Genomic DNA, 72,089 nt, shown 5'->3' on the forward strand with positions numbered 1-72,089 from the left:
ACATTACCCAATAAACGGGGCTCTTTCAAAACACAGCATGTTAGGAAACTGAATTTCCCTAAAGGGAAAAGATGTTAGCACAGCAGGCCCTTTTTCCTACCGCTTTCTGGGAAGGTGAGTAGAAACATGGGACATAACTTCCCAGGGTCCTGGGCCCGCACTGACCGATGGCCTTTCAGAGGTGACCTGGTGTAACACCTCGCCCCCCCCCCCCGGCCCCGCCCCCGGCCTTGCTCATCAGACCATTAAGAGCCCCAGAAAGGAGAGCGGGCTGGTTCGGAGGCCAGGAGGGCTTGTCGTGTCCGGCCCCCGCCCCCGCCCCCGCCGCGCGGCTAGGTAACCGCTCTGGCTCCCGCCCGCCCCGCGCGGCCACCAAGTGTTTCAAAGGTGAGGATCTGGCGAAATGTGGCGGGGACAGAGGGCGGCGCGGCGTGCACTGGCCCCGCGCTGCCCCCGCCTCCCGGGGCCTCCATTTGGTGAGTTCACCGCGGGCTCCAGAGCCAGGAGAGAGACACCTGCCGGTGGCACGCGGCAGTGCGGGTCCCCGAGAAGCCCTGGGCCCTGGGAGGCCAGCGGGGAGGGGGCCGCGCCGAACCCGGAACCCGGCTCCTCTGAAGCCACTTCTTGATTCCGTTTCCAAGGACCCAACACGATCTCTTCTCTGGACCTTCTTCTAAAAGATTTTTGAAAAACAGACATATGTTCACGTATAGGGAGCCCAAATGTCTCGCTGCCTTGGCCCTTCTGGACATGGTCAGCCAGCCAGCCTCCCCACACCTGTTCCCAGGGCCGCGGGGCCAAGTCAATACAAGAACCGGCCTCCGCAATCAGCGGGTCCTTGAAAGAGAGGGCAAAGTCCCGCTAGGCTGCTGCTTTTTTTTTTTTTTTTAAGTTATTTATTTAATAGTAATCTCTACACCCACCTTGGGGCTCGAACTCACGAGCCCGAGATCAAGAGTCACATGCTAGTCCAGCAGAGCCAGCCGGTCGCTCCTGTCTAGGTTTCTTTTAAGTTCAACTACATAGGTTAGCCAGATTGCTCTCTGGGAAACATTTGCCTGGGCTCTGTGAGCTTCAGGCCAAACCCCAAACCACTGCCTGCTCCTGTGTGTGTGTGCATGTGTGTGTGTGCGCGCACACGCTCACGTGTGTTGCATTTCTGCACGCATGTGGGGGGGCGTGCAAGGTAAAAACTGGATGTGTTAGAAGTCACAAAGAAGGGAGCAAAGTGCAGTGAGAACAAACACGAACAACTCCCTTTGCACAGGCTAGTGGGAAAGGAAGGACTAATCTGGGAAATTCTAATCGTCAACTTTCCTTGACCATCAAGCACCAGAAAAAAGAACTCCATGAAGGCTGAAGAACTAAAAAGTCTTCTGGGGGCTGCTGGTCTGGAGCGAATCCCTGCAGAATGAGGGAGATTTGAGTCCCTGTAAGGCAAGGGGTGAACAGGGCTTTCCATTTCGGGGGGTGGGGGTGGTGGTGGTGGACAGTGGCTTAGGGTGAGATGCTGCTGGCTAAGTAGGGTATTCCAGGAAGTGCGTGGTACCCCTGGAATTGATAGGGGAGAGCAGCCCTGGAGCAGTTTCAGCCTAACCTGGGAACCTGTTAGCAATGCAAATTTGAGGGCTCCTCCCTAGACCTACTGAATCAGAGTCTCTGGGGTGGGCCCTAGTGATCAGTCTTTAACAAGCCCTGTGGGTGATTCTGATGTTCTCTAAAGTTTGGGAACCCCTGGATTGGGAAATAGAGAAGAAAGGAGCCGACTGGGTGGCATCCCAGGTGCAGGGCAGTGAGCTCCCCACGTATAAATAAGGGGGGGGGGGATAAAGGTGCACCGTTGGCAGGTACAGGATATGGGGAAGGGGATTCAGTTGGTGAGGGGGAGCAGTAAGTAAAGGTCGTGCTGGTCCTGTTGAGTTCACTGTGAAAGCAGGGCACGCGCATCCAAATTCCCCCGGCAGCTGGAAGTCAGGGATGGGGTTCCCCTGTGTGCAGTGGAAATGAAAGAGGAGGGCAGCTCACTGTGATCAGACAGACGGGGGAGGACAGAGAGTCCAAAAGCCTACAGGGAAGGGCTGGTCAGAGAGGAAGGAAAAAAAACCCGATCAGTGCGGTGCCACTGAGGCAGAGAAAGGAAAGACTCAAGAAGGAACAGGTCGGAGGGAGAAGACCTCCAATGTCAGCTGGCCTCAGGCAGTGTTTTCTCACCCATTAGAGGACTGTGAAGCAATATGGCTATAAACCCAGCATTTAAAATAATAACAGAAAATGTCAGAGTCTATTTCACATAGCAAGGATACGGTTTCATGAAACTTCTGTGTAAGATATATTTTGGTGTCAACTATACTTCAATTTAAAAAAGATATATTTTGGGGGGGGGCCTACATCATTTCTGTGGCATTCTTGCTAAAAATGTCTAACTTCAGTGCAATCTTGAAAAAATATCAAACTGCGATGGAGGGATATTTGACAAAACAACTGATACTCTTCCGAAGTGTCAAGGTCATAGAAGTCAAGAAAAGACTGATGAACTCTCATGGATTCCGGAGAATAAGGAGAAATAACGAAATGCCATGGGAGATGCCGAATGGGGTCCTGGGACAGAAAAGGGACATTAGTGGAAAACTGGGATCTTTAGTTTGGTTATTAGTACAGCACCCATGTTAGTTTCCTGATTTTGACTATTGCACTAGGGAAAGTGGGAGGGGGATGGCTTTGTCTATTTCAGCGGCTATAACAAACTGCTACAGACTGGGTGGCCTGTAAACAGAATATATTTCCCACATTTCTATTGGTTGGAAGTCCAAGATCACGGTGCTGGCAGATTCTGTGTCTGGTGAGAGCCCGCTTCCATCATAGCTGGTGCCTTCTTGCTGGGTCCTCACAGGGTGGAAGGGCCTAGGGAGCTCTCTGGAGCCTCCTCCATAAGGGCACAAATCCCATTCTTGAGGGCTCCCCCCTCATGACCGGCTCACCTCCCAAGGCTCCACCCCCTAATACCATCACTTTGTGCATGAGGATTCCAACATGGGAATTCTGGGGGGACCCAAGCCTCCGGAACATAGCAAAGGATACATGGAAATCTTCTGCAGGATTTCTGCAGCTTTTCCGAAAGGCCAAAATTAGTTCAGAACACAGCTTAAAAACAAGCTGTATTTGTGTATATGTGAACTCGGCGGGGGATGGGACGTGATGTAAAATTTGGGGAGGCTTGGTGAAAAAAGTTTGAGAGCCACACTGTCTGGGGTGTGGAGGGCACGTGCACGGGGCAGTGAGGGTGAGCTCAGGCAGCTGAGGTCCTGGGAGGCCTCGCGTGCGTTGTCAGGGAGGGTGAGAAGCTGCAGGTCGTGGTCAGAGAGGGGACTGGGGTTATCACAGTGCGTACAGGTGGATAGATGCGGGTCTCACTTCTGTTTGATGGATGCTGTGGATTCCAGAAGGAGAGGAATTCTAACCCCAGGAAGCCTGAGAGGTGTAGGCAATGTGGGCGTTAAAGCTCTCGCAGTGAAATCCTGTTACAACCTACCACGGCCACGTGGGGGGAAGTTACGTGGCAGAAACACGTCCTCTGCTACCCAGGGGAGGGTAGCATTTGATAGTCTAGGGTTGTGTTATTTCTTGGATTTTTATTTTTTCAGGGTGCGGGGAGGACCTAATTTCATAATCTAAGTTTCGTAATCAAAGTTATGATCAAAGACCTATTTTATAATTGAAGCCTCTCTGAAATCCTGAAAGCCCTAGGCAGATAACTGTCCCTCCTTCAGGAGGAATCTTTCGAGCAACCTGGGGGAATGAAAGATTCTGGTAATTCAGTAGCTTCTAACTTGCTTCTCCAATGTTTTGAGTTAGAGCCATGGCTGTCCACTGAGGGCCATTTTGCCTTCCCCGCCCCCCACATTTGGCATTGTCTGGAGCCATTTTCAAGGGTCGCAACCGGGTGTGTGTGTGTGTGTGCATGCACTAATGGCACTGGGGGGAGGCCCAGGGGGGTGCTAAATGCCCTGTGCTGCACAGAACAGCCTTCCACCCACAACAGAAAATGATCCAGCCCAAATGCCAATAGTGCCAAAGTTGAGAAACCCTGAATTAGAGGAGATGAAAATCTGAGGTCTGTTTATGGTTAGGAACGTTGCCTGGCTGCTTCTCACAAAAGAAGGGTATTAAACTTCATTTCTTGGCTTCATTTCAAGGGGATAATTATAACCTGCCTACCTAAAATCTACACTTTAATTTTCAATGGGTATCTTTCTTCAGTTCGTGCTTAAACAGGCTTGGGGTGGCTGTATTCTCGACAACAGGGCAATATTCTGGGCCTGAGTGGGTTACAGGTCAGCAGTGGGCCAAACAATTGGTCTTGAAGGGATTCGAGATCTTCGGGTGATAAGCACTAAAGCAAGAAACCTAGGACGTTATCATCATCATTCATTATTAGTACTATGACAGCCCTCCTTCAGCCACTCTCGGGATTCCCACAGGATTGTCATTAGTACTCGGGTCAAAAGCAGACTGGTGACCTTCAGTCTCAGCAGACCCCGCCTGGAATGATCATATTAGGCGTTAAAAGCCAGGAGCTCTCCCTCTGCAGGGCCTTGCCGCCCGCTCGCAGCGCTTGGGAGAGGCCCTGCACTGGCAGCACGGAGCTTCAAAGCCAATCTTCAGTCTCCTGTTTGTACTCGCTGTTCCCATATTTAGCACAGAGCAGCACATACTTGTCTATGGCTTCAAGGCGAGAGCAAATTCTGAAGGCATTAAGGAGAGACTCACTTCAAGCAAACACGAGAGCCCAGAACAAGCTAAGGGCACGACTTCCCCTCTCTCTTTGCTTAGGTTTCAAAGCTTTATAATAATAATTCAGGGTAGCAAACCTTGACATCACAAGTCAGGTTGCCAACTAATTGACAAACCAAATGATTGCCTTTTTATGAGCCGCACCGATCAGTGTGTGAAACTGGATTTGGCTTTTTTTTTTTTTTAATAGTATTTTAATGTTAAACAAGCCTGAGCAGCTGCATACCAGTGGACTAAGAGCAGGTTGGGTCTTTCTTTCTTTCTTTCTTTCTTTCTTTCTTTCTTTCTTTCTTTCTTTCTTCTCTTTCTTTCTTTCTTTCTTTCTTTCTTTCTTTCTTTCTTTCTTTCTTTCTTTCTTTGTTTATTTTCCCTAGGATTTCTGTCTTTAAAAGATTGTATCAAGCTCATCCTTAGTTACCTGGAGCTTTGGCAAAGTATGACTTTGGGGATGATAAACAGTGGTACACGGTGCTTCTCTGCTTGACGGGTCTTTCTGTAAGTAGGTTTGGAATGGAGACTATCCTGGCACGATTCTTCCTTATTACTTCAGAGCACGAGTGCTGCCTTTCTAAGTGGCTAAGATGCCACTGACTTTTAATTTGATATTTGAGGAGCTGCCCACTCCACCTTCTCTGGCCTAGGTCCTCAAAAACAGGCATTTTGAAGGCGTTAGCTGAGGGGAGAAGCAGAAATATTACTCATGGGGCCGAGTCTGTCTTTGCAAAGCAGCTCACTGGTGTCTCCCGGGCAAAGCCTGAGATCCAGGCTCTTGGTGGGAACAATCAAAACTCTAATAAGAGGGGCGCCTGGGTGGCTCAGTCCTTAAGCGTCTGCCTTCGGCTCAGGGCGTGATCCTGGCGTTCTGGGATCGAGCCCCACGTCAGGCTCCTCCACTGGGAGCCTGCTTCTTCCTCTCCCACTCCCCCTGCTTGTGTTCCCTCTCGCTGGCTGTCTCTATCTCTGTCAAATAAATAAATAAATCTTTAAAAAAAAAAACAAAAAAACCCCAAAAAACTCTAATAAGAGTTCATATCCCCTGGTTACTTAGTATGTGCCAACCTGAGTCCCACGTTTTTCTGTGGAAGGACTCAGTTCAGTCCTGTCACAACGCCTTGACGGAGGTGTTATTGGTGCTTCTGTACCATAGCTGAGGATCCTGAGGCTGGGACAGGTCGGGTACTTGACCCAAGGTCACGGAGCAGAAAGACTTGCTAGAATTTGCAACAAGCCATCTGCCTCGAGGGGCCTTGCTCTTGACTTTTCCCAACAAACATGATCTTAAAAACCTGAATAAATTAGCAGGTGATAATTATACGGTTTGTTTTAAAAATGTTCCAGACTATTTTCACATTCCTTCCCTCTTTCGCTTAGGAGGCATGACGGTAACTGGAATCCTGGAAGGTGTCTTTTCATAAAGATTAGATTCGAACACGGCCAGATGCGAGCACACACTCTCCCTTTTCTAATACACCTTGAATGGAAGGTCTTCATGAGCAAATTGGGTGCCCCAAGAGATCACTTCAGTTTATTTTCCTTCTCCCAAAGATGAATTTAGGTGGTGGGGTGCTTGAGGTTGCCTTTCAGTAATGCCTTTCTTTTTCTACACTTTTCTTGAACATGATGCAATTGATACCCCTTTGAAGTTTAATTATACCTCTGCCATCGCACCGCATGAAGCATTTACTCACGGCTGTGTTTTGGGAAGCTGAGTGTATAGCAGGAATGACATATTTATCTTGGAATTGAGACTTGAGAAGCAAGTTCCTCCCTTGAACGTGGCTTAAGATAGATCACCTCCCCATCTGGGATTCCAACCTCAGGTACATAAGGGAGCCAACAGTAAACCTGAAGACTAAAGAGAGTAGGAAGACATTTTCCATTAATGTAGCTGAAAGCTGATGAAGGCACGTGTGGCCATCTAACGTTTCTGCAGGGCTTTAGCTCTAGGACTGCCACCCCGCCCCCAACCTCCCCATTCACTATCCTACACTTATCCTAAAGGTAAGAATGATTGGCAAATCACCACTTTCAACAATGCCTGTTCTGGCTTAAACATGGCCCTTGTGTCTCAAGTTGAATATGGAACAAGTTGATGACATACAGACAATTCTGTGCTTCTGAGACATGTGGCAGCCTGTTGGCATTACCGAGGAGGCCCTTCGAAATTAGTTCCCTACCTGCGTGGGCTGGCTGCGTTGGTAGAGCATTTGACTCTTGATCTCCAGGGTCGTGAGTTCAAGCACCGCATTGGGCAGAGAGCTTACTTAAAATAAACAAACAAACAAACAAACAAACATTTGTTTATTTATTTATTTTTAAAAATGGCATTAGTCCCCAAACTTCCTTTCTAGATCTAGCACCTGCCACCCCCACCCTGCAGCCCCACTAGATGGCCTGCACCTTTTTACTCCAGGTGGGGTAAAAGGCCAGTCGAGGCCCCATTTCAGAATCCCAAGGATTGGTTTTCTATTTCCTCTAGGCTGCACCTTTGAGACTTAAAAACAAGACTAGGATGGGTCGATGTGGTTCCAAGATGACCACCTTGCTCAAACCCACAGAGACAGACGGAATTCAATATCTTAATTTCATGCCTCCACACATTAATTTAATTCGTGTGGATCCCTCATCCTGGGATGCCTTCCTCCACTTTGTCTGTAGAATTATACTTTTCCTTCTGTATCCAATCATTTTCCAGTGACCAGACCCTCTGACTGAGATGCCCCTCACACCCCCAGACTTCCATAACACCCGGGCTTCCCTGCCTAGCACACACCACATGGGGGCCTCTCGCTATCGCTTCGTCTACCTTTCCCACTAAACCATTCATTCATTCTGGCTGATAGTACGGGATCAATATAGTTGTTGAATAAATGAATGAATCTTTCTTTCTGACAGAGCCTGTTTGGGAAACAATTCAAGTCGGAAGATTAATCAGTGAATATAGAAGGCCTGGTGAGCTGAGCCCGAAAGGCCCCAAATCCATGTCGGCAGCAGCTACCCTGTCCCACAGCATCACCGCTCGGCCAGGTTGCTCCAGATTCTTCAAACTCTCCATTTTTTGATGCTATGAGCACCTATGTCAGCTAAGGACCCCCAAGTACGTACGAACGTCTTTGGTTTTAAACTTGGCCACGACTGTAGTAAAGAAAAAAAACCCAAGAAAGCTCTAGTTTCCTACGTTGAAGAAGTGATGTTACTTCTCACTTTGGGATCATAAGTTGAGCTGGACAGGCTTTGTGGGATGTTCCCTCTGCCGGTTCTCCCACATCTACTTCTGGGCCCCAACAGTGCTGTCCGCCTGCTTTTCCAAGGGGTGTAGGAATGCTCTTGTGCTAATGGCTACCCACTACGAGGAAGAGAAATTTCCCCTCAGAGACAGCTCCATGTGAAGGTAAAGGAGATGGACTCCATCAGCCCACTGCCAAATCCGAAGCCTGAGGGGCTTATGGAAGTAGGAGTCTATTCATCTCTGCTAACACATTAGCACTAATTTGTTGTTCAAGGACAGGAAGGCTCCTGTGGGAACTTTTTTTTTTTTTTTAAGATTTTACTTATTTGAGAGAGAGAGAAAGCATGAGTGGGGTGAGGGGCAGAGGGAGAAGCAGACTCCCCGCTGAGCACGGAACCCCATGTGGGACTAGATCCCAGGCCCCTGGGATCATGACCTGAGCCAAAGGCAGACACTCAACCGACTGAGCCACCCAGGTGCCCCCTGTAGGAGCCTTTTGACCATTTTGACCATGTGGAAGGCTCCTGAAAGATCTATAAGTATAGGGAAAAGAGAAACTTCTGGGCAGTGTGAGAATCTGACCTTGGGCCATGGTCATTCTCTTGGTCATGTTCGAGGCCTTGACCAGGCTCTCCCTCTGTCATTTTGTCCTGCAGTTTTGCATGGGAATCACTCTGTACCTACTGGGACCTAATCAAGTGTAAACACCTTAAAATGCCATCAAAAGCCTTAGAGGCACTGGTCAGGTATTATCAGTGACCAATAGTGAATCTGAATGACAAGATTTCATTCTTTTTTTATGGCCAAGTAATATTCCATTGTGTAGCTATACCACATCTTCTTTATCCATTCAACTCTTGAAATCTTGTCATTCATGACAACACGGATAGAACTAGAGGGCATTGGGGCGCCTGAGTGGCACAGCGGTTAAGCAGCTGCCTTCGGCTCAGGGCGTGATCCCGGCGTTCCGGGATCGAGCCCCACGTCAGGCTCCTCCGCTATGAGCCTGCTTCTTCCTCTCCCACTCCCCCTGCTTGTGTTCCCTCTCTCGCTGGCTGTCTCTATATCTGCCAAATAAATAAATAAAATCTTTAAAAAAAAAAAAAAAAGAACTAGAGGGCATTATGCTAAGCGAAATAAGCCAAAAAGGGAAAGACAAATATTTTGTGATTTCACTTATATTTGGAATCTAAGAAACAAAACAAATGAATAAATACACAAGCAGCAACAAACAGAAACAGATTCATAAATGTGGAGTGTAAATTGGCAGTTGCCAGAAGGGAGGGGTGTGGGGGGGTGGAATAGGCCACATTGATGAAGGGGATGAAGAGGTACAAAATTCCAATTACAAAGTAAATAAGTCAAGGGTATGGAAGGTGCAGCATAGGGAATATAGTCAATAATATTGTAATAACTTTGTATGGAGGTAGATGGTAACAATACTTATCATGGTGAGCGTTTCATACTGTATATAATTATCGAATCATATGTTGTACATCTGAAACTAGTATATGTCAATTATACTTCAATTACAAAATTTTAAAAATAGTGAATTGGAGCTCCCCCTGAGTCCCCCATGCTCAGCACAAGGGCAGCCCTTCCCATCCCCTCACGTCCCTGAGATTCTGGGAGGACTGGGCCATCTCTTTTCTTTGTTTATCCCCCATGGCACTCAACTCAATCAATACTTTACAGTCAGGTGCTTGAAGTGTTTTCGTGAATCGAACTGAAGGCAACAACAAGGATTTGTACATGGTCGAACTACCTTTGTAGATCCCAAAAGATGTGGGAACTTGGGCAGATTTCATAGTTTTTAGCTAGAGTGGTCTGTTAATGGGGAGCCCATGAGACTGGCTACACGCAGCCTGGAATTTTCCAGATGGCCTTGGATTGAAATAATCTATCTTGGTCTCTGCCTGAGTAGACTGTACAAGTCTTGTTCCGAAAGTTCTTAATTTGGGACTTGAAAAATGTGATTGCTGTGTCTGCGGGACATCCAGAATGATAGCAATAATGCCGCCCAATAAAGTGGACATTCGTTAAGTGCCAAGCACGGAGCTAAGCAAGCACTCTTCCATGTAGCGTGACCACCAAGGTCCGTGAGAGCTTAGGCGGTATCTTTATGACCTTGTCACCCATACATTTTTCCTAAAGACTTTTCAGCCTACTTGAGGTTCTCCATCACGGGCTCAGGATGGGTCTGACCTGATGAAGGAGGATAAGGGGTCAAGTGTGCTGGAGAGCTGTGACAGAAGTCCCCCATATGGACCTGCTTTTGTGTTTATGGATTACCCGTGGCGACTGTCAGCAGTTAATACAGACAACAATTCGCGGCCATCCTAACCACCAGCTTTACTTCTTCCAAGGAGGCCTGGGGCCTTTCCCCAATGAGGATTATCCTTTTCTAGAAGTTCAATGGAGCTTGTTTCAAGCTTAGAATTATGAAAAACAAACTTTATATAAGAATAGAATATTCTTCTTTGTTTTTGTTTTTCGTTTTAAGAATAGGATATTCTTTACGGTTTCCAGGAACAGGCACTATTCTACTGTGCGTTAGGTCATAAAGCCAGGGCAGAGAGCATTTAAAACTTGGTGTCTATAATCTCTCTTCCCATGCTCTCCTCTCATTCTTCTTCCCTCATATCCCTTGAAGCCCAGCTGTTTTGCTAATATTCCATCAAGTATTTCCTATGACCTGCAAAATCTATTAACAGGTGAGAAAAAACTTAACTAGTCCGGGCAAAAAAGTTGATCCCAAATCTTGAACATTTTCCACTGGAGGCAGTGAAGACGGGTTGGGCAGTGGAGTTTAATTCTTTATCTTTCTTCTTCTGTGCCACAATTCTCTTTCTAGCAAATCAGATCAATGGGCTGAAGGGACTGGGGGAGGATGAGGATGGTCGGATGGAAGCAGAGCCTGCCCCTCTCTGAGCTGTGGGCCTCACAGAACCAAGGCTGAAGGACAAGAGAGATGGCAAGACGATCAACATCATCTCATCTCCTTGGACGTCAGAAGGGATGGGATCGGTGGGTCATTCATTCCCAGGGCTCCTGCTGATCCACAGGGGACAATACACAGGACAAAGATTTTTTGAGATTACCTGAAGCTCTAAAAATGTGCAGGCGATACTCGGACACCCTTTCTATTTTCTTATTTTGGTAAAACACACACATCAAATTTAACATTGAACATCCTACAGCGTTCACGTCGGTGGCATGAAGTACATTTTCGTGCCGTGAATCACCACCAACCATCTCCAGAATTGCTTCCTCTTCCCAAACCGAAACTCCGTCCCCCTTAAATACTAACTCACCGTTCTCCCCTCTATCCAGCCCCTGATGACCACCGTTCTATTCTCTGTCTCTAAGGATTGGACTCCTCCAGGTACCTCACGTAACTTGATGGATTTATTTCACTTAGCATCACGTCCTCGAGGCTCGCCCGTGTTGTACAAGTCAGAATTCCCCTCCTTTTTAAAGCTGAGTAATATTCCAATGTATGTGTGCAGCACATTTCGTTCGTCCATTCATACACGGACACTTGGGCTGTTTCCACCCTTTGGCCATGATGACTAATGCCGCTGGGAACAGGGGTGTACCAATGTCTGTTTGACTGCCTGCTTTCAGTTCTTGCGGATATAGACCCCGGAGTGGAGCTGCTGGATCATATGGCAATTCTGTGTTTCATTTTTTGAGGAACTGCGTATCGTTTTCTGCAGAGGCCGCACCATTCTGATAATCTTGGTGGTGCAGGCGCAGGTCCTTGTAAGAGGCGAACCTGATAAGACATGAATTTGCTCTTTGACCCAGGCGACCTGTATCTTTGATCTTCTCATGCTGGGGGTGTTAGCATGCTTCTGCCTTAGGTTCCCCACCTGCAGAAAGATGGCAGGTACTGTTCCTCTCAGGAAAACAAGGGTCTATGGGATGTAGCACTGAGATTGGCTAGGGAAAGAAATTTGGTTCAAAATACCTTGAGTTCCAGGGCCAGAGCCTGTGTCAGTGCCCTTCTTTCTCCAGCTTGAGCTGCCCCTGCTTCCGCTGCACACGCCAGGGGTGGGGGTGGTTGGAGGCTGCATCTGGGTGGTGAGGGTCCAATATCCTGCTTGTCGTACATGGCTATCAAGGACCTTCTCCAAGGCCCTGGTGTAAAGGACCATCTGCAGCCACCAGGCCATCGTGCCTGCATTTCTGACTTTTGTTTCAACTTGCCGCGTTCCCTTTGCCTTGGTGTGGTATGTGGTTCCATAGAGAAGAGTGTCCACTGAGTGATGGATTCATCAAAATCCAATCAAGATTTCATTAAGAACCTGATAGCTCCATTCTTTCCCTCTGTCTCTGCCTTCCCATCCCCCAGTGGGTTCTTACTCAGCATGTCAAAAGCTCTGCCGTTTCCACAACACACGTTCACTCTCTGATCCACACCAGGGCTCGTGGAAGTAGGGAAGGCCCCATACCTAGCTGTCATTAAGGAACAGAAAACGGATTGGTGTCCTGTCCTTGGGAAGGCTCCAAGGCTATTCCTCACCCCTCTGGCACTGTGGCCAGGCTGGCCTTTCGGCTAGCTCCTGCCAGAGTTGCGGGGTGTCCTCGGAAAGGGGGGGGATATGGAGACGCAGGGAAGCAGAAGGCACTGAGGCTCCAGCTGGAACTCTGGCAATGAGTCGGTCACAGCTCAAGGAGGGCTCGCTCCCAAGCAGCTCTGCTGGATTTCTGGCCCCGCCGCTGGCAGCCCAGAGATGTCTACACAAAGACTCTTGTCCGTGGAGGATCAGAAACGGCGCGCAAGGCCTCCTCAGGGCTGACTGGAAGGTGTCTAAGAAACAAGGTCACACCTGTATCTTCCAGCAAAGACTGACCTCTGTTTCCAAAGCATCAGCTGACAAATTAATGAATCTTTAGTGGCCCTGTCATCTGAGCAATGGCTGTAGCGCAGAAGGGAGTGCCACGTGCTGTGCCGCCCCAGCCCCGCCTCCGGGCCAGGCCAGGCCTCCGGGGCTGGGCCCCTCGGAGATGACTCTCCCCACTTGGAGTGAGGCCCCGCGGCAGCAGGGAGCCAGCCGCCTTGTTCGCCTTGTTCGCGGCTGCTTCCTCAGCACCTGGAACAGTGCCAGGCAGGGGAGGCACTCAGTATTTGTAGAATGAATGAATCCACAGCTGAAATCTGGCCGGGGCTGGAGAATGGGCCGGCCTCCCGTTCTAGAGACAGACGCTTCTGGAGAAGGGACTGCCACGGAAAAGCGCTATGCAGTTCCATTGAGAGAAGACCTTGGACTAGAGATAACCAATGTTATTGTTCCTCCCTGGTCCTTCTCCTGTCCCTGAGTCATCACTGAAGACTACCCTTAGAGACAGGAGGAAGCAAAATATCCCCGGGCTTCTATGGCCCCAGGGGTAGGGGGGCGGGGGGAGGGGAGTGGGGGAGAGTATTACAAAGTGCTAAGTAAGGCTGTCACCTTCTGGGTGTGGGAGGAGGGTGTCCCCTTTAAGGCAAATCTGCATATATATGCATATCTGTGTCCACGTACACCCTAACCTGCAAAGGGACACCCAGCTCTTCCGACCTATAAACAAACTAATCCTTCTGCTTTCTCCTTTGCTGGATGTGCTGAATCAAAATTTAACTGTCAATGTTCTAGAAATTTTAGAGGGGAAAAAACACAAAATGAACCCGCCATTTACATTTTAAATTTTAAAATGTCATTATTAGTTCACATTTTTTTTTATAAGTAGAAGAGTGTATTTTGAAGATTTTCCAGCGAGACAGGGAAATAAAGGTCAAATTAATCTTGAATCTTCAGTTGCAAAGGGGATTGGATCTCCTGTTTTTTCCTGTATTTGTGTGCGTGCAATAGGGCGCCTAACCTTGTCCTAATTAAAAGGCTCGGAGAAATCTTCATTTTTCAGGGTCATCATCCATTTTCCGAGGGGAAAATGGACTCTCACTTTGGAAAACACAAAACCATGTTTGTTTTACGTCCCTCGGAAAACAGCTCCTTGCGCCGGGCGGAGGCAGGCGGTCAGGCTGGGCGCTGGAAGCCGGAGCCCGGGGCTGCAGCGCGTTGTGTAACCGGCCTGGGAATCACGTTGCACTGACGAGATCCGCAGGCTTTTAGTGCAATAATAAGCTTGATCTTTCTATTCAAATACAAGGAACAACCGCAGCCGGCTCCAAGTCACGTGGCCCGGTCACATGGTGCCGAAAGCCGGAGACCGGCTGGCAATCATTAACTAATGCTCACTCCCGGGGAGAAAATGCAGGTTTTAAAGACTCGCGGCTCTGTTTTTGTAAAAGCAGCAGCCCTAGAAGAGAAGGTATACGTGGTGGGTGGGGTGTGGCGAGCTTGCGAAGGGCTCTCCAAGCAAAGGAAACGAGCCAGCCACCCCCCCCCCCCGCCGGGGTTGTTCTGTTCGCGCTGGACAGACTTGCTCAGGGTCACCCGCTGTCCCCCACCTGGAGGGGCGGTGGGGCTGAGCATCCCCCCGGGCGGCGCGCGGAGGGAGGGGCCGGCCGAGCGGGCGCGGGGCCCGGGCTTTTGCGAAATGCAGGGCACGGCGGTGCCACGAGCGGAGAGCCGCGTTTGCTCTCCCTTGTGACGTGCGTGCTCCGAGGGGCGGCCGAGTTCGGGGAGGGGCTGTGCGGGGTGGGCAAGGGCAGGGTGAGCCTGTGCGCGCTCCTGGCGTTTTCACTAGAACGAAAACCAGCCTCCAGAGGTGGTTCCTTTAAGTCTTTCTGTGGTTAAGCACAGACACAAGGGCTCTGCCTACCTGAATGTTTCCTTGTTCAGTCGTTTGAATTTAGAAAGAAGTTCTTTCACTTTCTCCAACTTGTATAGTGTTACTGTGTGCTTTCAAACAGTAATGAGCCCGCCGAGTTTGTTGGATTTGGGCGGAGAAGCGACAATCGGGAGCGTGAAGAAAGTTTGGAATCTCTGGCAGGGAAGGGGTAGAGAAAGTACAGATAAAAGACAAGCAGAAACTGACTTTTTTTTTTTTTTTAAAGCTAGGTGTGTTTTATTTCACACGATTAAAAAAAAAGTACTTTCCCCCAGCACTGTGCAATATGGACTCAGCCTGGCGAGCAAATCCGCCAGTATGGTGTGGAGCCTTATGCACTGAACTTAATTTAAATCTTTACAGAAAGAACACATACACAAGGAATTCCCAGTTTTCTAGGTTCCCCGTCTGCCTGAAATAGAACTATTTCAGGAAATTGAGTTTGTTAGGGAGTTCAGTCGTCTCTGTGCTCACCACCCCCTTCTTGAAAAAGATGAAAGTACCTGACTTTAAGGGATGGACCCAGGTGTTTTTGTTTTTAAAGATTTTATTTATTTGAGAGAGTGTGAGCAGGGAGAATGGCAGAGGGAGAGGGAGAAGCAGGCTCCCCACTGAGCAGGGAGCCCAACGCGGGGCTCCATCCCAGGGTCCTGGGATCATGACCTGAGCTGATGGCTGAGGCTTCACCGACTGAGCCACCCACGCGTCCCAGGCCCAGGTTTTTTTGTAGGGCCTGAAGCTTATATAATCCGAGAGGCTTTGAAGAGGATATAAAATTATATATACAAAATTAGGTATTAAGGTACCCCCAAGTTCAGAAAAATACATATTATTTGCTTACCACATCTCTAATAATATCCTTTTTGTCCTGTATTTTGGGGGGCATATTTCTTAGGTGGTCTCAAATTCATTCTGACCAGTTATCAACTTTAAATGTGCCTAGAGTTGTACAAGTTTGATGGTTGGAAAAATTTTGCCCGGGCTAGTCTCTGATTAGTCTGTTCTGGCTTGTCTGTTCCACATCTTGATTTTCCTCAGCAGGCCCACACTACCTCGGTGCCGGACACCGAAGGACACACTCCTATTGCGATATGACCTCTGATTCGAGCCTTCCTATCTCCACGACGGGTGGGTCAGCCCAGTGGGCTGTAGGAATATTGCTGGAAAACTTCCCTACTTGAGAACAGCCGGCAGTAACTAAACTGTAAATATAGTTCACAAATTTATGAATATCTCTTAACCCAAAGTAAAGGTATCTCTGACTCCAGTTCCTCTTAGCCCGATCCCCAAAATTCCCATGTCTGCTCCAAAGTCACCCAAAAGGAGGGGGAAATGTGGCCAAAAGGAAGTCAGAGTAGGAAGAGGCAATCAGAGCAATCAAGGTCAGAGTATCTTACCACCGCCAAGTTTACAAAAGCAAATGGCCATGAATGTGTTGCTGGGGCTCCTGCGTGGGTGAGAGGCTTGGAGCTTCCTTTTTCAGCAGCTTCAAGGTAAATGGGTTTCTGGTGACCCTGGGTGCATAACAAGTACATCTCAGGGAGTCATTTTCTGGGTCCCAGAATCCAAGATCCTTGTTTGAGGCAAGCTTGCTTATCTGGACATCTCGTGGGAATGAAGTAAATTCCATTAATAAAAAGCCTCTGCTGGGCTCTGACTCAGCCCCTCGCCTGTTCCCTTCACCCAACCAGGCTCTCAGGGAAAACCAATCTCCCGCTCCACACGTGCAAGGGAAGGGAGGAGGGGAGGAGCTGGCTCAGGGCATTGATTCCGTGTGTATTTGTTCTGTGTGTTTTCTGTGCCCAGCCCAACCGAGTGCTTTTGTTACACACATCACACCCTGTACTGCCCAGGACGACCCTGTGGAGCGGCTGCTAGGACGAGCCCTGCTGTGCAGGGAGAGGGTTTTCTGCCTGCAGTCACGTGGCCACAGCATTTCAAAGCGGGAACTCAGGACCGGCTGACTCCCCAGGCTGGTTCTTTCCAGACTGAACTCTGATCTTCAACTTTTCATGAAGAGAATGCAGCACATGTCTTGCTTGAGTTTCTATGGGGGAGCTGACGTTATTTGCAGCGGTATCCGGTTATAGCTCCCCTTCCTTTCCGCCTGTTCTTGCAGAGCCTGGTCTCACTGCCTGCTAAAATAATTAGGGAGTGGAGCCAACGGGATTCCTTGAGCAGCTTTCAAGTTCCTCTCTGCCCCTCTGATGCTAATGTTCTTTCCTTGCCTTACCTGGCCACGCTCCTGTAACCTTGGCGATGCCACACTTCGCACTCCCTCTTGCCGCCCCAGGGATTGCCCCTAAAATATGCCACCTGCTTGTCGTCTGCACAGCAAAAAAGAGTCACCTTGTTGAATCACTCACCTAGCTTGTCAGGACAGTATTTTGAATTTGGAGTGGCTTGCCAGCATGCTGTTTATGGGGAAAAGGAGGCTGTCAGTTCAGACAATCCGCAAATGCACCAATTAGCTGGATGGAAAGAACCCGAGTGCAGGCGGTAGCTCTCCCCTGCACATGAGATAACCCATCGGATCCAGTTTCCCCACTGCGGTAGCCGTGATGTTTTCTTCCCAGGCCAGGCTGGGGACGGGCCCTCCAAAGCATGACTGACTCCTTCAGCTCAGGGTCTCTCCCCTTCTCCACCACTGACGTCTGGGGGCTGGGTGGTGCCTTGTAGGATGTTTATGGGGACCCCTGGCTGCTATGTAATGCTTCCTCTGCCCGCCCACCCCACCCCTACTGTGGTCATCAATAATATCTTCACCCATTGCCAAATGTCCCGGGGCGGGGGGGGGGGGGGGAAGGGGGGCAACATTGCCCCCGGTTGAGAGCCACTTCCTGAGCCCTGTCAGCAGACGGCCACCAGCAGTTTCCAGCTGTGTTGATTCTTTAGGTGTGGGGTCAGGAGACAGAGTGGCTTTTGGCTCCCCTGGGGAGATGACTCACAGTGGGAATGTTCTAAGGTAGACACGGGGCTCATGGCGCCAGGCCTCCTGCATGAGAGTGTTGCAGGGGAAAAGGTAAAACCTTTGAGAGTAGACACGCGCTCATTTCTCCAGGCGCTCATTTCTCCAGTCCGTTAGCCTGAGGTTGAGGTGGGTGCCTGAAAAGGTCAGCTTGGTGATTAGAGTTCTGCGGTCAGACACCCCGGTTTGAATCCCAGCTTTGCTCTTAATTTGCAGTGGGACTTTGGATAAGTTACTTTACCTATCCGTGTCTCGGTTTCCTTATTTGCCATATGGGAATGAGAATATCCATATCGTAGAGTTGTTTAAAAAATTCCATGAGATAATGCCTGTGTTTGATGCATAGTAAGTGCTTAGCCCATGTGACCCACTTTTAAATTTCTGGACCGATCTTTGACAATGATGATGATGATTGTTTTGTTTGAATGTAGATAAGTAGATCTCTGCCCAGATTCTCCAGATAATTGTGTGAGCCTCCTGCTTGGTTGATTCTGGAAACAGTATACCCAGTAGCAACTTTAGAGTCTCCTTCTTGCTTAAAAAAAATTTTTTTTTTTAAGTAGGCTCCACACCCAATATGGGGCTCGAACTCACGATGCCGAGATCATCCTTCTTGCTCTTTATGGGAAGTATGGACTCCCTCTCCTTGTGCGCTTCCATGGTTATCAGCAAAGCTCTGGTGTCCTGAGAAAGTTCTGCTCACCACCAATGCCCCATCAGGATTCTTGGCCGTAAGCCTCTTGGTGAGCGTGAGATGTTTTGCAAACATGTTTAACCCCATCGTATCCATGCAAGGGTTTACTAATATATTCAATTTCCAAGCAAGAGATAATTAAAAAAAAATGGAAATCAGTGAAAAATCATGAATGTTGCCCTTGTGTATGGACTGAGTCATTCAACATTAGAGAAGATTCGAAAGGACAAAGGATAATTGTATAATGTATAAAAGCTGTCTTGCTTCTTTGGTCAATAATCAGCAAGAGATAGGACAGCAATAGAGAGAAACGAAAGGGTTCAGAGTGTCATGGCTCAGAGGCTCGCATCAGCGGAGAGTCTCCCAGCCTCCGTCAGGAGCATGCCAGGAGTTTGAAGACACAGAGGCTGGAGCTTGCTGCAGGCCATGGATATTTCCTCTGCACAAGGCCCCCTTTGAACGGGCCTGACTTCAAAGTGCAGGGGGTGCTGGAGACACAGTTAAGGAGAGCCTTGTCATATTTGCAGATATGCTCTCTCTCAGTGTGTTTTCAGGGCAGAAAAAAACCAGATTTGTTGGGGGAAATATGCCCGAGAGAACGTTTATCAGCGAAGAGGAGGAGCGTGGACTTGCTTTTCAAGCACGCCTGTTTGATAGACATCAGTCTGAGGGCTGCCGGTGGAAAGCCCTCAACAGGCGACTGGGATGACACACAGGACCTGGCCTGCTTCTACGCGAAGGAGCTTCTAAACACGAAGAATCTTGCAACTGCCTGGCAGCTGCTTCGTTATTGCCGCACCCACGTGACATGTAAGCTCAGATCTGTAAACGTGGGGATCGGTTTTAAAATCCGAGGGCATCAACAGATGGTACAGCTACAACCAGGACTAGGTCCTTCTGCAGTCTTTCGGGCGCCAGGCAAGAGCGGCTCCCTTGGAGGTCGGAGCTCTGTATTGTGGGAGCTGAAAGCAGCCTAGATGTTCACAGGAAGGGGCACCTGGGTGGCTCAGTGGGTTGACTTGTGATTTCGGCTCAGGTGGAGATCTCAGTGTCCTGGGAATCCAGCCCTGTGTTGGGCTCCTTGCTCAGTGGGGAGTCTGCTTGTCTCCCTCTGCCCCTGCCTCTCCCCCTGGTCCTGTGCGCTTTCTCTCTCTCGCTCTCTAAAACAAATAAATAAATCTTTTAAAATTTATTTATGTATTTATTTATTTATGTATTTATTTTTAATTATTTTAGATAATTTTTAAAAAGAGTCACACAGGGAAGCAGGTTCCATCCCAGGGGCTATTTGCTTCCCTTTCCTCTAACTTTTTCTAGTCCAGCAAAGTCCAGGGCCTTGGAATTCTAGCCAACCTATTGGCCGATGTAGAAAAATGAGCAAGGAGAATTGGCCAAGCAGCGGGCCCGGGCACCAACTCAGAATTCACCGTTAGGATTGGGCGCTGGTGGAACTTACATCTGTTGAGTCCACATCGTTACTGAGTAAACCTTAGAAGTTGCTATGATAGGTCGGCTGAGGATGAAAACGACATTTTATTTTTATTTATTTATTTTTTTAAAAGATTTTATTTATTTATTTGACAGAGAGACAGCCAGCGAGAGAGGGAACACAAGCAGGGGGAGTGGGAGAGAAAGAAGCGGAGGAGCCTGATGTGGGGCTTGATCCCAAGACCCCGGGATCACACCCTGAGCCGAAGGCAGACGCCTAAAACGACTGAGCCACCCAGGCGCCCCTAAAATGACATTTTAACATTGTATGTATTTTTTAAAGTTTTTTATTTTCAATATTAATTTATTTATTTAAGGGGGGGTGGGGCAGAGGGAGAGGGCAAGAGAGAATCCTAATCAGGCTCCACGCCCAGCACAGAGTCCGGTGCAGGGCTGTACTGGGGGCTGGGTCTCAGGACCCTGACATCATGACCTGAGCCAAAATCAAAAGTCAGGCACTTAACTACTGAGCCACCCAGGTGCCCCCAAAGGTTTTTTTTTTTTTTAATTTATTTAAGTACTTGTTACACCCCACGTGGGGCTTGAGACTCATGACCCTGAGATCAAGGGTCCCATGTTCTGACGGAGCAGCCAGGTGCCCCACAGTATGTACTTAAAGAAAAAGGTTTATTTTGCAGTAATTTTAGACTTACAGAAAAGTAAAAATACTACAGTGGATTTTTATATATCCCTCACCCCACCTCCTCTAATGTTTACATCTTATATAATTACAGTACAATGATCAAAAGCAAGAAATTAATAGTATTAACTAAACTATGGCTTTATATGGAGTTTGCCAGTTTTTTCACTAATGCCCCCTTCCCAGGATCCCACATTGCATTTAATTATTTCTCCTTAGTTTCCTCCAATCTCGGACAATTCCTCAGTCCTTCCTTGTTGTTCATGATTTTGTCACTGTCAGGGAAAAAAAACACCAGTCAGTCATTTTGTAGAATGTCTCTCCATTTGGGTTTGACTGTTGATTTCTCATGAGTTTTTAGCAAGGTCGCAGTAGACGTGGTAGGCTCTTCTCAGTGCATCAGACCAAGGGATTCACGATGTCGATAATTCCTAGAACTGGTGATGTTTACCTTGATTGCTAGACTAAAGGGCTGGGTTTCTCTGCTTTTTCTTTTTTAAGTTAATAAATATCTTGAGGGAGATACCGTTAGATTGTACAAGTATCCTGTGTCTTCTCAAATTTTCACCCACTAATTGGCACACCCGCTGGAGAATCTTGCCAGCAAAAGTGATTTCTGTGGCGTTGTAATGGTGAGTCTGTCTTTTCCTTATTCCTTTTGCAATTGTTAATTGGAATTCTTCTGTAAGGAAGAGCTGCCCCTTTCTCCCCCATTCATTCATTCATTCATTCATTCATTCATTCATTCATGTGTTTATATTAGTATGAACTCATGGCTATTTCTTTTATTCTATGGGCTCTAATCTAATTATATTATCATTTACATTGTACCTCAGATTGTTCCAGCTTTGGCCATTGGAAGCGCTTTCAGGTTGGGTCCTGTGTTCTTTGACTCCTGTGCCTTCATGCTTCTTTGGGCACTTTCTCGCCTGTTGGCACCACAAGATGTCTCATGTCTCTGCTCTCCAAGCTGGATCGACCACTTCTCAAAGAGCACTGGTGCCCTTTAAAGGATCACAGTATTTAAAGACCAACCTCTGGGCACTAGGTGGGCTCCCTGGCGTTGGGGTGTTGTGGCTTCTAGGCCTTCTCAGCAGGCAGAGCTAAGAAATGTATGTATGTGTGATAAGCCAAGTATATGCACATATTTGTTTATTTCTTCATCTATTGACCTGTGTACATATTTAAAAGAACATGAAAGTTTGTACTGATAGCCCTGATTCCAGCCCATCGCCACAGGGTTTATTCCAGCCTTTCCCCTTTCCCTAACTGCAGCTTCTTTCTCTGCTGGTGAGAAGTCTGGTTCTCATGATCAGTGCTGTTCTTGCTGTTCTGTTCAACCCTAGTCTACGCGTAAAGTAATTTGAGAATTGCTAACCCACAGTCTTCTGAGAAGCGAGTTCACTGTCATGCAGTATTTGCGTAGAGTTCTTTGTGTCTTAAGCCTTACAGTCTCCTGTTAAAATACTGTTCTCAAAGTTCCAAAGTTCTTTTCTTCACCCCTTTCTGAGTGGTTATGTTATTCTTTTGTAATACACTTAGGCTAATTTGTTATGGTGTATATTCCTTTTGGGTTCCCTCCCACACCCTGGTTCATTTGGTTTTTTGAATTTACGTACAACAAACTTCACACTTTGCGGTGTACAGGTCTGTGGGTTTTGTTTTGTTTCGTTTTGGTTTAAGATTTTGTTTGTTTGAGAGCAAGAGAGAGCACATGAGCTGGGAGTGGGGGGAGGAGAGGGAGAAGCAGACTCCCCACTCGATCCCAGGACCCTGAGATCATGACCAGGGCCGAAGCAGCCGCTTAACCAACTGAGCCACCCAGGCATGCCGCCCCCCGCTTTTTGAAGATTTTATTTATTTGAGAGAGAGAGAAAGACTGTGGGTTTTGACAAATGCACAGAGTTGTGTATCCGCCACCACAGTCATGACACAGAATAATTCTACCACAAAATTTCCCTTCTGCAGTCAACCCCTCCCTGAACCTCATCCCCTGGCAATCACTGATCTGTTTTCTGTCCCTGTAGCGTCGCCTTTTCCAGAAAGTGCAATGAATGGAATTCTATAACAGTCTTTGGATCTGGCTTATTTCACTTAGCAAAATGTATCTAAGAGTCAGACATTCTATTACATGAACCAGTAATTTGTTCCTTTTGATTGCTGAATAATATTCCACTTATTAGGCACCTCAGGCTGCTGTTGCCATTGCTGTCACGCTGGCTTGAGTCACGGCTGGGTCTTCCAGAAGAAAAAATGACACTTGTACTGCTGGTTTGCTGGTACTGTGGATTCTGTTCTCCTTTCTCAATCTGCCTGCAGCTGTTTCCTTTTCAGATTCCCCGAACAGATGCTGCCTCGTTCTGCCCAGGTTTTGTAAAGGCAATCAGTCCATGGGAGAGTCCAGGCAGAGGGTGTGTTCACCATCGTAGCCAGAGCCAGGCCCTCTGTCCTTTGTCTTTTTGCTTTTAGAAGTCTGAAGTCACTATGTTTCCTGAGCCTTGTAATTGATCTATTTCGTCTTCCTGGAAACTCGTAGGATCATTTTTTTGTTCCCAGGGGTCCCCAGTGGTTAGAAATTGCCCAATGATGTCCTTGGACAATTTTCATCCATTGTGTTGGGTACTTGGTGGACACTTTCATTCTAGAATGGCATGCCCTGTTCTGGAACAACTACTTGAATAATTTTGTCGATGATTTTCCTTCTATTTCTCTCTTCTCCCTTTCTGAGATTTCTTCCATTACTTAAATGTCAGACTTCCTGGACTCATCCTCCACTTTCCTCTTCTCCTTCATTTTCCATCTCTTTGTCTTTTTGCTATAGTTTCTGGGATACTTACCATCAACTTTATTTTCCAGTCTCTCTATTAAATTGGTCATCTGTGCAGTCATGTGTTTAGTTCCCAAGAGCTCTTTTGGCTATTGTTCTCTATGTTTCTTCTCTTTCTTATATTTTCTTCTTTTTTTTTTTTAGAGAGAGAGAGAGAGAGAGAGGGAGTGGGGTGGGGGAGGGACAGAGGGGGAGGGAGGGAGCGAATCCTCAAGCAGACTCCCCACCGAGCGCGGAGCCTGATGTGGGGCTCAGTCCCACAACCCTGAGATCATGACCTGAGCCAAAATCAAGAGTCAGACGCTCAACCAAATGAGCCCCCCAGACACCCCTCTCCTTTTTTATAGCATTCCGGTCTTTTTTCTTCAATCTTCTATCATCTCTTTGAGGATATTAATGATTTGGGGGAAAGTTTCTTCTCCCTCATAGACTCCAGGTTGCCTTTTTCTTCTGTTTGTGGTAGAGCTACGTCCATGACAGAGCTGAGAAGCAACAAGCTAACTGGAGGCTTGAGCTCAACACAGGAGTTTGCTGACTGTGAACGTCTCTGTGGGGCGAGCTGGCTGGGTGGACTATTTGTTGAACATTCCCTAATTTCAATATTTTGGGTGGTTTCTCCTGGGCTGGTCAGACTCTCCAGAGCAGAACTTTAGTCTCCTGCTTGGAATCTTAACATCTGGCGGCCAAAGTTCTGGGAGCTAAGCTGGGGGAAGAGAGCCAGAGGTCTCAGCAGCTGGCACTTACCGTGGGTACTATCATTTGATCTTCTTGGTTTTGACGCGGTATGTCCAAGTTCCCAGTCCACAGACTTCTATTTTACACTCTTAGGAGGGTGAAGTCTCTAGACTATGGTTAGATGGGGTCAAAGCAGTCTCGCCATGTACAGAGTGGGGGCAAAAAGCTAGAGATCTGTGTCTCGGGGGGTTTTCACCCAGTCCTTATTTTAGCTACCCTGTTTATGCCTCCATTTCCAAAGGTACTTGGTGCTGTTGGTTCCTGAGTTTTTTGAAGATTCTCTTGTGTGAAACGAGCTCATTCTTCACTTTATCTACTGCCCACTCAAGGCCGGTAAGTCCTTTATCCCTCGCTCACCTGCTTCCTAGCTTCTCATATTTTGTTGCTGTTTTCTCCTCTCCTGTCCCGCCTGCCTGTGTGGGGTGTGTCTTTAAACAATCTCTTTACTGTAGTTTTAGTGTATTTTGGGAGGAAGCAAGTTAGATGTGATAGTCATTCTTGCATCCTAAAAAGGAAATCTAGAATGTATTTTCTTAAATATCAGAAATCATAACTCTTCATGCTAAAATGGGACTTGGATACCACAGTTGCTGGGCCTCAGGTAGACAGGTGACTCGTACAAAGCCACGCAGCTAGTTAGGGAAGAACAACTTTCAGACCTGGGACCTGACTTGCCTAAATCTGTTTGTACTATACCAGCGCAGTGCCCCTTATGATCATTATGAAATAACGTTAACAAAATCTTGTATTCTGAACTAGTCTAAGACTCATGGAAAGTTCCAAAAAACAGTACAGAGGGTTCCCATGTGGCCTTGGCTCAGCTTCCCCCAACAATAGTCTTATAGACAACAGCACATCTTAAAACCAGGAGCTGTGTGTTGGCACAACACTCTGACGAAGGTAGGGTACAGACCCTCAAGCAACATTGTGAATGGATCTTTTGTGTATTTTGTGTATTCTACTAAGCAAAAGCCAGAAGAGGACTCAATCCTTTCATATTAAGGAGGCTATAATCTAAATCGACATATGAAAATAACTCACCAAATAGCACTCAAGTACAGTCCAAAATATTTTTAGAGCCGTCTTCCAGAAAAGCAAGAGGTGGTGAAAAGAGGATGGGCTTTGAAATCAGACAAATCTAAGTCCAAATCCAACTTCACTGCTTAAGATTTGTGTGTCCCTGGGCAGGGAATTTCCCTGAGCCTCATGTTCTTACTGTAAAATGGTGAATATTATTATCTACTTCTTAGCGCGGCGAGGATGAAATCATACAGATTACGGGCTAGAACAGTGCTTGGTACATAGTAGGTATTCAATAAATGGTCACCATAATAATTATTAATAAAATAATAATCCCTAATAATCATAATCCTCTGGTTGTCCGCTCGATCTCGTGTCCAGCCCAACACCAGGTAGGTTTCTACCTCCTAATTTACTCTGTCGGGTTTAGACAGAAATCAGAGAACGGTTCCTGTGAAGAGAGGCCTCCGAAGACACCATGACTTCCCCAAATCGGCGGCACACGAGCGTCCTCTGAGCCCCCTAATCTTCCACGTCAGTGTTCCAGTAAAGTAGGGGAGGATGGTCAAATGTTTAACTAAATGCACGTAATTTACCTTTTCTTTTAAAGAAAACTTTGGAAAGTGACTAGGATTCTTTTAGTTGTAGTACAAGATAAGAGTGCAAACCTAAAGGCTAGGAGGACAGATCTCTCGCCCACGTTATCACTTTACAAGCAGTTCGGCTCAAGCCCAGGTGCAGACACGTGCTCCTTTCCCAGCACTCCACCGAGCCTCCCCCCACCCATTTGACATGTAAGTCCAAGGGTCTCAGCCCTTAGAGGAAGTGGCCATCACAGGCCCAGCAAGAATGCTTTGGAATTAGAAACCCATGCAAATTCTAAACTGAGCTTTGCCTGATTATCTGAACAAAAACACTTGCAAGGCAGTGTGTGAACTAGCAACTTGGGCTTTTCAAAGGCCCACACTTGGGCCCCACTCAGCAGGTTGGTGTCCAGTGAGCATCCTGCTTTACATCCCACCTGAGCTCCCCACCTGCCTGACTCTGGCTTGAATTTCCTGCCCTTGGCATCAACAGAAAGGGGGGCTCATAAAGGCAGCAGCTGCCAGTTGGGCCCCACAGCAAGGAAGGAGCTCTGCTTGCAAATTTGGCCATTTGTTTAAATTGTAAAGTCAGGACTTTCCTTTGGGGGTCGGGGTGACCCTGAGTGCATTTGGGTCCACCCAAGCAGGCGGATGGTAGAACAGGATCGGAGGATAAAGAAAAAGCTACTTCGTGATCCTGTGGCTTTTCCTGTTCCTACTGCCTGTTATTTGAATGAATAACTTCCAGGCCTTTCTTTATGTCTCCAACCGTGTTCCTCCCCGACCATCTCACAAAGGATCACATTTCCTTCTGCCGGTTTATCTCGTCTGTCCGTGGGTTTTTTAGGGACTCAGGTACAGCTTTTGGTAGTTCAGTAGAACTGCAAATTCAAGAAATTCTCTCTTCTTTTAATCGTGCAATTCACATAACCAGAATATTCTCAAAGAAATTAGGCTACATCTGAAAAAACAGTGTAGTCAGTGCTGTAACATGAATGGAAAACAGTGTTTATTATGGGCTGATTTGTGCCGTCCCCTCCTGCCACCGCCACCGCCACCCCACTCATGTCGAAATCCCAACCCCCAATACCTCGGAATGTGATGATATTTGGAGACAAGGATTTTAAAGAGGTGATTAAGTTAAAAGGAAGCCTTTTGGGTGGGACCTAATCCCATATGACTCGTGTCCTCCTAAGAAAAGGCTATTAAGGCGCAGGCGCAGGGACAGAGGGGAGACCATGGCGGTGGCCATCTACGAGTCAAGGAGACAGGACTCAGAAGAAACCAACCCCGCTGACACCTTGATCTTGCACTTCCAGCCCTCAGAGCTATAAGGCAATAAATCTCCGTTGCTGAAGACACCCGGTCAGGGCATCCCAGCAGACAGCACGTGGTTCAGCCCTAATCGTGTTGTGATTTTGATCAATCCATTCACAAAAGATAATGGGCACCTATTTTTTTAAAAAAAATCACCACGTGAAGTGAGTCTACTTGTTTTCTTTTTCACAGCTTAACTGAGGGGTAACTCACATCCAATAAACAGTTCGTATTAAAGTGTACAATCTGATAAATGTTGACATCTCTCTACGCTCATAAACCCATCAACACCATCAGGATAATGAACATATCTGTCATCTTGAAGAGTCTCCCTGAGCTCCCTGGTACTCTCTCTGTCCTCCCCTTCCCCTTCCCCATTTTCCAGGCCACCACCGAATCTGCGTTCTGTCACTAGAGATTAATCTGCCACTTCTAGAGGTTTGTATAAATGGAATCATATAGCATGCATTCTTTTTCGCCTAATTGCTTTCACTCTGTCTAATTATCTTTAGATTCATCCAGGTGGTTGTGTGTCTCGATCGATCGTTACTACTACTGTTCTATTGTATGCGTTCGCCACAGTCCCTCCGTCCACCTGCAAAAGGACTCTTGAAGGCCTGTTTCGTTTTCTTTCTAATCAAAAAGTTTTCATTGATGGTGATATAGGGTGATTATGTACCAGATTGTCTCTATTTACTGTCTTATCCAGGTTATATTATTTTAAGAATAGGAAAATATTGTAATAACTTTTCTGATGATAGCGAGGGTCCCCATTGTTTTCAAATGAGGGTTTCGTTTCTTAATTATCGGAATGCCCTAGAATAGGAATTTCAAGAAACTGACATGGATTTTAGTTGATTCTGAGTTATTGCTTTTGACCATAGTAGGTTTTTTTTTCTCCTTTTCTACCCAATTTAATCAAGTTTTTGGTTTATAATTGTTTGAGATTCGGAATTGAGCCGCTGTAAACATATGTGCACAAGTCTTCCTGTAGACATATGCTTTCTTTTTGTTCGGGAAAATACACAGAATCGAAATGGTTGGATCACATGGAAAGGTGTTTGACCTTTTAAAAATTGCTAGACTTTTCCCAAAATGGCTCTGCCATGTTGCACCATCACCAGCGGTCTGTGAGGGTTCCAGCTTGGCTCCATCTTTGCCAATACCTGGAAGAGTTGAGCCCTTTGACTTAGCCGTGCCGATAGGAATGCGGTGGCATAGCATCAGATGTGAACTTGCATCTCCCTAACGATGTTGAGTGGCATTGCCGTTCACATATCTTTTTTTAGATGACATGTCTGCTCGGATCTTTTTGCCCATTTTTTAACTGGGTCATTTGTTTTCTTGCTATTGGGTTTTGAGAGTTCATTATGTATTCTGGATGCAGGTCTTTTATCAGATACAGACTTGGCAAATATTTTTTTCTAGCCTGTGACTTGGGTTTTCATTCTCTTAATACCATCTTTCAAAGAGCAGAATTTTTAATTTTGATGAAATCCAATTTATCAACCTTACCTTTTATAGATTGTGCTTGTGGTGTCACATGTAAGAAATCTTTGCCTAATCTTGTCACCAAGATTTTCTTCTATGTTTTCTTCAAAAAGTGTCACAGTGTTAGGTTTTATATTTAGGATTATAGCCCATTTTGAGTTAATGTTTATATGTGGTATGAGATATGAGTCAAAATTCTTTAATTTTTTTATTTTTTTTTTTGCACGTGGGTGTTGAGTTGTGTCAGTATCATTTGTTAAAAAGATTGTGCCTTCTCTGGTGAATTGCCTTTGCATCGTTGTCATAAATCAGTTGTCCTTATATGTATGGCTTTTTGTTTTTTAAGATTTTATTTATTTGACAGAGAGAGAGACAGCCAGCGAGAGAGGGAACACAAGCAGGGGGAGTGGGAGAGGAAGAAGCAGGCTCCAAGTGGAGGAGCCTGATACCGGGCTCGATCCTAGGACCCTGGGATCACGCCCTGAGCTGAAGGCAGACGCTTAACAACTGAGCCACCCAGGCGCCCCTGCACTTCTGTTTAAACCCCTACCCTGCCTCTGCTTCTCTCACTCCCTCTTAGTTCTGGACTTTGCCCCCTGCTTGGCCCCAAAGTAGAGGTCATCAGCTGAGAACTTTGTAACTGGTACACTCCGCCAACGATAAGGTTTTCTACATTTGTACTAATCCTTACCTGTTTCCTTCCTAGCTTGAAGAACAATACCAATTATCATAATGACCAGATAATTATAGTTACAAATACTGAGTTCTTTCTATGGGCCAAACACTATGCACTTCATACCATTTCTCATTTCATCTGCAGAAGATCTCTATCTGGTAGAGAGATACTGTCCTTGTCCTCATTTGACGGAGGGGGAAGTGAAGGCAGTGAAGTTCTTTGTGCTTCCCATGGTCGGGTAGCTAGTAGGAGTTGGAGCTAGGGTTCAAGACTGGGTCTGTCTGATTTCTGTCCAGACCTAATGATCCTGTTAGTACTGTCCATCCCCTGCCCTCCTAGCTCATCAAAAAGCTTGCTCCGTTCATTACCTCCCTCTCCTTTGTCTCTTCCCCTTCCCTTTCTACTTGCTCCTTTCCATCAAGGTATTCATATCAAAACAAGAATCTTCAACCTCTGTAAGAAGTTGGAGTTTTCCAAGTGTTTATCTACAGCCAGACTCACATTCTGCAGATTTATATTTTAAGTTGTATATTGGAAAGCTCCCCTGGGATATCTCACGGACACCTCAAATATAAAAAAAAATTGATCATCTTGCCTGCAGACCTGGCCCTCCTCTGGAATTCTCTGCCCCAGCAAATGGCTCTTCCAACCACACAGGGGGCCAAGCCAGAAACCGACAGTCAAAAGACTCAGATTTTGGTTTCAAAACACAGCTCTGCCACTTACTAGACTGGAGACATTTGAGCCTCAATTTCCCAACCCGAAAAATGGGGGTAAAAATTCTACTTCACAGTGTTGTTTTCTGAGCTAAATGGCCAGGTGCGTTGCTTGATAATAATGACAACTGTTCTCATCATTGTCATCATTGTCACCATCATCATCTCCTATTAGCCCCTCCTTCTTTCCAGTCACTCTTACCTCCTTACGGTTCCACAAACATACCCGGCGCCATCATTTCAATTTCTTCAATTTTGCTATTCTGCGAAAACATCTTCCTACATTCTAGACCAGTGATCACTGAAGTGCCACCCATGGGGTGTTAGAAAGCATTAGAACGTCTATTTATGTTCATTTTTAGAAATTCATCTGTTAAGGTTTTATTTGTGAATTTCTGGGAAACATATACAGTAAAAATAGATGAGGAGCGCCGGGGTGGCTCAGTCGGTTAAGTGTCTGCCTGGGTTTAGGGCACGATCTCCGCCGGGAGCCTGCTTGTCCCTCTGCCTGCCACGCCCCCTGCTTGTGCGCACATGCGCGCGCGTGCTCTCTCGGACAAATTAATAAATAACATCTTTAAAAAAAATAGTTGGTAGTTCATCATTCTTGACTGAGTGAAGGGCCCTGTTTTGTTCTTGTGTAGGACATCATGTCATTTTGTGCTAACTGGGTGTCTTCCCCAGGGACTGTGACCCGGTTAGGCTGAAGTTGCCCTCAACGGGTTCCGCTCTGCTTAGTTTGGGAGGGAATGGATTTATTACAGGCTGTTGCCTCGTAGTGACGTCTTAACCTTTAGCATGGATCAGAATCTGCAGAAAGGTTTGTTAAAGCCAAGATTACGGGGCCCCGCCCCGGAGTTTCTGATGCGGTGGGCCTGGTGTAGGGTCTGAGAATTTGCATTTCTAACGAGGTCCCAGGCGCTGCTGATACTGCTGGGCCAGAGGCCGCCCTTTGGGAACCACTGGGTTACGGGATGGTGACAAGGGCTCAAGACAGCGGCTCCAGACTGGGCATCCTGGACACAGCTCCCAGCGTCACACTGCAAAACTGGCTTGGCCAGGTCGTTCCTGCGCCTGCTGCTTCCACTGTCAAGCCCCAAATCTCACTGCCTCCACCGCAGGCAGGAGAGCCGCACCACCAGGTACTTGCGTGGTTGGCGCACAGCACCCAGGGGGTCAGAGACTGACTAGACCTTAGTGCCTTTCTTGCCCTTGCTGGAGACGGCCCAAGGCACCGCCACCTCTGTGTGAGCCAGGGCAAGTAATGGGAACTCAGGAAAAACTGCTTGTTTTGCTCCTTTTCCTGCTTCTATTCTTGCGAGGACCTACGTCTCCCCGCCCCCTGCCCGCCCCCTTACACGCGCCTTATAGAGCAGATCGCGTATGTCCTCCTTGTAAAGGTCAAGGAGTTAATGAACGATTTCTTTGGAGTCTTCCAGCACAATGGATACGATCTAAAGAGTGACCGGGCAGGGTCAACATGAAGGTTTTCCAAGACCGCGGACTCACCAGGACGCCTGGCTCCAGGGCATAAGTAGCATATAGAGGATACCGAAACACTCCTTTCTGTTCCCGATGCCTGGGAAGACACACGCACCAGACCACAATTCTCAGTAAAAACCCCAGACCCCAAGCAAAGATGAGACTCTCTCTCCTTTTCCTTTCTGAGTCCCCCAGATGCTCTTCTGTATCTGCTCTTTCTTTATCTTCAATAAACTCTGCTCTCATTTCCTGCGGGCTTGTGTCTGATTTCCATCCTGCAGGAAGCCAAGGACCCTCCGGGCTGGTCCTGCGGGCCTGCCTGCCTGCGTGATCTGTATCCAGAGGGGCAGCGTGGGGGCCACTGACAGCGCTCACATCCCACCGCGGGCCAGAGCATCTGTCTGGGATAGCCTGGTGTTTTCACAACCGACCTAAGGTTACTTGTGGAATCCCCAGGGTAAGGGAGTTTGGAAAACAGAAGACTCAGCATTCCAGACTTTAGTGCCTAGGAAATCTTGCTAGTAGAGTTTGGAGTGGTTTTGAGTGAGGCATCTGTTGTAGATTTTTTTTTTTTTAAGATTTTATTTATTTTATTTGAGAGAGAGAGAGAGCATGAGTGGGGGGCGGGATAGAGGGAGGAGCAAACTGACTTCCGAGCTGGGAGTCGGACATGGGGCTCAATCCCAAGACCCCGAGATCATGATCTGAGCTGAAGGCAGATGCTTCACCGACCGAGCCACCCAGGTGCCCCTGTAGATTGTATTTTTCACCTTGCTTTCTGGTGCAGTCCTGAGCCCTAGGACCCGGCACAGAGCAGGCCGTCTGCGGGCCCCTCTCCCTTTTCCTTCCCCCGAGTGCTAGGCTCAGTCACACGCCCACAGCATGCTGATGTGTCTTGCTTGAGAGTTTGCCCTGCTGATAAAATCTGACAGGCTGCTGTCTGGGGTCTTCCCTCCACTTTTTTTTTTTTTTTTAAGATTTTATTTATTCATTTGCCAGAGAGAGAGACAGCCAGCGACAGAGGGAACACAAGCAGGGGGAGTGGGAGAGGAAGAAGCAGGCTACCAGCCGAGGAGCCTGATGCGGGGCTCGAACCCAGAATTTTGGGATCAGGCCCTGAGCCATAGGCAGACGCTTAACGACTGCGCCACCCAGGTGCCCCTCCTCCGCTTTTTTCCACAGTGAGGTGGGCTCTCTGAACACACTAGGCATACTAGGGGGAGCAGAATTTTGCAGTGATGGTTCCCCTCAGACTGTTCCCATGTGGGAGTTAGTGCCACTCGGGCTCACCTGGGATCTGGGTCACTGTGTCTTTCCCCAGGGTGATCTCTCCCCAACTCTTTCCCTCCCAGGGCTCATCTGCACAGACTGGAACCCCAGTGTGGCCCCTCTGTCTTGAGAGGCTCTGAAACCGAGACCATTCCTGGAAGGGAGATCTGGTAGGCTTCCACCAATGAGTGGCAAAGCGGTTTGCAGTGAACCCTCTCTCCCAGGGGCTTGCAGCTCTCACAGTGGTTTCCAGTGGACCCCTGTGGGCAAAGGATGCAAGCAGCCAAGTTGCCTGTTCACTCCCACTAGCTCAGATCGAGGTGTCATCTAGACCGCTTCCAACGCTTGCTCCGTCCTCCTGCCTGGGAGCCTGGAGGGGCGGGCTGGGGAGGAAGGACGGGCGTGATCAGAGTTCAGGCGATACATCCTGCCAGCCTATAAGTTCCAGCCTCTTCCTTTAAAGCCACACTGCAGTGCCACCCACAGCCCTTGCCGACCATGACATAAGCAAACTGTTTTAAAATTTTGGCAGCGCTCATCGTGTCAGAAGCCAAGCTTTAAACAGAGAGGCGGCATGACACAGCGGAAGGAGCGTAGGATTTAGAAATAGAAGGTCTCCAGGATCGACTCTTTTCTCCCTATTGACACGTTGTGTGACTCTGAACACATTTCTTTTTCTTTCTTTCTTTTCTTTTTTTTTTCTTAAATTTTTTTAGATTTTATTTATTTATTTGAGAGAGAGAAAGAGAGAGATCACAAACTGGGGGAGGGGCTGAGGGCGAGGGAGAAGCAGACTCCGCACTGATGGCTCGATCCCAGGACCCTGAGATCACGATCTGAGCCAAAGGTAGATGCTTAACGGACTGAGCCAGCCAGGCACCTCTCTGGGCACATTTCTTAACCTTTCCTTGACTCAGTATCTTCACCTGTAAAAAGAGAAAACTCTGCCTTGGAGACTTGTGAGGATGTAATACTAAGTGCTTGATATGTATTGTCAAACGGCCACAATCAGCCCTATTTATAGTGAGAAGCATGGAGGATGGTCACAGGCTAAGAGCTTGTTTGCCTGGGGTCCTGAACACGTGTACCTTCTCAGGATATGGACGGTCTTAGTGGGACAGAGACTGTATTTGTAGATTTTACTCATTTGCCATCTCAAATCCTGTCTAGAATAAAGCAGCGTATGAAAATTATTTTTTATATTGTACATTCATTATTAAGTGAGCACTTCCCCTGTTTGGTGCAGGAGATACTGATGGGAGAGAGACAGCACCTGCCCTCAAGGATCTCATGGTTAAGGGGGCGAGGCCATCACGCACATCTGATCGCAGACAGGGAGATGCCTTCAGTCACAGGGATGCTCCCGCGGTGCTGAGAGCTTGGGGGAGGGGCAGCAAGAACCATGGGCAGGGCTTTGCACTCCAGGCCAAGGAGCTGGGGCTCTGTAGGTGGTGGGAGCCCCGCTAGGAGAGAGAACCGAGTGGGTTTGCATTTGCAGCTGGGGCTAGAGGGACAGGGGAAGGCAGGACCGCCAGCACAGACACCACCACCCAGGCGAGCAGTGGCAAAGGAATGAAGACCCTGGGTGGATTCCAGGGCTGGCGAGGGGTCCCCTCCACAAGACAAGGTGGCTGACTGGATGCAGAGATAAAGCCAAGAGGCAAGGACGCGGGTGACTTCAGGGTTCTTGGCTTACGCGGCTGGGTGGATGGTCGTGCTTTGGGCCACATTTTCTTTGAATGCAACAACAAAAATCACGGCCTATTCTTAGTAATTCTGATTTCCTGTGGGTTATTTTTGGTACCGGAGTTTATTTAGTTGTCCCATCTTTTCTAAGAAAATTTTATCCGATAACTAGGAGGGGTTGTAAATAAGAGCAGAATAAGGGCAGGAATCTTTGCTTTTTTCCCTCCGGATAGGAAGCAATTCGGGGTATTTATTTGCTGTGAACTTACAGGGCTTACCAACGCGGAGAGGGGAAGGAGGGGTGAGGGCTTGCATGGCCATGCAAGTCCTGCGCAGTTGGCCGGGCAAGTGCTCAAAACAGCTTCTGGCTTGGCCACTTTGCCAGGCACCAACCCCACAGGTTATGAAATATTTAATACTGTATTTTTATGGGAGAAATGCAGCAAGGAGAAAAAAATGTGTTGTAAAGGTGGTCTGACCAGATATTGCTCAACCAACTGGCTTGAAGAACAGGAATGTTTCTAGCCAATAGGCATTTAAGGAAGAGAAATGAAAACAAAAACAATCAAATGGTATTTTTCTCAGAGCTGGGTGAACTTGAAGGGAAGATGTATTTTCAGTTTGAGAGAGACTTTCTTTTTTCCTAATTAAGATGAATGTAATGTTTAATTACAAAGACCCCAGGTAAACTAAAAATCGACTGTTGCGAATTTTAAAAAGGTGAAAGGATTCATGTTGGGAGAAATGGACTCTTGCTGAGTCTTGGATGACTCAGGAGATGTTTGCATTATGAAGGACTGAGATTTTCAGCTGCACAGCGTATATGCTTACCGTTGGGGCGTGTGTGTTGTGTGTGTGTTTATCTCACACCAAAGACCAGGATCTCACAGAAGCCTGGGTTAGCAGGTGTCATGACTATCTATAAACGGAGCAGTGCACTGTGGATTGCTGTCACGTGGTTATTTTCTTCAAACATATCTTTGTGGTAGAATGTTCTCTTTCTGGAAGCTAACGACTTCTAATACTGGATTCTTGAGTGTATCATTAAGCCTCCCCAAACACAAATACATCTCCTGCGTTTTTAAAAGTAACGGCCCCTATAGCCATTCATCTCCGTGACTGGTGATATGTGCAAAAAATGGGATCTAAGAAGTGTTAATGGAGTAACCATCCCTGAACACTGAATAGTCAGAACCAAGCCTTCCAATCGACACTGAAGCATGCAGTCAGGGGAAGGAAGGTGTGGGGTCGAACCCTAAGTGAACGTCTCTCGGTAACCTGCGGCCACGCAGAGCAGCCTGGGCAGAGGTGTGTCCCGATGCTCCGTGGTGTGCTCGGAACTCCCCAGCTGGAGGATTGAGAGTTGTTTGCTCACCCTGTTCAAAACAAGAGGTGTAAAGGGACAACAACTGAAAGAAGACTCATAATGTGTTAACTGACTGGCGAGGCTTGACGAGCCCCAAGTATTTAATAATCTTTCAGAGCCACATGCAAAGGTCCCCATGCCTCATTAATCACCCAGCTGCAACATTTTTGTTTATCATGCTGTTTGTCACCACGAGACCTGAACTAACGTCAACTTTTCCTTCCCAAGTTTTCCCTTGTAGCAGAGCTACTCGTTAGCCTTTCTAAATTATAACAACCCATGTCTGTTTCAGGCTGGTCCCTGGGGGCTGTAATTGCAGAAGTATAACCTGGCAGTTAGGTCACATGGGCCAAGAAACCGCCGAGGCACCAACGTGCTTCCTGCCAGGCGACCTTTGGCAGCTGAAGACACGGGTGCCCCATCTGCAGCCACCGGCTGTGCGCACGCAGCTTTCCGATATTCCCAGGGCATAATGGGGGTGCCTGTTGAAAACCCCGAGTCAAAACTTGGAACCCTGAGCTCCTGCTCTGCCACCATGTCAATTTCCTGTTAATGACGAGGCTTGCTCAGGTGTTCACTGGCAAGGATGTTTGTTGGCTTTTGTTTCTTATAAAAAGAACAGTATTTTAGTCTGAGACATTTCCTACTTTTGAATTAGCGTAGAGCATGTTTCCTACTAGAAAGATCAGCATTATCTATGCAAGGATGCAGAATATCTTGCTCAGTTTAACCCTTGGGAACTGAGGCCTCGCTTCACAGCTGAGGGCATTGAGGCAGGGCACAGCCTGTGTGCTTGAGGTTGTGGGTGCTGGGAATGCTGGGCCCGGGTCTGCCTGGCATCTCAAGCCTCGGTGTCCTCATCTGTAAAAAAAGGTAGTCGTGAGGAGTCCACGAGCTGATGCGTACGAATGACGGCCACACACCACGAATGACAGCCTTCACAACGCGCCACGCACTGTTCCTTCACTAACTCATTTACCCCTCGGAGCCATTAGCATCCCCATTTTACAGATGGGAAGTTGAGGTGCAGAAAGGTACAGACAGTAACTTGCCCAAGGTCACACAACTAGTAAGGGGCAGACCTGGGGTTTGAAAAAAAGCTTGACTATAAATAGAACCCATATTCTTACTTATGACATTAAACTGCCTTTTGTAAGATAGTTGGTGAGTGCCTCATACTTGGTAAGTATCTAGTAAATATCAGCAGGGCGTACACAGCTGATTTCTTAAACCAGAAGCCATGTTTCTCCTCTCTGGATGTTATGCTAAGCGTCATGGCCACCCTTTAAAGGCCTAAAAGTACCGCTTACTAACTTCTCAAAGGGTAAGTCCCTTCTCTATGGCCTCAGGAAGTTGGATCAAACAGAAGTGTGGTAAGGTGTCAAGGCAACAGTCGGCATGGGGATGGTAAGATGCCGCCATGTTGCGGCCAAATCGGGCCAAGCCAGTGGTGGGGTACTTTAGGCCACGGGGGGATCTTGATGGGGGTTTCTGTGACAAGGAAGAGACGCTTGACCTATGTGCTTGTGTCTAGGGAGGTTATGGAGAACCTTAGGTGACTTCCAGTCCTGGGAAGGAGAGCTTGGGACAGGATCCTGGGTCCTGTGAGTGTCTCAGGCACATTCAAAGTTGGAGACTGAGAAGGATGACCAGGGCTGATCGAGAGAAGGCAGTGTGAGTCCTCCCCCAGGCCTCTGTGTTAGAGGCTCTGGAAGATGTTTTAATAGAAAAGAGATACCTATGGGATGAGACAGCATGTGTAGTCTTGGGGTAGCTGTGACTCTGGCATTTGCTTGTGGAAGGCTAGAGATGTCAACGTTCCTATGCTGAAGCTTGCTTTAGGTTTTGCCCCTCTGTGTAATTCTGCTCCATGACCGGCCGAGTACTATTTTAGGGGTGGGCCATTCGAAGATAGTAGAAAACTCAGTCCCTGCCCTCAAGCAACAGACGTTCATTGGAAGAGACAGACACATAAACAAAAAATATAAATCAATAGGGTAATCCAGAGGCAAGCAGGAGGAATCATGGGACCTTCGGGAAGGACCTCTAACTCTGAGAGGGAGGTGGTGAGATCAGAGGCGGCTGGTGATCTACCAAATGTCAGTCTCTGAGGCAGAAAGAGGTGGAAGGTAACAGGGAGGCAAGACATGAGCAGTTTTGTCTTGATGGCACTTAAAATATTAGGTAAGGCAAGCTAGGGGATCAAGGTGGGGAAACAGGGCCACGCACAATATAGGAAGGAGCTTGGGCTTCATGGGCTCTCCAGCAACGATGGTATCACTAATATGAGTGGCTTTCTAAATAGATCCCTCTGACAGCAGTATGAAGGGTAGAATTCAGGGGAAAAGGGGCTGAGCCAGAGAGACCTGCTACAGTGAATTCAGACAGGATGAGGGCTTGAGCCGCGACCATGATAATAGGAAAACCAGGTAAATAAACTGAGCAGGACTTGATGTTTGATTATGGGTGGTGGGTTGGAAGAAAAGGAGTTCAGTGATGGCTCGCAGGTTTCTAGCTTGGGCGGCTGGGAAGGTGGTGGTGCTACGACTGAGCTGGAAATTACAGAAGAGCTAGGTAAGCACAGGAGATGATGAGGTCAGTCTTGAAACCATGGAGTTGGAGGTGCCCGAGGGGTACTTGTAGGGAGGGTCCCGGAGGCGGTTCCAGAGGCCTGTGCCAATGTCATGAGCGTCCAGTGCATTTGAAAGCTTGGAGGAGAGATGGGCTCAGCTGGGAGCAGACCAGCGCTCCGAGAAAGGACTGTGGCGTTGCTGGCAGCCTGAGCCTGCGGTGCCACCCACTCAAGGCATCAGTGGCTGTGACGCCTGAGGGTTCTGGAATAGAGCAGACTCCAGTGGGCAGGGGTGCTGCCGCTGACACTGGCTTTGCAGGAGACTCGGGGACCCTGGGCCCATTTCAGGGCTCGGGACATTGTGTCCCAGTGCTGGTTCTGATGCAGGGCTGGGGGAAAGGGTGGATTTGGGGAGGAGAGAGGAGTCTTAGTCCCCTGCCAGCTAAGGGGGTGTTTTAAAATGGAAACCTTTAAACTGTTGGCGAAACATCATGAAATGTTCCAGTCATTGGTGTCATAGGCAGAGGTCCTCGGGTAGGTGAAGGGAGGAAATCACCTGCCAGGCCTTTTCACACTGTGTATGCCCTCTTCCTCCCACCGGCTCTGAGATTCTCACAGGTCATAGGCTTGTGACAGGCTTGGGAGCTGTCCTCAGGGGAGGGAGCAGTGTGGGTCCATTTTGAAAAAACTCCTGGGGAGTGATTCCTCCCAGGCGGAGAACCCCTGCTGTAGGGGACACAGGACTAACTGGAGAGAAGTCTCGGGACCCTCCTTCTACTTTGTCCCCCTACGTTGAACTGTTTTCCATCAACACTTCAAAACGTCCTCCAGCCTAACAGTGGTACAATCCCACCATTGAGAATTTCTTTTTTTTTTTTTTAAGATTTTATTTATTCATTCGACAGAGAGAGAGACAGCCAGCGAGAGAGGGAACACAAGCAGGGGGAGTGGGAGAGGAAGAAGCAGGCTCATAGCGGAAGAGCCTGATGTGGGGCTCGATCCCATATCGCCGGGATCACGCCCTGAGCCGAAGGCAGACGCTTAACCGCTGTGCCACCCAGGCACCCCCCACCATTGAGAATTTCTACACTTGACTGCCCACATTGCAGTAAAATCATTATGGAATCATCCCTCAGTCCCCCGGCATTATCAGGAAGGGTAGGAGGAGCACCTGAAGCCATGGTACTCTTTCTAGAACACCACGAAATATTGACATATTTATTTCTATTAAATGATTTCAGGCAATCTTACGGGCAGAAAGTATGACTCTGTAATATATGTGTGCAATCTAAAATTACCACCAACTGTCCATGAAAAAAAAATCAAGCTGTCACACCAAGCCTAATTGGTGATTTCTGTGTTTTTCTGCTAATTTTTGTAAGCTGTGCTCATTTATTTGTTTTATCATGTAAGTATTCACTGGCAGACAAGTGGTAGCAGTTGCCAAAGTCTTAAGAAAAATCTAGGAGACAAATTTCAATGGAGTCTATTGAGGTCGTGGTGCCTTTGGGACAATAGCTCAATTCCATCACCCCCGAAAATCGGTAGTAACTGCGATTGTTGAATTTTACTTGTAGACCCCTGAGTCCAGCTTATGGAATCAATCCTTGAGAACCGCTGACTTCAATGATGACTTTATTTTTTCTTTAACTGTCAGACGGCAACTGCGTTTATATATATATAGTCTTGACCGCAGGACTGGGCGAGCTTTATGTCTATCTGAGAAGCCCACTCGAAATGAAAAGCAGCCCCTGTGAGTGTTCTAGCTCTGGAGACTTGGTCCCTGGGTTCTCTCTACCCCGAACCTGTTCTCCCCTTAGTCTATGTGAAGCCTTACTTCTAGGCTCAGCTCCCAGGCCGTTTGCTAAAAGCATATTATACCAAGGACTGAAGGTCTCACAGAGAGAGAGAGAGGCCTCTTCCGGAAGCAGGCACTAGCCCAGAGCACTGCTCGTAGCTCCGATTTCTGCTTGAGGACCTTCAGGGCCAGGGAGCTCACTACTTCACAAAGAAAAGGTTTTCACGAAGCACCTCTGATTCCCATCTCCTACTTCTAAGATCACCCAACCCGTAAATTCCGCTTCGTTTTTGCCATCGGCATTTTGCCCTTGTATTATTTTTGTTTGGGTCCTCACTCTGTCCCTCTGTGGTAAGGGGCTCAGGTTTTGGAATCATTTGGGCTAGAACCTTAAAATCATAATTACCTTCACCATTTACTAGCTGTGTGACCTTGACGAGTTACTTAACCTCTCTGAGCCTCAGTGATCACATAATGTAAAATGAGAATCCCATTACTGTCTATTTCAAGGATTATCATGAGGCCCATGAAGGAAACTGCCTGACAGAAAGCCGTCAATGTAGCAGAGATATTATTCTTATCCCCTCTCCTAGATTACAAAGTCACCGAGGGCTGGGACCTCTTCTCGGCTGTCTCTGACTCTCTGCCTACCAGGCAGCAAAGCCTGTATGAGGAATCTAACAAACGTGCGGCGTGAAAGAGACCGAGCTGACCAAGACAGGAAGCTTGGGTAATTATTTGAAATGTCTAAAGTCATTAGAAGGCTTAAAAATGTAATGCCAACCCTCCCGCAAAAGAAATGTGCCACGTGGAAAACAAAACCCGGAGCAGAACGCAGACAGCAAGGGCAAGCTGGGACAGGAAATGAAGACGAAACTGGGAAAGGTCGTTCGGAATCAGGTCAAGTTCTGGGGGAAGAAGGAGCACAGACGCGCGATGCGGCAGCGCTAATTAACGCCGTGAAAGAGAACAGCGCGGAGCAGTAAATGCCACAGAGCGAGGAGCCCTGTTCCCAGGCTGCCCAAACGGAAAACACAAAAGCCATCTCCACCACACGACTCCTTTAGGAACCTGCAAGCCTCCCAGCCTCCTCTCTCCTCCCATTTTGGCTTTCTAGATGAGGACGATGATGGCAGAGTGGCGGGCCTTCCCAAGATGTATTAACCCTAGAATTTGCTCCTGGCTCCTGTTTGGGCCGCAGCCTCTTCCTGACATCCTTTTCCTCTGTGCATGGCTGTCGGTGCTCATCCGGGAGCAGGAAATGATGGCAGGCTAGTGCTTTTCTGCAGTTAGTCTTCTAAAGAGAGAAACAAAACAAGGCAAGAAAGCAAGCTGGATGTTTGGAGAGCTTCTGAAAGCTTTCAAAGACTAGCTGTTCACCGAGGCTAGAAAGGAAAGGTGGAGGCTGGCCACTCAGATTCCCCGGAGTGGGGATGGGTGGGAATTCATCCAGGGCTGGCTTCTGTGTACTGAGCACCTCAAAGTGACTTTTCAGGTTGATTTGGAGACTCCAACCCAGGACCGAAAGGAATACCTTGCAAACTCTCGCCTGTGCAATACATTATTTGAAAAGAGAACACCGCTCTGGGAGAATTTGGGAGAGCAGGCAGAGGGGACAGGGCCACCCACGAATCAGTCACTGTCCAGATCAACTCATGGCCTTTTTGTTTTTTTCTCCTGGAGAATCAGTTGTTAAACATTCCCTAACACACTGCTGTGTATAAACAAGATCCAAGAGGAACCAGTTAACCTACGAGACTGAACAAAGAGTTTGGCATAAAACTGTGGGCAGATAAGCAGATAAGGTTAATTGTATTATGCATCCCTTCATTAAGGAAAGCCTGGTAGGAACGCTCCCTAACATGACTCAGCAATTAACGCCGTTTACCGCACATCCTCTGAAGCCATAGAATGGGCTTCTACTATTATTTCTTTCCTTTTTTTTCCCCCCTAAAATGGAGGCCTCCAGTTGCAGAACTCCCCGTTTACAGCTCACACGTGCCTGATGGGCAGGAAAAGTCGAATGGAGAGTCCGGTGTAAGAATTCAGGGTTGCCTGCAGCTGGTGGCCACGGATACTGTCGTGGAGGTCAAGGTTGGGGGAGGGGTCCTAGCAGTGTGGGCTGGAGTCTGGTGTTTTTAACTCAAAGATGGATTCCCATCCCTCTCCTTTACGCCTTCTAACAATGTTCCTTCAGTAACCCGTGTCCCAGAAGTGCGGTGGAGGCCTGAGGGCGGTGAGTTTAACTTCACAGTGTGCTTGAGAGATGGGGTCATTATGGAGTTCGGGGATCGTTCTCCACGCATTCCAGAAACTGCAAGCTTTGAGGTCCGTGCCACTGGTCGACCAGCTTTTTCAGCTGAAAGACTATGGTCCTGCTTCCCAAAGTCCTGTGTCTGTAGAATCCAGCCACGTGTGACCTGTAGTGTCCATTCCATTAATTTCCAAGGTCAGCGTGGTGTAATGGAAAAGATGGGATGCGGAGTTCGGAGTCAGAAGACTGAGGTTCAAGGCAAACTAATCTCTGGCGCAGAAATCAGAAATGGTTGAGGATTTTCTGGGAAAGGGCCTGAGGGGATTTTCTGGGTGATAGAAATGTTTTGTTTTGTTTTGAAGTAGACTCCCCGCCCAGCACTGAGCCCGACATGGGGCCTGAACTCACGACCCTGCGATCAAGACCTGAGCTGAAATCAACAGTCAGACGCTTAACAGACTGAGCTACCCAGGCACCCCTAGAGATGTTCTGTCTCCTTTTTGGGAGGTAGTTACACATGCGTACACATTTGTCAAAATTCAGCAAACGTCACTGACGATCTGTGCGTTTTGTTGAATGTAAATCATACAGCAGTGTTTTAAAAGGGCAGGTTCAAGTGCTGGCCCTCTCCCTTACCGTACAGACAAGTCCTTCATTTCTCTGAGCCTTGGTTTCCTCCCTGAAAAATGGAAGGACCACTTACACCTGCGTCTTGGGTGGTCGCATATATCAGTCAATGAGACCACGCGCGTTAAAAGTGCTTTGTAAATGATGGAAAGCCCTGTACACAGTGACTACCCTTGTTCTGCTTTTCCTCCCGTGGCCTTGGAGAGCAGATTATTGAGCCGGTACAAATCTGTGGGCTCTGCCCTGCAACTTCCCCGGGAGATTAGTGTTTATCTATTTTAAGGAGACTCTGGAGGTATCAAAATACTGCAGGAAAGCAAATGGAATATGGATTTGCTGGGGAGAGGAGGGCGGGCTGCAAAGGGAACAGCTGGGGAGAAAACCATCCATCCAGCTGGGCAGCAGGGCCAGCCGGGTGCCGAGAGGGAGTCGCTGAATGCCTGCGAGAGAGTCGTGACCAGGAAAAGCAGCGTGAGTAAAAAAAAATCACATCTTGCCAAACAAACTGGGTCACATTCGTGATGGAGTTAGTCACTGAGCAGAGCTGGGAAAGCGCTTTCAGGGGAAAAAAAGCATGATTGGGGGACCATGGTGACTCAGGTCCCGTGGCAAAGGCCACCTGGGCCCCCTGGCCTGGTGGGGTCCTTAAGTGAGAGGGTCCTTCTGTGGCTCCTGCTGTGCGCTTTGAGGTTATTTTGGGTTTGAACTTGATCTTGACGCCTAAAGGCAATCGCAAACAACCTTTACATTGGAATCAAGAGCACAGCACACATTTTTAAAATGGAAAAATCTTAGCGAGAAGCCAAGTTAAACTGAGACCGGAAGAGCGGGGAGGCCGTTGTGGAGTTCACCCCCGGAATTCGAGTGGGAGGTGACAACCGCCTGAATACAACCGAGCTCCTGAGTGATTACGCTGGCAAAGTCTTTCAGTGTAGCAACTTTAAAGTCAGAGCAAAGAGCAAATGCCCTTTGGCAACAAAAACCTATAAGATGATTGAACAACGCTGAGATCAAATTTAAAATTTGTTGGCCACCGAAATAAAGTTAAAATAGGGAAAGATGTAGCAGGAAGAAACAATCTACAAGACAAATCTGATGTGTGAAATTTTGATTTTATCCTCATTATAAAAAGTTTGGTGCTTTCTGCTAGATGGTTCTGCCAAGAAATGTGATATGTTGAAAAAGAAGAGGAAATGTACTCTAGATGCCGAGGCTATAAAAGGCTGTTTAAAGTGATAGGAATCAGTCGAGGTTCTCCCCATGACCGGGGTTATAAAATTAGGATCTTAAAACTACCAAATCTGGGTGAGAGGAAGAAAAAAAAAACAAACCTCCAGTAAAAGCCATATCTAAATTTATCTTAATATAACTTACATTTTCCCACAATGTTTGTCTTTTTCTCTGGGCACGTCAGATTCCTTATGCTGTTAATTCCCTCCCGAAGAGCTGTCTCTGTTGGAGTGGGGTGGGGACCTGGGGTGAGGAGGCACAGTGAGAAAGCAGGGGGTCTTTCCTACAACCTCCGAATGGGAAAGAAGGTACGTGAGACGTGCACACCAGCACGTGGGGGGCATCCCTGTGTTGAAGCCTGGTGCTCAGGGTGCTGAAGGAAGCCTAGCTGCGCGAGCAGCCTTCCCCACCCAGGTCTTTGTCTCACTGGTCATCTGACTCCTTCAACCTGCACCTTCATCCACACTCGGGATTCCGTTTCTAGCTGTACCACTCTGTTAAAGAGTACGTGGAGTCTGGGACCTCCTGCAGCCTGGGGCTGGCTCCATGTGCTTCCTTACCCCCTTTCTCCCAGGCCTTCAGGAACAGATGGACACACACCTTTCTCGTGGGCCATGAAGCATAAGGGAATCTCTTCTCTCTCCCTGGCTTCAGAGAGAGATTTGTGTTTGAACCGCAGGGCCGTGACTTACCGGCCATCTGGGAAACCTCTGTGAATGCTGAGTTTCCTGAGAGGTGGAACGGTGTGAGTGGCCAATAACAGGGGCTATAATTGGATGCTTCACATTTTTGCCAAAGACTGGAAGGGACCTTGATGGTACAACAGCCAAATCAACACGCAATCAGTTATCTTTTGATAGAAGGGAACAAATAAGAGAGATCAGAGGATACTCAAAGGCTGTGTTTTTGTCCCAAAGCAACTTTCCAAGTCCCAAACCGGCAGCCCTTGTGTGATAGTGTGACCTAAGAAGAAATATGTACGTGGTCTTCATGCCCAGTTCTTGGCGCGGGGATCTTCTTAAACCCTTGGAATTTCCAGAATGATAGGACTGAGAGGAGCCTCTTTTGTTATTCATAACAAGCCACTTTCAACCGCACCTGAGTTTATGCTAATGAAGTGACTTTAGCCAACTCTGAGATAAGATGGTTGGAACATTCAGCCCAATCCCCTGACCTGGGAGGGGAGAGGGACTAGAGATGGAAGTAATTGCCACTGGCCAATGATTTAATCAATCATCCTCATGTAATGCAACCTCCATAAACAATGGTGTTCAGAGAGCTTCCTAGACAGTGGACACATCAAGGTGTGGGAGGGCAGCGCGCCCAGGCGGGGTGGAAGCTGCACACCCCTGCCCTCCCTCCACCCAATACCCTGCGTCGCTTCTGTTCGATTGTTCATTTGCATCCTTTATAATGCCCTTTACAATAAATCCTCTCCCTGAGTCCGTTGAGCTGTTATAGAAAATTCTCGAACCTGAGGAGGGAGTTGTGGGAAATTTATAGCCGCTGGGAGGCCCCCAGGACGTGCAATTGGTAGCTGAAGTGGGGGCACCTTTATGGGACTGAACCCTTAAGTTGGGGACTCCGTAGTAATTCTGGAGAAATAGTGTCAGAATTAAATCAATGAACACCTAGTTGGTGTCCAGAGAGTTGGAGAACTGTTTGGTGTGGGGATAAAAGCATACTCATTTGGTGTCAGAGTGTCGTGAATAGAAACAGCTTCTGAAACAGATTTAGGAGTCTGGCCCACAGTGAGGCCCCACCGGGACCGGGGCAGGACGCGGGAATCTGATGGTGCCAGAGTGCTTTGGTGGCAAGCAATTGAAAGAGATTCTGATGCACTTAATTGGAAAAGGACTTAGGAAAGGTCTGGAATTGGGGTTGTTGGAGGCTGAAGAGCCCAGGCCTCGGGAGGAAGGAAGGCTGTTAGCAGCAATGAATGGCCAGACTCTATGTTCCCCCATCAGAACTTTTAAGCTGCAGTGTTTTCTGTTATTTTCTCAAAGGCTCCCAACCCTAGGAACCAGTCTGCATGGCCCAGATTGGGTCTTGGGTGCCAGTATCCTCCCATTAGGAGGGGCCCAGGGAGAATGTTTGACTGACAGGCCCTCAAGACTTCTCAGAATGGGGGAAGGGTTAATTCCCTAATGGGAAATCAGGGTGCTTTTACCCCAAAAGTGGAAAGGCATGTATGACAGGCCACAGCAAAGATCCCCTGGCATGCTGATTTTAGGCTCCACTGTTAAAACAAAGTGTAGAAAAACAAGGAAATGCTTCCATCTTACCCTTCCCTGGCCAGAATCAGGCCCAGTTCTGGGAAGCACACTGTCGGAGGCCTTTGACTGCTTGGGAGGTGTTCAAAAAGAGCAATTAAGACAGTGAACATCTGGAAAACATGACACGTAAGAAATGGTTGGAAGACGAGGAGAAGGAACCCAAAGAGGAGAGTACGGAGTGCGCCTCTACTGGCTGTTCTCAGATATCTGAAGCTCTGGAACGTAGAAGAAGAATTCTGTATTTGGTGGCTCCAAAAGGAAGAACTAAAACCAGTAAGGGAACAGATTTCAGTTCTGTATTTAAAGGAAAGACCTTTCAAAAAAATCAACTGCTGGAAATTAAACGAGTGGACACAAGGCAGGGAACTTGCAATCCCTGAGAAACCTTGGTTCTTTAATTAGCAAGAGCAATAAGTACACTCCTCACATCACATTACAACACACCAGTGTGTCATGGCCCTGCTTTTGAGGACCCCAACCTAATGGCTGTCAACGAAACAACACTCCCGGTTTGGCCACCTCCGCTAAAGAACACTTTTCCATGTGTGGAGCTCTGGATGTGCCCAGTGGGAGTGATGATGGATAGAAAGGACAAGAAGCTCCTCCAAGTATTCTTTCTTACCACTTGCCCAGGACCACAGGGTACAAACACACCATGGGGAGTCCTTAATATAGAACACTGCTTCACTCGAGGACCTCTCTGGCCATGTGTTGTATTGCCGCGTATCCTCCATGCACCTCCCAATTCCAACATCAAGCCGACATCTTGCTTTACCATTGAACAGTATGCAACAAAATTATGTCAAGTCTCTTGGGCTCTTCCTATTACTAGAAAGCTACCATATCGTTGTTGGAAGGAGTTTTGTGGTCAACGAGCTTGCAATGCTTGAATATATCCAATGGTGTTCTTGACAAGTTGGTTTGTAACCTGGTCTTGATCTTTTTCAGACACTCACAACCTTCTAAAGTAGTGCATGGCACTTTGGGCAGTTTCAGTTGACAAAATCCCTTCTTACTTTGGGGTAGAATCAACCCCCTATCTGGCTATATCTATCAAAATTGAAAATGCACAGAGCCTTTGACCAACAATTCCACTTTTAACAATTTATCCTACAGATACAGTCCGTATGAGCTCAAAGACATGTGTGCAAAGATATTCATTACAGCAAAGGACTGGAAATCATTTAAATGTTTAACCGGGGGACTGATCAAACAAATTATGGAGTATCTGTTCTGTGGAATATCAGGCAACTGTTAAAAAATTCAACTATTTCCAAGTATTTTCAAGTCTTTACATTGGTTCTTCTGCCCCGGGGCCATGTTGATTGGTGAGAAAAAGAAAGTGGCTCGATAATACGTGTCATATATATATAATCAAAAAGAAGGATACACACAAATATATGTTTAGGTTTTATCTGGAAAGATACTGGCAACCATTCTTGCTTCTGGGAAAGAAAACTGTGAGACTGGGTATCGGGTAGACGGGAGAATTTTACGTGAGTATGTATATGAATATATGTCTAGGTGTGTTTATATGTATATGTACATCTCTCTCACTGTCTCTCTCTACCCAACCCCCTTGCTCTTTTGAAATCTTTTACCCTGTAAATATATCAGTTAAAAAACGTCTTTAAAAATATGTCTTCTTAGGCAACAAAAAACAAAAATAGACAAATGAGACTACATCAAGCTTAAAAACTTCTACGCATCAAAGGAAATAATCAAAGGAATGAAAAAGCAACCTATGGAATGGGAGAGAATATTGGCAAATCATATACGTGATAAGAGGCTAATAACCAGAACATATAAAGGAACTTCTATAAATCAACAACAAAAAACCCAAATAACCCAATTTAAAAAGGGCAAAGGACCTGAGTAGGCTATTCTCCAAAGAAGATAGTCAGATGGCAAGAAGCATATAAAAACATGCTCCATATCACGAATTATCAGAAATACGTAAATCAAAATTACACGAGATATCACCTCATGCCCATTAGGATGACCACTATCAAAAGAAAAGAAAATAACAATCGTTGGCAAGGATGCAGAAAAATTGGAACCCTCATGCACTGCTGGTACGAATGTAAAATGGTGCAGCCATATGGAAAACAGTATGGAAGTTCCTAAAAAAATTAAAAATAAAATTACCATATGATCTAGCAATCTCACTTCTGGGTATATATCCAAAAGAATTCAAAGCAGAATTTCAAAGAGATAGTTGTACATCTATGCTCATTAGACCATCATTCACAATAGCCGACAGGTGGAAATGACCCACATGTCAATGAATAAATGAAATAAATACAATGTGGTAGATACATACAATGAAATACTATGCAGCCTTAGAAAAGAAGGAAATCCTGTTACATGCTACAACATGGTTGGAGGTGAAGCACGTTATGCTTAGTGAAAGAAGTCAGTCACAAAAGGACAGATAGGGTGTGAGTCCCCTCACGTGCAGTGTCTAAAATAGTCAAAATGATAGAAAGTAGGAAGGAGGTTGCCAAGGGCTGGGGGGCAGGAGAAATTCGTGTTTATTTATTTATTTATTTTTGGTAAAGATTTTATTTATTTTATTTGAGAAAGAGAGAGCGTGAGCAAGAGAGAGAGAGCAAGAGCAGTGGGGAGAGGGTGAGGGAGCAGGGAGCCAGATGTGGACCTGGGATCATGACCTGAGCTGAAGGCAGACGCTTAACCGCCTGAGCCACCCAGGCGCCCCAGAAATTCGTATTTCATGGATATAGAGTTTCAGTTCTCCAAGATGAAAAAGCTCTAGAGATCTGTCGTATAACAATGTGAATATATATATATATTTTAAAGATTTTATTTATTTATGTGACAGAGAGACAGCCAGCGAGAGAGGGAACACAGCAAGCGAGTGAGAGAGGAAGAAGCAGGCTCCCAGCAGAGGAGCCCGATGTGGGACTCGATCCCGGAACGCCGGGATCACGCCCTGAGCCGAAGGCAGACGCTTTAACGACTGCGCTACCCAGGCGCCCCAACAATGTGAATATATTTAACAGTACTGAACTGTACACTTAAAAATGATTAAGATGGCTTTAAAAAAACCAGACCTCTTAAATCCCAGCACAGGGCCCACGTGGGTCTACCTGTTAAAGCTGTACAAAATACTTTAATCTTTTTTCTACTCCAGCGGGCCTTTCTAGACTTCTCCCAGGGCCTCTTCAACTGATGGCCTCTTCTCCAGGTTCAACATGTGCTTCTTTACACCGGTCTGTCCCTGGTCATCTGGTCTTACCCCCTCCTCCGGCAGACCCAGAATCTCCAGCCGAGCTGCAGCAGGACAGTGGGGTCCCTGACACCATGAAGCCCGTACACTTGGGAAAGAGGCCTCACAGACAGGCACCCCTGCCCCGGGGAGACCCTGCCCTGAGCACCCAATGGGAGCATAGTGGCTATCTGGTGAGGAGATCTCTTAGTGTAGTATCTGGGGAGGGAAGGACCTCACCTGGGGTGTGGAACAGGAGGAAACCGAGGTTGGGTGTGCAGAGGCAAGCTTTGCTAAGTGTGTGATGCCGTGACTTTACTGCATGAGTGTTCCCTATACAAGGTCACGAATTTGCTGGAATGAAAGAGAAAAACCAGTATCGCTGAAATTCACACGGCTACTGTATCTACTTTTTAAGGCATTTTGCAGCTGGATTAAATTTGCTACTCAAGACAACTCTTTGAGGTAGACAGTAAGTATTTTTCTCATTTCAAGAAGAGATGACAGCCAGAGGGATTAAGGATTTACTCCTCGTCCTTCCTGGCCTGACCCTTTCCATTCTGCAGCCTGCCTTTGATTTCATGTAAAAACAAACAAAACAAGCAAAACAGAAACAAAAGCCAAAAAGGCCATTTGCTCAATTGTCCCGAGTCTTACAATTCTGAAAGATGAGAATGTTTTCTACAGAGATAGATGCAACAGACCGAACTGCTTCCAGATCATGATGCAGACCAATGAATGCCAAAGGCTGTTTGTGGGGTGCCCTTAGCCTAGGGCCCTCCCTGAGCCTGGAGAGGCAGGGGGCCTCTTCTTTGACTGCATTGGTGGCACCTGAACCTGCCTCCACCAAAGGGTAAGAGACCGGTTCAAGTCCCTGCTCTGGGGAAACAGAAGTCCCCTCCCTGTGGCTATATAAGAGGAACCAGAATATCCTTGGGCCAGGGGTCTGTGGCCTGGGCCCTGCACGTGGCCTGGGGGATCCCTCTCCTGCAGGGGCTGGAAACCCAGCATGGTGGGAAGGCAGAGGGAAAGAGGGTCTCTGAGCCAGGATTAAGGAATGTGGATATCCAGAAGCCTCCAGCAAGCCCGGGGTGTGCACGTCATCCAGGCCCTGGCTGGTTCTCCCGGTCAGCACATGGCCCTGACGCTGCACGTCTGCCTATAGTAACTTTATTTTCCCCTTTTAGGATGCTCTCCCTGGCCATTTTAACCTAATTTCATCAGGATAAACAAGTTAGGCAAGTCAAAGGAAGAGGCACAGAGGAAAATTTCCTTGCAGTCTGGAGCACCAGGGTCCCCAAGGGAATGAGAAAAGGGCTTCTCTTCTCGCGCGCAGAAAAAAGACAATTCTGCTGCGAGAGGCACTCCCTTGGTGTTCTAAACTGGCCTACTCTGGCCAGGGAGACAAGGAGGCAGGGAGAGGAAGGTGGAGGGGTTTCTGCAGGAAGTCTGCTTTTTGGCTTCTCGCTCAGATCTAGTTGCAGGGAGTGATATTTTAAAATATTTAACAAGCCGGCCGGACCAATCCGAGCCTGCTGTCCGGAGCCGGCTCCTGGAGGCCCTCTGCAGGACGGTGGGGAGGTGTGGGGGGACCCAGCGGCCGCGCCGGGGCTGTTTACCCATCGGTGCCGAATCATTCCCACCCGCACACGCGCGCGGCGGCGGCAGCGGCTCCGAGCGGCCGGCGGGGGTGGGGCCGGGGGTCCCGAGCGCCTCTCCCACCGCCTTGCGCCCCTAAGCGCCCATTCCCAAGGGCGGCTCCCCGGGCGGAACTGTACGTGTGGGTTCGCCCTCGTGCAGAGTCACGTGGGGCCCGGCCGGCCTGGGGGTGCCGCTGGGCGCCCCTCTGCCCGAAGACCGTCCCGCGTGGGTCTGACACCTGACGCGCGAGCGGACCTCGCTTTACCAGGACGAGTCCTTCTCACCCCCTCCTGCCAGGGTGACAAGCGGCTGGAACGCACCGGCGGAACGGATGCCTCATCTCCTCGGGAATCCGGGGCTCTTCCTCTGTCAAGAGTGGGGGGAGGGAGGGGTGCGGGCTTCCAGAACCACTGACAGATGTCTGTGGGAAAGGGTTTCCACACCTGCCAAACCGCCAGCTTCCTTTCTCATTCTCGAGGGCTCGGGGTAACGCGAGCATTTGAAAAATGTGTCGTGTGCGCCGCGGTTTCCACTTTCCCCCTCGGGGCCGGCTCTCCTCTCCCGAGAGTGCGAAACCCGGCGGCCGAGTTTCCTACGACGCGAGGCCAGAGGAGGCCCGGAGCACCAGAACCACGCCGCGCGCCCCCCACGAGCCCCGCCTCTGAAGACCAGCCCCGATCGCGGGAGGGGACGGAGTGGACCCCTTGTCCTGAAAGGGAGACCGTACGGATCCTTTTGGATTGTCACAGTCTGAAAACTTCTGGAGAGCTTCGTTTTCTTACTTTTGTTTCTATACATAGTATTTTCACTTTCAATACATATATATATATATATATATCTTAAAAATTCACATGTTTACAAGACTTCAGAAGAAATCACAACACAGGAGCCTTCTGGCCAGTCCATTCTCATCCCCATGTATTGATTGCCGGAGCCACCCGCTGTCCCTCATTTTAGTTGTGGTCCGGGTACTTGAAGCAATTATTCCGGATAATATGCTTATAAAGCTGTATCTTTGTTGGCTTTAGAACTCATGTACTGACGTTGCTGTGGAAGAGGAGGGTTTAGTTTTTTCCTCCTCCCCCCAAACACAGGTATTTAACCCTCCTCCCTCACTTCCCGACAGAGGTCCTGTATTTCTTCCCATCTTAGCTCCCATCCATTATACGGTGTAGCATTATGAGTCACTTACAAAAGAACGAAAGTGCTTTCAATTACACTCTGATCCAACACTTTCTTATCACGTTGGCTACCAGATTCAGTTTAATTTTCAAGGTGTTGAAATGTGAAAAATATGTGTATCCTAGTATATTATGAATTAGGGGACATCACAGTTTCTAATTAAATCGCCGATCAGTATTTGCATTATTTTAACTATGTGAATATTGTTCACGGTGTACTATAATTGCATGTCTGCTCCTGTACCTCTTTGACCCTTTGGAGCCAATGATCGCTTTGTCTATTTAATTGCGTAGTTTCGGGGGGTATTTATGAGTAATTCGCCCCCAAGCTCTTCCCAGTGTGGTGGACACATTGGTAATCTCTCCGAGACGACATCCTCCTGCAGCTGTCTTCCTACTCCAAGCTCAGCGCTGGTTCCTCTGGGCCCAAGGTACTTAGCAATCTCAGAGCCTCCCTTCAGCATCATCCTGGGATTTCTCTTGCCTTCTTCGCTATGTTGGATCCCCTAGTCTCTGGAGCTCCTGTCTTCTTTCTTGGTTAGTTCTTTGTTAGAGCACATCTTCCAATAGCTTCCTGAGAACGGCCTGAGAAAGGCAGATAAATGTTTGGAGACCTTATAAATGTCTTTATGCTACTCTTGCACCTGATAGCTTGTCTGGATATATTATTGACCTCGGAAAGACTTTTTCCTCATGTTAGAGGCTTCCCTCCAATGGCAAGCCATTTACTGCTGGCACTAAAGGGATATGTGCGTGGGTGAAGCTTGTTGACTAGTGGGCTGCCTGTCCGTGCTTCTGCAGTGATCTGGACGTCTCACTTGGGAAATCCTGCTGGGTCAGTCTCTGGAAGCCTTTTCTCTTGGAATGGTTGGCTTCCCTAGAACTGAATCGTCCGTTCTTCTGCCTGTGGGATATAAGCCTCATTGCCAGTGTTCTGGGAGCCAAGGGGGTAAAGGGGACTGTGGGATCTTGCAATCCGAAATGCAGACTCATTTAATCCCATTTCAGTAGTGTGTCACATGCTAGCTCTCAGGTGTGCCCACTGTCCAGATAATCCACCCTTTCCTCCCAGGGCTGGGCGGGGGGCAGTGGCCTGGCCGCACAGGTGCAGGAAGAAATGTGGGGAGTCTCACTGCTGCTTGCACAAATTGCAGCACACCTGCACCCATGTTCTGCATGGTGGGAACCAATGTCAGTTTCTGTGGTGTAGCAGGCTGACTTCTTACAGGCTTCCTTTTCTGCGGCTAGCTTTTGGCTTTATCGTCTCTGCTAAATTAATGACCTCTCATTCATCTGCTTTTTTAGTTTCCAGAATATTGTTGACATTTTTCGTTTGCTGCTTTTGTTCCTGTCTTCTCTTTGTCCTTACGGGTCTAGACAGGGTATGCTCGTAAATGTTTGGCGACTGGCTCTTGGGGGAGGGGGAGGCCTGATTTGTAGCAGTCCGGTTTGAGTGGTATAACTACTCCTACTGCGGCTAATTTCAAGCTACCAAAAGGACATCACTGAACATGCAGATGAGGAGAAATGCAAAGTAGTTCCTCGTTATATAATACAGCTCTTCCTTGACTTATGATGGGGTTGCAGCCTGATAAACCCATTGTAAGTTGAAAATACTGTAAGTTGAAAATGAATTTGATACATCTAACTTCCTGATCCTTGTAGCGTAGCCTAGCGACCTTAAATGTGCTCAGAACTCTTACAGTAGCCTACAGTGGGCAAAATCATTGCACACAGAGCCTATCTTATAATAAAATGTTGAATATATCATGTAATTTATTGAGTGTACTGTACTGAAAGTGAAAATCAGAATGGTTGTCTGAGGACAGAATGGTCGTCCACGCGTGTGTCGTTCACCCTCTTGATCTCGTGGTTGACCGGGAGCTTCAGCTGCTGCCCCAGCATCACAGAGGGGACCACGCTGCCCGCATATCACTCCCCAGGAAAAGATCAAAATTCAAAAATTGAAGTGTGGCTTCTATTAAATGAGAATTGTTTTCATACTATCATAGAGTCGAAGAACCTTAAATTGAAACATCCGAAGCCAGGGACTGCATTTCCACCCTGTAGATACAATAGCCATGAACAGGAGACATAAATTGACTTCAAGACAGTACATAATTGTGAAATTATTATAAAAGTTTCGAAAATTTATGAGCTTTGTTTTTCATATACTTTAAAAAATTTTAGGCAACGTGTAATTTAGTTTTTAAAATGGCTGTATTTAACAACTAGCTCAAAAAATTCCTAAAAATTTTGCCATCAGTTTTCACAAGGCACTATCGGGCCGGCCCTGGTTTACCACTGGGGTAATGCGTTTTTAATGATTTAATTGTCATTTCAGTGTAGTATTAAAAATCTGTTTTCCAATTTGCTGCTCTACAGCATGTAATTACCTTCCCTCATATTTTGGGGTTTCCCCCCAGTTTTATTGAGAATAATTGACGTATGACTCACGGATTATTAACACAATGGTCATCCATCCAGACTTCACATTATCCAAGTGTAAATTTCCAGCTGTGGTGAAGAAAGAATGACACCTCGGTGTAAAGAGATGATAACTTGATTTGAGGGGTAAAAAGAAGAGTTAAGATAAAATAAGGTGTGGGTAGGTCATCGGTACCCACGGGTGATATTCAGGGGGAAGTAATGTCAACACGATGAGGCGTGAGGTCTTACTAGGACAAGGTAGTAACTAGGCCAGACTTTCTGTTCTAATTTCAGTTTTGAAGAAGACCATTTAGTATATCTACCTTTCTTAGCAGTTCTCTAAAGTAGTGCTTCTTAATTTCAAACACACATGGCCATGAAGGGTCCATGTAGCAATGTGAGTGCTTGCCCAGAGCTGTCATTAGCTGAGCTCAAAGCATCTTACCAACAACAGTGCCTCATTAAGTCCTGCCACACCCCAGGTGGGAGGAGAGGGGGAATATCATTATCCCCATTTTACAGATAGAAGAAACAGAGGCTTTAAAGCAAATCCACAACTGAGACTAGCTCGTCGGCCTGCAAATCCAGCGTGCTATCTTGTCATGACAACAGGATTTCAGCACTGATTTCTATTTCCTGCCTCTATCTAGCCAGGTGAGGGTGAGGGTACAATTTTATTATCTGAAATATCAAGGAATCCCTTTAAGTCCTAAATTATATGTGATTCTGGTTTTAGCCTTTGTTGACCCTCCCACACTTTCCCAAATGCACGGTTTTATAGTATGTTATGTACATTATTCAACATAATTCCAGTCTGGCTGTCGGAATAGGAGTGTGTTGGCAGGAATGGAAGACCAGCCATTGTGGTTTGGTCTCCATGTTGAGCTGATCACAGAGCATTAATGATTGACAAAATAGGCAATGGACTTCTGAACCGTTACTATGGCCTGAAATAGAATGTAGTACTTTATATGTACTCTCTCATGTAAATTATTTTAATCTTCACAATGATAATTTGTGGTTGGTGTTAATGTTATCCCCTATTTTACAGATGAAGGAAGTGAAGCTTAGGGAATCTAAGTAAACACAGCTGGCCTCTTGCCTATAATGATTGGTGTAGAGAGGGACCTGTCACCCAGCAGAGTCCTAATGCAAGACATTCCTAGCGGGACCTTGCAGAAGAACCCTTTCTTCTCTGGCCATACAGTCATTTGACTGTGAACCCAGGGAGGTGGGCTCCCATGTCCACTGTTGAATGAAAAAAGCTCTCTGTAGGAGGAGAGAATGAAATCTGAACACACAGAAAAGCAGAGACAAGGATGGGGAGAAAGAATTCTGGTGGCATTCAAATCCTTGCCTTCCAGTGCCTGCATTCCTTAACTAAGCTAATTTGAGTTCAGCTTTTGTCACTTGGAGACTCGAAGAGTCCTGACCGATATACTGTTTACACATCAGGTTATCCTGCTGTTAGACATTGTCCTATTTACCTGGGTAGGATACCACTGGGTCCCTTGGACTTACCCAGAACTGTCAGAAATCTTCTTCCCCATTAAAGTCTTCTTCCATTTCTGGACACATTCTGTATCTAATACATAAGATTCTTCTCTGTTTCTTCTTACTTGGCTCAAGCTTCCTAATGTGGACATCTTAGAGTTGATATGCTTTACTTGGTACTCTGACCTCAAGTGGCAGAGCAGTCATGGTACCAACAGTACAAACAACATGATGGTACCACTGGCCCCAGCTGTGGGTTCCCAGACTGCACAATTTCACAAGTCAGATTTTTTTTCCCCCCGATGGGTCAGAGGTAGGAGAAAATATTAGAGAGTTGTTGACTTTTTATTTTGCCAGACTGGGGCTAGTAGGCTTAAATGTATCCTCCAACTCTTAATTCATTTATTTGGTAACAAAGATAGTAAATACTCTGCTGTAAGCCCTGAGGGTATACAGCAATCTTACGTTCAAGTTACTAGAAGACTCTAAAGGGCCACACTAGTTCTTCTAAAAATTCTACTCTTCACTTTACTTGATACCTTTGATTGTGATCTAGAATTTGGGGGTTGGCATATGGAGATTGTCACTCTTGTCGGTAATGATCTAAAGAATGAGTTGGAAATGAGAAATGGAAAAGGAGGTGAAGAGGAAGCCATGGCAGGAGAAGCGAATGTGGGGCAGCCGTGGGGCAAGTGTGAAGAGTGGGGCAGGGAAGGGGACGGCCTGTTCTACAGGGACCAGCAGCCCAGGAGTGAAGGGATGTGTGAGGCCTGAAGCAGGTGAGGGTGACCTTGAGGCTTCCTAACCCTGATGTTAGGCCTTGAGGGACTGAAATCCCCCTTACCTCCCTATAACTGAGTGGTAAACTATATTGGGCCAACCCTGTGCCTTTAGGATTATAACCAGAGCAAGACTCAGAGTAAATCGAGGAGAGAGGCACTCACATTGCACATAGGACCAGACACAGAGGAAGAAACCTTCTTGATGCGTGTAGTATCTGCAGCTGACCAGAATAAATTTATAAAAATCTCCTTGAAACTGCTGGCAAGGAAGCCCGAAAACGCTTTTAGTAAAGCAAAGCATAATGAAATGGAAATTAATTGTATAGTACCTGTTACCTCCAATTTAATGTCATTGATAAGCTCTTTATTGACTGTATTGTCTGTTATATTATTTTAGTAAAAGTAAAAATTTATCTATTAGAACTTTTGTAGATTCATTTACAACCATGGTCCTCCAACTTTGGAGCTTTAAGTTCCTGAGTCTCCAGTTCTCTTGCTGAGGGGTTTCAGCAATGACTGAGGAGGATGGTAGGCTGCCTCCCAGAGGACCCCTCATGGTTCCTGCCCCCTGGCGATCTCACCTCTGCATGGTTCCCTCCCACAAGGTGTCAGAGTTGGTCTGTGTGGCCCACAGGAGACAGCAGAAGTAATTGGATTTTACTTCCAAAAGTAGGTTTCGAAAGACCCTGTGGCTTCCATGTCAGGTGCTTTCTCTCTCACTCTGTCTTGATCACTCATTCAGGAAATCAGCCGTCCTGTCCCAAGAACACTCAGATGGTCTGTGGAGGCAAGGAAGTGAAGCCCCCACCTGGAAGCCAGTGGAACTGCTACCAACTGTGTGAATGTGCTTGCGATGGATCCTCCAGCCCCGGTTGAGTCTTCAGATGCCTGTACTCCTTGCTTGACCACAATCTCATGAGACACCTGAGTCAGAACCACCCAGTGAAGTCACTCCCAAATCCCTTACCCGCAGAAACTGTGAGGTCACACCTGTTTGTTGTTTTAAGCTACTGGGTTGAAGGGTAACTTGTCATGCAGCAATAGATAAACTAATGCAGGAAGTGTCTCTTCCTTGCTAGCCTTACTCCCTCCCCGCCCCACCCCCTGATTACTTCTGCAGGGAGAAATGTCCAGGTCCCTGGTAGAGAGGTTGAGTCACCTTCACTTCCCTTGCTGGACTGGGGGTACTGGTATTCTGAATGAGATACAGAAGGGTATTTCCCTTATATTCATCATCATACACTTCTAATCCCTTGGCTATTCCCTTGACATTTGCATGTATGGATGATAAAACACACATAGAATCTAGAGGATGATGCAAATACTTCTTTTTGTTCCTGTCCCAGCTGGATGGAGTATGGAAAACATTTTTGGTACACATGTAGGCTTTAGAAACTGGTCTAAATAAGAAAAAAAAAAGTTACTTTTTTTTTAAATTACAAAAACAATAATATCTGTGGTGTAAAAAGTAAAAAAGCAAAACCATTAAACACCTGTAATTACACTATGTGGGTATAAATACTATTAACAACTGGAGCATTTCTACAACTATTTCTAATCTATTTTACACAAATAGGTAACATAATAAGTGCTGTTTTGTGACTTGTTTCTTCATTAAGTATATTACGAGCCTGTGTTTATGTCATTAATGTATTTTATCATCTGCAATTATTTATTTAAATTTTTTTTAAGTAATCTGTACATCCAACGTGGGGCTTGAACTTACAATGCCCAGGTCAAGAGTTGCACGTTCCACTGACTGAGCCAGCCAGGTGCCCCTCATCTACAATTATAATTTTAAATGGTTGCATAATATCCCATTATACAGATAGGTCATAACTTCTTAAGCCAATTCCGGTTTTTTTGGACATACATTTATTTCCCTTTTTGCTATTATACTAAATGCTATAAAGAAAATGCTATAAAGAAATGCTATAGATTCCGCAGTGTGAAGGAAACAATCAACAAAACTAGAAGGCAGCCTATGTAATGGGAGAAGATATTTGCAAATGATATGTTTGATAAAGGGTAAGTATCCAAAATCTATAAAGAACTTATTAAATTCAACACCTAAAAAACAAATAATCCAATTGAGAAATGGGCAGAAGACATGAATAGACATTTTTCCAAAAAAGACATCAAGATGGCTAACGGATATATGAAAAGAAGCTCAATATCACTCATCATCAGGGAAATACAAATCAAAACCACTATGAGATACCACCTCACACCTGTCAGAATGGCTGAAATTAACAACACAGGAAACAACAGATGTTGGTGAGGATGTGGAGATAGGGGACCCCTTTTTCACTGTTGGTGGGAATGCGAATTGGTACATCCACTTTGGAAAAAAGTATGGCGGTTCCTCAAAAAGCTAAAAGTAGAACTACCCATGATCTAGCAATTGTACTGCTAGGTATTTACCCAAAGGATCCAAAAATACAGAATCAAAGGAGTACTTGCACCCCAATGTTTATAGCAGCACTATCATCGATAGCCAAACTATGGAAAGAGCCGAAATGCCCATCAACAGATGAATGGATAAAGAAGATGTGGTATATAAATAACGGAATATTAGCCATTAAAAAGAATGAAATCTTGCCATTTGCAATGACATGGATGGAGCTAGTGTGTATTATGCTGAGCAAAATAAGCCAGTCAGAGAAAGACAAATACCGTTTGATTTCACTCATGTTGAATTTAAGAAACAAAACAGATGGACATTTGGGAGGGGGAAAAAAGAGAGAGGGAAATAAATCATGACAGACTCTTAATGATAGAGACCAAATTGAGGGTTGATGGAGGAAGGTGGGTGGGGGATGGGCTAGATGGGTGATGGGTATTAAAGAGGGCACTTTTGGTGATGAGCACTGGGTGTTGTGTGTAAATGATGAACACTGAACACTCCTGAAAGCAATATTGAACTGTATGTCAACTAACTAGAATTAAACTAAAAAAATAAAATAAATAAAACAAAATAAAATAAAATAAAATAAAATAAAATAAAATAAAATAAATGCTATAGATTTAGCTTGCAGCTAAATATTTGTACCTATCATTGACTTTCCCCTTTAGGATAAATTACAATAAATTAGAATATAAAATGAGATAAATTAACATAGAATAGTTAGATTAAGGCATACATACATTTTAGAGCATTTTCTACATATTGCCCATATTGCCTTTCTGAGAATATACCAGTTTACACTCAGTGAAATGTATTAGTGTGTCTATTTCTTCATACCCTTGCCAGCACAAGTAATTCTTTTTTATCTTTCTGGCCAAGTATTTGAATGGGAAACCCAGGGATTTTTGAAGAGGTCCAGCTTACACTCAGAAATTGGCAGCAGCTTTGAGTGCGTTCTGCTGTAACCCAGTGCCCAAATGTGAGGGAAACGAAGCTACCAATTGGATCTGGCTTTTGCAGATTATGCTTATAAGATGAGAAGGTGGAAAATCATGTTCAAGATTTAGGAACAGGGGTCAAACATAAAACAGTCAAACCCTTTGGTCCTGTAATTATACTTTTGGGAATTGAGCCTAAAGAAAATTCCCAGTAAAGGGAAAAAGCCTGTATACGTGAAAAAAGTTTATTGTAGGGACCCCTAGCTGGCTTGGTCCGCGGAGCGTGCAACTCTTGATCTCAGGGTTGTCGGTTCGAGCCCCACACTGGGTGTAGAGAGTACTTAAAAATAAAAAAATTTTTTTAAGTTTATTGTGACATTACTTTTATTAGGGAAATGGTATAAACGATTTGGCATAGGAGAAATGGCTGAAGAAATTGAGGTTTGGCAACTTGATGGAATTTTATGCAGTTGTTAAATTAGTAATTATAATGATGGTGTACAAATATAGGATATGTTCATGGTGTAATGTTAAGTGCAAAAAGAAGGGTATACAATTTTTAGCATTTCAAACGATGTGCCAGTTCAATCCCCATGTATGAAGACCAGAAGAAAATATAAAAACTGAAACCAGTTGTGAAACAGAGTGACACCCCCTGTTTGAAATTTTTCTTTAAAGTCGTTCTTGTGTGATTACAAAGAAAAGTAACAATCTCGGAAGAGGTGGGAAGAGGTTCATACAAAGAGACAAACAAAAGTGCTCCAGGGACAGCCACAGAAAATGCTCGGTCAGCCACGGGTAGTCACTTAGGGAGGCGTTGCGGAAGATTGGAAAGAACGAGGGGCGGAAGGCAAATAGAGCTGGGCTTGAAGCCAGCCTCCACTTCATACCAGAAGTATGAGCCCAGACAAGTATTTAACTTCCTACGGTGCAGTTTACATAGCTGTAAAAATGGATGAATAATGCCTGCTTGTGCCGGTGTTGGGGGAGCGGAGCGTGTGCTCGGCGGCAGGTACGCACGCAGGAGGTGCCTAGCGAGCCGGGAGGGTCACGTAAGCTATGCTGCTCTTTTCCTGTATTTATCTTTCCATAATTATGGATCCGACAGTAGAGCGAAGGACATTCAGCTAAGAGACGATGCTTCCAAGTGTGTTTCTGGTAAACGTAAACCACACGGTTCTGTCCAGGACAGCAGGGAGTGAGTGAACGAAGACTCTTCTCAGCTGGATGGTTCTAGAGCTGGCTTAAGGGCATCTCCGCCGCCTCTCTGTGAAGTAATGTAGCTGGACACCTTGATTGATAACGACCTAGCAAAAAATATCACAGCTGCAGAACTTCTGCTGTGCATGGCAGAAACAGAATTGGACATCAAAAGGTGATAGCCAGAAAAAAATGTTGGAAAACAGAGCATCTCTTGTATAATATCTGTCCCCATGTCATTTTAAAAAATCGGTTATACGAAATAAATAAATAAATATAAAAAAATCAGTGATAGCGTGTAACTGGGGGCAAAAATTCGGTGTTGGCTCTTGTTAATCCAGTGATGTGAAATCAGCCCAGAAAGAACAAACTTCCCTGAACTTTGCTCTTTGTGACATCAGCACAATTTGCCAATTGCACATGGATGCCCGGATTCTCTAGCGCTAGGGAAAAACTCAGAGAGAAAATGTCCTGACTTACAGATCCTGAGCAGAGAGACTCCGGGGTCACCCGACACAAGGAAACCTGTGACCTGAAAAGTCTGTGTGTGTGTCTCCCCAGGGACTTCAGGCCAGAGGATGGGCACAATTTCTCAACTACACCCACCCCTTTTATAGGGGAAAACATCAGCCCCTGGTTTGTACCCAGGCCTTTCTGACAAATTCCTCATCATGTTGAGAAGCTTTTTTCTTTTTCCTCTTCAAAAATCTTTTAGCAGTGACAGCGGCTCACTCGATTGGCGTTATCTCAGCATTAAGATGCAGGTTTTGTGGACTTCTTCTGCTGGCAGACGGAATTTCAAAGGAAACTTCTTTTGCTGGGTATTCAGTGTTACACGGGGACTTGGGGAGTTAATCTTCACTGTCTCTGCTGTCGGAGAAAAGGAAAGAAGGGCTGCTCTTGCGAACCACTCTTCCCTGTGGGCATCTGTCTCCGTTTGTAGCCTGGAATTAGGGAGGTGGAGGGAACGCCAGGTGGTTACCCCACCTAGCCTCTGGAGGCAGCCCGGGCTCTCCTTAAACCCTCCCAAACAGATGCTTGTTGATCATAGTTGTAAAGCTCTCAGGATACCGCTTTGTTAACTGGTATCGGTGCTTAATCGTCTTTCATTTGAATAATTTTTTTTAAAATTACACCGACAATAGTAGAAACTTGAAAATGAATACTCCAAAAACCCATGTAAGAGCTCTCCATCCCAATAAATCATCTGTAACCATGTTGCTACATTTTAAGCTTACTACAGACAGAGCCGGGATTTAGGAGACATCATTTTATAAAAATACAGTATTTTTGAGAGAGAGTTACAAGTAAAATCAGTTCTCTTCCTCTTGGGGCAGGTGCGGCTTCATAAGGGTCTTGTCTTCAGAAGTCCCAGCCAAGAAGCAGGCCCGGCCCTCTGCTCCCATGTGTTCCCAGCTTTCAGAAGAAAATATCTCCACTGCTCCACCCTGCACAGGCTTGCAGTCCACAGTTCATCAGCTGTGTCTCCTGGGGGGTGAGGTGTTCCCTTCTGGCAGGTCCCTACAGTGTCTGCAAGTGTCTCTCTTGGATTCGGGGCTGGCAAATAACGGGCAAGAGGCCAAACCTGGCCTGCTGTCTGTTTTTGTATAGCTTGTGAGCTAAGAATTTTTTTGTTTTGTTTTACTTTTTAAGTCGTTGAAAAAAGTGAACAGAAGATGTGAAAATCGTATGGGTTTCAAATTTAAGTGTCCATAAATAGTTTGATTGGAACACAGCCTTGCTCATTCATGGATGTCTCATTTGTTACCGTCTATGGACACTTTCATGCCATGATGACTGTGTTGAGTGTTTGGGACAGAGACGGCACGGCCAGCAGATCCTGCAATATTTACCATCTGGCCCTTCGCAGAGAAAGTTCACCGGCCTCTGTTGTAGACCCTCCCATCACTTTGGAATCCACTTCCTCTCTTTCCCCACAGGGAGGGTCAGTAATCGTTCCTCACGAGTATTGCAGTCCTCACTCCCAAGGCAATAGACCCCAAACACTGTCTTGTCTTCCCTAGTCTTCTTGTTGTGGGGTTGATTGGGATGGGGCTGGTTTGGACAAGGTCCTATCTGGAGGTCAAGATTAAAGGGCAGGAATGAGGGAGGGCTCTGTTCGGTCCTGGTCATTTGCAGTAGTCTTTAGGATGTGAAATAATTAGGTCCTGTTGTTTTTCAGCTGTGAGATCTAATTCTAATTCTGGAGAATTAGAAGCAACAGGGCATGGGATGTAGGAACCAAGGACAAGTCCTCTGTGTGGGCTGTGTTTGGTGCTGTGTTTGCAGATGGGAAAGACTAGGGAAGGGACAGGTTTGGGCAGGAGAGAGAAGCCTCAAGATTTCAACTTCACATGAACCAAGTTTGTGATTTGTTGAGAGGACAAGTGGACAACTGGTCACCCAAATCTGGGGTAGAAGTCTGAATTGTGAGTCACTAGCAGATGGGTGGTAGAAAGCCTTGGCAGTAGATGACATCGCCAAAGGAGTGAGTGCAGATGGGAGGAGAAGATGTCTAATGACTCGTAGTAGGCTCTTCAACATTTAGAAGCCAGGTAGAAAAAGAAGAACCCATGAAAGCAGGATTCTGGATACAGTGCCTGGCACACGCTATGTGCTCCAGATAATTCCAATTAACTAGGATCTCCCACTCTTAACATATTATCACAGCAATTCTAACATCATACTTGCCTATCATTTCTCCCTTTCTCTCTTTCTCCTCCTGCCTCTCCTTCTCTTTTCTTCTGCCCTATTGCCTTCTTCTGTTTGTGTTAAGCCCATTAGGGGCAACCAGGCACCCCTACCATGCTTGAGCATTGCTTACCTGCCTACAACTCTGGGTGGAACTGGTTGATAATCCTGTGAACTAGTCAATATATATCCTTCTTTCTGTCTATATAGTTGGTTTCAAAATATGTTACACTTGTTCCTATTGAACCTTACCCGCATTATGAACTATTTCTTTTGTCTATTTCGACTTCTATTCCTACCCTCTTACTAATGCCTCACAACCTGGTGTCATCTGTGATTTATTTAGGAAGTTCTCAGTTACATCACTACGGTAAAGATAGAGACGCTCAGCACCAGCTCCCGCTCTGACATGAGTGAGATCACGCGGGATACTTCCAGGTGGAGGCTGAGTCATTGATAAGCCACCTTTTGGGTGGTATTATTCAGCTCTGGTGCCTGCACCTAAGAAAGAACTTTCTTTCTTTCTTTCTTTCTTTCTTTCTTTCTTTCTTTCTTTCTTTCTTTCTTTCTTTCTTTCTTTCTTTCTCGTTGATAAAAAAGTCACTGGCAGTGCAGTCTGCGGTCATTCTCCAGCACAGAGAGATGGTATCTCTTGCTCATTCCTTATCTACGTGGCCTATCTATTCATCAAAGAAAATTAAATTGGTCTGCCAAGATTTGATCTTCACATACCATTGAGGTGAGCGCAAATTGATGGTGTGCTGCTGTTGGACGCATTCTGTACCTGTGGAGGGACTCGTGCTATGGCTTGCTTGGGAGCTGCATGGGGTGGGGCTAGGGAAATCAGAGACCTAACGAGACTCGAGGCCATACTTAGCACCAGGCAGTAGGCCAGGTGCTTTACAAGGATTCGCTTGCTCGGAGAGGTTGCTGTGATGATTTCTGTTTTCCAGGTAAGGAAACTGAGGCTCAGGAGGTAGAATGTCTCGTTCAAGGCCACACAACTGGTTGGTGGCAGAAGTGGAACTTGAACTTCAAGTTGTTCATGTGGACTCCCAGCAGTTACGAATGTGTGATACCCTGGACAATATCACAATCTGGGAAAGACTTTTAAACTCCTAAGGCTTCAAACGTCATCTGGGTACAAATGACTTCAAAATTTGTAACTCTGCCGTCTGAGACCCAGTCCCCATCTCCAGCTGCCTTCTGGACATTTCCACTTGGACATCTTGCCAAATACTGTAGCTCTGCACAGGAACTCAAACAATCATCTTCCCTCGGAGAGCCAGGACCCCCACCCTTCCCATCACTGTCCTGTGTTTCTCAGTGGCACGACATTCTTTGAACCTTCCCCAAATCTGAGTTCTGTTAAGATCCTCCCCAGATATTCTTGCTCAAAGATAGTTCTTGCCTCATCTCCCATTTTCCAGCTTCACCCTTTAGCCGGAGTCGCCTGGGGCATAGATTATTGCAACAGCTAAATACATCTTTCACCAGCCCCCACAGTGTAGACACTGCTTACTCAAGTCAGTTCCTTAAATGTATGGCCCTCAATTTTGTCTGCACATTGGAATTACCCGGGAATGTAAAAAGTATGATCTCAAGTTTGGGGTCTCACCTTTCCAGCATTGCATGGTTCTTCATATCTCTGAGACCCGTGATGTTGTCCTAAGGCTCTGGGGATCCGATGCCGTCTCCAGGAATTGAGGGCTGACTCTAGCCCTACTCCTTCCTGTCTTTTTGGACCAGACGAGGGCAAGCAGGCTTGACTGCCAATAAAAAGAGTCAGGTAGTGAAATTCAGCATCCTGCACCGCCCCCCACTTCCCCAAAACTCCCCCTGAAGGGATCTGCTCTGTTTTTGAGTGATTTACTCAGGTGAATGGTGCTTCTATGATGTCTTTGATCCTCTTGTTAAAGGGACATGCTTCAGACTTGCCAGTTTCACAGGTTACATATTTTCTGACCAACTTTCTCAAAATTCTCTTGCAGAGAATTTGGCAATCTGATTAATTAATCCAGAACATAATGGTCTAATGCAGTGTTTCCAAACTTAGGTTCCATATAACACTAGTACTATAAGGTACCGCCCAAAACAAGAGAATCCCATGGCTAAAAAATTTTAGCAAATCTCTTCAGATTCACTTTAGCATGTTAAAGTCTCTGAGAAGGCCTGCATTAAAAACATCTGTTAAATTTAGTTTATTTAGTTTCTAAGTTTTCTTTTCTTTCTTTTTTTTTTAAAAAGATTTTATTTATTTATTCGACAGAGATAGAGACAGCCAGCGAGAGAGGGAACACAAACAGGGGAAGTGGGAGAGGAAGAAGCAGGCTCATAGCGGAGGAGCCTGATGTGGGGCTCGATCCCATAACACCGGGATCACGCCCTGAGCCGAAGGCATACGCTCAACCGCTGTGCCATCCAGGCGCCCCTAGTTTCTAAGCTTTCTAAACATATTTGACTACCCAACTGTTTTATTTTCAAGCACCTATTCCAACAAAACTAAAATGCCAGTGCCTTTCAGTCACGTTGATTTCAGAGATATTAAAGCAAGAGAAAAACGGTCAAGGATGATTAGAAGATACATTGATTGTAACAAACATCCCAATTTCTCAGAGACATTAAAATGTGAAAGAATGTGCATCTCAGTCTTAATTAAATCCGGTAACTTCCTGTGAGACTAGGATTTTGTGCAACACCCAGTGTGGGATCAAGGGGCAAGATTGCTGTGTTTTAACAGGGATGTTCTGGTTGCTCTCCACTGGTAGGAAATGAGCAATGGTGTAGAAAGGAGAGGAGAAGTGATATCCAGGAGCTGCCACGGGTCTCTGGAAAGGAAGGGACAATGTCCTCGTTGCCAGCAGCCTAGGCTGTGACTGGTTGAGGAATACGCTGACACAGTACTGGAGAGAAGACAGACTCTGGTAGAAGGGAAAAGCGCGCACTCCACTGGGCTTTCAAATGCTGAGGAAAAGCCTCTGGCTTGTCTGACGGGAGGTATCCTGGAAGAGCGAAAGAGTCACGTATTTTGTATTTAAGTGGCAGGGGACAGATATAAGTGTTGAATGTCAGCTGTGTCCTATTCTGGCTGTGTGAACTTGACTGCGTTTCTTAACCTACCTGAACTTCGGTATCTTAAGACATAAGTAGAATTACCATAATAATAGCAACAACTATCTGATAGATTATACTTGGGCTACCTGTAGCCGCTGATTATGATGGTCTAACCATGTAAGGCTTTCTTTTTTCACACTTCTTTTCACACTTCACATACTCTAGAAGTAGGTATGTGGGGAGGGGTAGAGAAATTAGGAGGGTAACCTCTTCATTCCTGCTGTGTGATCCTCAATGTGAGGCTTTTGTCTTCACCTTGGTCTCCTTGTGGTCACAAGATGGCTGCTCTGCCTCCCACTGAGCTCTGCATTCCAGGCAGGACCACGAAGGAAGGAAAGGAAGAAAGAGAAGCCCCAAAAGCTTCCCCAGAGATCCCTAGCCAGCTTGCAGCTAGAAACCATTGGTGAGCATCATTCCACATGGTCACTTAGCTCTTAGAGAGTCTGAGTAGGCAAGTGTTAGCGGGCCCTTGGCCACCATGATCAAAATTGGGATTCTGTCCCAGAGGAAGAAGGCAAAGGTGGATACAGGGTGAGTAGCTAGGTATTCAGTGCTGCGAGGGCTACGAATGAGCTACCACACGGGAGTGTGCCCAGCTCTGGGCCCGGGCCAGAGAAGGCATGCAACAGTTGTCTTGTTTCTACGTTTCCCATTGAGGATAATGGCCGATCTCTTCCCCCTTCTTGAGTGGGAAAATATGTAACTTGTGGTCATACCACCAGGTAACATGGAACCAGGAGGAAACCAGAAATCTGGCTATGAAAGCTTTGGCCCAACATACACAGTGGAGAAGATCGGACAGGACATCTTGCGACAGGAAGTCCAGTTGGACACAGGCAGATGCCAACTTGTAACTGGGGCTGCGGAGCAGTCATCCATACGATAGTCGGCTTCGGTGGGAGAAAATCTGTGTTTGGGTTAAACTCCTTGTCTGACTCTCCCCGCTGATGGGTCTCTTTCCCTGTGCCCTCCCCCCTGGGAGTGTACAAGTCACTTGTACCACTTAATGACACCTCTTTTATTGTTATTTTCATTTGTTTACAACACTCAGCCTATGTACTCCTTTAGGACAAGGCTTGCACCTTGTTCAGCTTTGCAACGTTGCCAGGCTAATCATTCCAATGGTGCAGCACCTTCGGGAGCCTGCCAGGTCCGCTGTGAAGTGTGGCGTGGGCCTCGAGTAAGGACACGGCAGCATCCCACAGGTGTAGGGCAGCTGCCTGCACGCGCTCACAGTTAACAACCCAGCAGACACTGGGAAACAGGATCTTCGTAAAAATCAGGCAATGGCTACTAGCACTATCGACTCACACACACACATACACACCACACACCACACACACACACCACACACCACACCACACACCACACACCACACCACACCACACACCACACACACACACACACCACACACCACACACATACTCCCCCACACACCCACCACATCACACACCACACACACACACCTATCACACCACACACCCCACACACCACACACACCCACCATACCACATACACAGACACCCACCACACACACACACACACACCACACCACACACACCACACACACACACACCACACACACCACACACTACACACACACCACACCACACACACCACACCACATACCACACCACACCACACACACCACACACATACCACACACACACACACACCACACACACCCACCACACACACACACCCACCACAGCACATACCACACACACACACAACATACACCACACCATACACCACACCACACACACACACCACACACACACAACACATACACACACACCACACTACACATACACACCACACCACACACACCATACCACACACCACACCACACACACACACACCACACACAATTTATCTTGTGCCTGCTGATAAAGTACACACTCAGGAAGAATTATGGTCAAAAAAGCAAACCCAAATCTGATCAAGCTTCTGGCTCTAACTACCAATTTACAGGAAAGAAGGAGATAGGGGAACACGTTAAAAGTTACCACAGGAATGCAATCAGCGAGATCCAGACTGTGGGAAACCCTAGTGGACAAAAGGACCCGGTTCTTTCAACAAATCAATTATAAGGAAAAGAAAACATATGGAGGGCAAACCTATACATAAAGAGACTTAAACACCAGCGTTACCAGTTGCAATATATGCTTTATTTGGTTCTTTATCCAAGCAAACCATAGAAAAAATATTTGAGACAGAGAAATCTGAACTGACTTGATTAGGGAATTGTTTTAGGTGTGATAATGATATCATGGTTCTGTTTTTGAAAGGGTGTTTATTTTTTAGAGATGCATACTGAAATATTTTAGAGATAAAATGATACCAGAGATTTGCTTCAGGATAACACAGTATGTGTGGAGAGGGATGGACAGCGTAGTGGGTAAGACTCACCGAGGACAGTTGGCTGTGGAAGCTGGGTGACAGGTGCAGAGAAGGTCCTCGAATAATCTCTAATTTCTGCTTATATTTAAAATGTTCATAATGATACAAGAAGGGGAAATTGTTGGGCCAGCCAAACCTAACCCATGGCAGACAGAGAGGGGCTTACCATGGAACTGATGAAGTTCAAGCATCAGGACCTCTCACTACATAGGTCTCTTCCAAAAGAATTTTGTATTCATGATTTTTCTTCAAAAGGTCTCGCCAGACTGTAAAAATTTCAGGCATCACAGAAACTGGATCTATCCCTAATGGCAGGCAGCCAGCTGACTCCCATTTTAGGCATTGAGTAAGTGTTTACCAGTATAATTTTTAAAAACACTTTTTTTTTAGATGTTCTTATTTATTTGAAGGAGAGAGAGAACACACAGGGGGAGAGGAGAAACAGACTCCCTTCTGAGCAGGGTGCCTGACTCGGGGCTTGATTCCAGGACCCCGAGATCATGAGCTGAGCCAAAGGCAGACGCTTAACCGACGGAGCCACCCAGGCGTGCCTAAAAATGCTTTCTAATGAAGATTTTTCAAACTTACACAAAAGTAGGCACAGTGTGTAACAAACCCCATGTACCCTTCTCCCAGTTCAAGTTACGAATGTGTTGCTACATGTGCTTCATATTTTCCTCTCTTTCCCCTCCTCTTCCTCCTCCTTCTTTTACCCTTAAGTAGTTCTGTTTCTCCATTTTCTTTCATAACCATAACATCATTATCAGATTCAATAAAATTAACAATAATTCTTCAACATTATCTAAGACAACCAATTTCCCCCAATTGTTTCAGAATGAGTGGTTCTTAAGCAAAGATCTCTAATCAATGCCAGAAAGCGGAAATCAGAGCTGTTAATGAATTATGTGCCCTTTTGTGTTTAATGTTAAAGTCACATTTTCCCCACCATCACAGGTGGTAGTGTATGAAAATATTGACTGAGTTTGCCCTTTTTATAAAATGTAGTTGTGCTTGTAAAGTTGAAATCATTGTACTTGGGGCGCCTCGGTGGCTCAGGTCATGATCTCGGGATCCCAGGATCGAGCCCCGAGTCAGAAATCTCTGCTCACGGGGAGCCTGCTTCTCCTTCTCCCTCTGCCGCTCCCCCCTGCTGGTGTTCTCTCTCTCATTCTCTCTCCCCCTCACCCTCTCTCTCAAATAAATAAACAAACAATCTTTAAAAAATCATTGTATTTAATGATGGCCACTGAGGGTGAGTAAATAAGATATAAGCATATTGGCTAGAAGAAGACCTTATTTAAAATATAAATAAAACAGGGATGCCTGGGTGGCTCAGTTGGTTGGACGTCCAACTCTTGATTTTGCTTCAGATTATGATCTTGGGGTCGTGGGATCGAGCCTTGCCTTGGACTCTGTGCTCAGTGGGAGTCACTTGGGATTCTCTATCTTCTCCTCCCTCTGCCCCTCCCCCTCAACTCACTCCTTAAATAAATAAATAAATACATAAATAAAACCCCTTGTATTTGCTATCTGCTCCTTGTTTCTACAGACAATAGCTAACATTCTGCCTTTAGCTGTGACCTTTATTTTTTGCCTTGCCACTCTGTAATTATTTCATGTATGCTTTCCATCCGATTGTTATGGACCAAACTGCGTCTCTCCAAATTCATATTTTCAAGTCCTAAACCCAAACGTGACTATATGTGGAGATGGGGCCTTGAAAGTAATTCAGGTTAAAAGAGGTCATAAGGGACACCTGGGTGGCTCAGTCAGTTAAGCGTCTGCCTTCGGCTCAGTTCAGGATCCCAGGGTTCTGGGATCGAGTCCCGAGTCAGGCTCCCTGCTCAGCAGGGAGTTTGCTTCTCCCTCTCCCTCTGCCATTCCCCCCTCCTGTGCTCTTGTCTCTCTCTCTCTCTCAAATAAATAAATAAATAAAAATCTAAAAAAAATAAAAGAGGTCATAAAGGTGGATCCCTAACTCTCATCAGACCCCAACCCTGCTGGCACCTTGGCCTCCAGAACTATGAGAAAATACATTTCTATTGTATAAGCCTTCTAGTCTGTGG

At 46.6% G+C, this 72,089-nt stretch overlaps 2 long non-coding RNA genes across 2 annotated transcripts; both read left to right on the plus strand.

The window, feature by feature from the left end:
- Nucleotides 1–257: 257 nt before the first annotated feature.
- LOC123791940 (uncharacterized) lies at nucleotides 258–14,642 on the plus strand. The gene is made up of 3 exons (XR_006779561.2): nucleotides 258–387; nucleotides 7,687–7,888; nucleotides 10,875–14,642. It is a non-coding gene; the product is annotated as an uncharacterized LOC123791940 (long non-coding RNA).
- Nucleotides 14,643–17,604: 2,962 nt separating this feature from the next.
- On the plus strand, nucleotides 17,605–31,687 carry LOC148109383 (uncharacterized). The gene is made up of 2 exons (XR_015725979.1): nucleotides 17,605–20,213; nucleotides 24,391–31,687. It is a non-coding gene; the product is annotated as an uncharacterized LOC148109383 (long non-coding RNA).
- Nucleotides 31,688–72,089: the final 40,402 nt, after the last annotated feature.

This window comes from Ursus americanus, chromosome 10 (assembly GCF_024610735.1).
Source record: "Ursus americanus isolate L20-20 chromosome 10, mUrsAme1.1.p, whole genome shotgun sequence".
Taxonomy (NCBI): Eukaryota; Metazoa; Chordata; class Mammalia; order Carnivora; family Ursidae; genus Ursus; species Ursus americanus.